The sequence below is a fragment of the Mesoplodon densirostris genome, chromosome 7 (genome assembly GCF_025265405.1).
Source record: "Mesoplodon densirostris isolate mMesDen1 chromosome 7, mMesDen1 primary haplotype, whole genome shotgun sequence".
NCBI lineage: Eukaryota > Metazoa > Chordata > Mammalia > Artiodactyla > Ziphiidae > Mesoplodon > Mesoplodon densirostris.
The window spans coordinates 103,804,121-103,876,209 of NC_082667.1; the positions used below are offsets into that span (position 1 = coordinate 103,804,121).

At 39.1% G+C, this 72,089-nt stretch overlaps 1 protein-coding gene across 1 annotated transcript; it reads left to right on the plus strand.

Moving 5' to 3' along the window:
- Positions 1–22,418: 22,418 nt before the first annotated feature.
- On the plus strand, positions 22,419–57,115 carry FDX1 (ferredoxin 1). Its single transcript, XM_060104024.1, has 4 exons — positions 22,419–22,779; positions 27,683–27,807; positions 51,952–52,081; positions 56,911–57,115. The coding sequence occupies exons 1-4, from the start codon at positions 22,580–22,582 to the stop codon at positions 57,035–57,037; spliced, it is 582 nt and encodes a 193-aa protein (XP_059960007.1). The 5' UTR covers positions 22,419–22,579; the 3' UTR covers positions 57,038–57,115.
- Positions 57,116–72,089: the final 14,974 nt, after the last annotated feature.

Consider the following 72,089-nt stretch of genomic DNA (forward strand, 5'->3'; position numbering starts at 1 on the left):
GAGTTTGGGAGTGTTCCTCCCTCTGCTATATTTTGGAAGAGTTTCAGAAGGATAGGTGTTAGCTCTTCTCTAAATGCTTGATAGAATTCGCCTGTGAAGCCATCTGGTCCTGGGCTTTTGTTTGTTGGAAGATTTTTAATCACAGTTTCAATTTCAGTGCTTGTGATTGGTCTATTCATATTTTCTATTTCTTCCTGATTCAGTCTTGGCAGGTTGTGCATTTCTAAGAATTTGTCCATTTCTTCCAGGTTGTCCATTTTATTGGCATAGAGTTGCTTATAGTAATCTCTCATGATCTTTTGTATTTCTGCAGTGTCAGTTGTTACTTCTCCTTTTTCATTTCTAATTCTATTGATTTGAGTCTTCTCCCTTTTTTTCTTGATGAGTCTGGCTAATGGTTTATCAATTTTGTTTATCTTCTCAAAGAACCAGCTTTTAGTTTTATTGATCTTTGCTATCGTTTCCTTCATTTCTTTTTAATTGATTTCTGATCTGATTTTTATGATTTCTTTCCTTCTGCTAACTTTGGGATGTTTTTGTTCTTCTTTCTCTAATTGCTTTAGGTGCAAGGTTAGGTTGTTTATTCGAGATATTTCCTGTTTCTTAAGGTGGGATTGTATTGCCATAAACTTCCCTCTTAGAACTGCTTTTGCTGCATCCCATAGGTTTTGGGTCATCGTGTCTCCATTGTCATTTGTTTCTAGGTATTTTTTAATTTCCTCTTTGATTTCTTCAGTGATCACTTCGTTATTAAGTAGTGTATTGTTTAGCCTCCATGTGTTTGTATGTTTTACAGCTCTTTTCCTGTAATTGATATCTAGTCTCATAGCATTGTGGTCGGAAAAGATACTTGATACAATTTCAATTTTCTTAAATTTACCAAGGCTTGATTTGTGACCCAAGATATGATCTATCCTGGAGAATGTTCCATGAGCACTTGAGAAAAATGTGTATTCTGTTGTTTTTGGATGGAATGTCCTATAAATATCAATTAAGTCCATCTTGTTTAATGTATCATTTAAAGCTTGTGTTTCCTTATTTATTTTCATTTTGGATGACCTGTCCATTGGTGAAAGTGGGGTGTTAAAGTCCCCTACTATGATTGTGTTACTGTCGATTTCTCCTTTTATGGCTGTTAATATTTCCCTTATGTATTGAGGTGCTCCTATGTTTGGTGCATAAATATTTACAATTGTTATATCTTCTTCTTGGATTGATCCCTTGATCATTATGTAGTGTCCTTCTTTGTCTCTTCTAGTAGTCTTTATTTTAAAGTCTATTTTGTCTGATATGAGAATTGCTACTCCAGCTTTCTTTTGGTTTCCATTTGCATGGAATATCTTTTTCCATCCCCTTACTTTCAGTCTGTATGTATCTCTAGGTCTGAAGTGGGTCTCTTGTAGAAAGCATATATATGGGTCTTGTTTTTGTATCCATTCAGCCAGTCTGTGTCTTTTGATGGGAGCATTTAGTCCATTTACATTTAAGGTAATTATTGATATATATGTTCCTATTCCCATTTTCTTAATTGTTTTGGGTTCGTTATTGTAGTTCTTTTCCTTCTGTTTTGTTTCTTGCCTAGAGAAGTTCCTTTAGCATTTGTTGTAAAGCTGGTTTGGTGGTGCTGAACTCTCTCAGCTTTTGCTTGTCTGTAAAGGTTTTAATTTCTCCATCAAATCTGAATGAGATCCTTGCTGGGTAGAGTAATCTTGGTTGCAGGTTTTTCTCCTTCATCACTTTAAGTATGTCCTGCCACTCCCTTCTGGCTTGTAGAGTTTCTGCTGAGAGATCAGCTGTTAACCTGATTGGGATTCCCTTGTGTGTTATTTGTTGTTTTTGCCTTGCTGCTTTTAATATGATTTCTTTGTGTTTAATTTTTGACAGTTTGATTAATATGTGTCTTGGTGTATTTCTCCTTGGATTTATTCTGTATGGGACTCTCTGTGCCTCCTGGACTTGATTAACTATTTCCTTTCCCATATTAGGGAAGTTTTCAGCTATAATCTCTTCAAATATTTTCTCAGTCCCTTTCTTTTTCTCTTCTTCTTCTGGAACCCCTATAATTCGAATGTTGGTGCGTTTAATGTTGTCCCAGAGGTCTCTGAGACTGTCCTCTGTTCTTTTCATTCTTTTTTCTTTATTTTGCTGTACAGGAGTTATTTCCACTATTTTATCTTCCACCTCACTTATCCGTTCTTCTGCCTCAGTTATTCTGCTATTGATCCCATCTAGAGTATTTTTTATTTCATTTATTGTGTTTTTAATCGATGCTTGATTCGTCTTTAGTTCTTCTAGGTCCTTGTTAACTGTTTCTTGCATTTTGTCTATTCTATTTCCAAGATTTTGGATCATCTTTACCATCATTATTCTGAATTCTTTTTCAGATAGACTGCCTATTACCTCTTCATTTGTTAGGTCTGGTGGGTTTTTATCTTGCTCCTTCTCCTGCTGTGTGTTTTTCTGTCTTCTCATTTTGCTTATGTTACTGTGTTTGGGGTCTCCTCTTTGCAGGCTGCAGGTTCGTAGTTCCCGTTGTTTTTGGTGTCTGTCCCCAGTGGCTAAGGTTGGTTTAGTGGGTTGTGTAGGCTTCTTGGTGGAGGGGACTACTGCCTGTGTTCTGGTGGATGAGGCTGGATCTTGTCTTTCTGGTGGGCAGGTCCACGTCTGGTGGTGTGTTTTGGGGTGTTTGCGGACTTTTTATGATTTGAGGCAGCCTCTCTGCTAATGGGTGGTGTTGTGTTCCTGTCTTGCTAGTTGTTTGGCATAGGGTGTCCAGCACTGTAGCTTGCTGGTCGTTGAGTGAAGCTGGGTGCTGGTGTTGAGATGGAGATCTCTGGAAGATTTTCGCCGTTTGATATTATGTGGAGCTGGGAGGTCTCTTGTGGACCAGTGTCCTGAAGTTCGCTCTCCCACCTCAGAGGCACAGCACTGACTCCTGGCTCCTCAATTTGGGATGATTTGTTGTCTATTCATGTATTCCACAGATGCAGGGTACATGAAGTTGATTGTGGAGCTTTAATCTGCTGCTTCTGAGGCTGCTGGGAGAGGTTTCCCTTTCTCTTCTTTGTTCTCACAGCTCCTGGGTCTCAGCTTTGGATTTGGCCCCGCCTCTGCGTGTAGGTCGCCGGAGGGCGTCTGTTCTTCGCTCAGACAGGACAGGGTTAAAGGAGCAGCCTCTTCGGGGACTCTGGCTCACTCAGGCCGGGCGGGAGGGAGGGGCACGGAGTGAGGGGCGAGCCTGCAGCGGCAGAGGTCGGCGTGACGTTGCACCAGCCCGAGGCGCGCCGTGCGTTCCCCCAGGGAAGCCACCCCTGGATCCCGGGACCCCGGCAGTGGCAGGCTGCACAGGCTCCCGGAAGGGCGGTGTGGACAGTGTCCTGCGCTCGCACACAGGCTTCTTGGCGGCGGCAGCAGCAGCCCCAGCGTCCCACGCCCGTCTCTGGGCTCCGCTCTTTCAGCCGCGACTCGCGCCCGTCTCTGGAGCTCCTTTACGCGGCGCTCTTAATCCCCTCTCCTCGCGCAGCAGGAAACCAAGAGGGAAGAAAAAGTCTCCTGCCTCTTCGGCAGCTCCAGAGTTTTCCCGGACTCCCTCCCGGCTAGCTGTGGCACACTAGCCCCCTTCAGGCTGAGTTCTCGCCGCCAGCCCCAGTCCTCTCCCTGCGCTCTGACCGAAGCCCGAGCCTCAGCTCCAGCGCCGCCCGCCCTGGCGGGGGAGCAGACAAGCCTCTCGGGCTGGTGAGTGCCGCTCGGCACCGCTCCTCTGTGCGGGAATCTCTCTGCTTTGCCCTACCCAGGTATGTGGGGAGTTTCTTTCCTTTTGGGAGGTCTGGGGTCTTCTGCCAGCGTTCAGTAGGTGTTCTGTAGGAGTTGTTCCACGTGTAGCTGTATTTCTGGTGTATCTGTGGGGAGGAAGGTGATCTCCGCGTCTTACTCTTCCGCCATCTTACCCGGAAGTCCAGAAGTGGGCTAATTTTAAAACGTCCTAAGGACAGAGCTGACAGGATTTGCTGATGGATTGATTGGATGAGGGATGAAGGAGTAAGGCCTCAAGGATGACAACAAGGTATTTAGCCTGAGAAAAGCAGAAGACAGAGTTTCCATTAGTTGAGACAGAGAAGACTAGGAAGAGGAAATTTTTCTCATGGAGATGATTCAGAAGTCAGTAATGTGATTTAGCATATGTTAATTTGAGAGGCCTTTTAGACATTCAAGTAGAGATGCCAAGTAAGTAATTAGAAAATCAGATTTGGAATCCAGACAAGAGGCCTAAGCTGGAGGTATACATTTAAGCTTCTGTGTGTGTGTGTGTGTGTGTGTGTGTGTGTGTACTTATTTATTTATTTATTTTGCTCACGCAGCTTGCAGTATCTTAGTTCCCTGACCGAGGGAGGGCTGAACTGGGGCCCTGACAGTGAGAGCACCAAGTCCTAACCACTGGACCACCAGGGAATTCCTTATAGATATACTTTTAATGTCAGGAGCCTGCATGAGATCGCCCAGCAGAAAGAGGACAAATAGAAGGTTTGAGGACTGATCTCAGGGGTACTCTACCATTTAGGGTTGGGGACATGAGGACAAACCAGCAAGGGAGGCTGAGAGGGAGCAGAACCAAGAAATATGTCCTTAACATCCACATGTAAATCAATGAAGTTGAACACTCCCTTACATCTTCCACAAAAATAAACTCAAAATGGTTTAAAGACCTAAATATAAGACATGACCCCATAAAACTCCTAGAAAAGAACATAGGTAAAACATTCTCTGACATAAACTGTAGCAATGTTTTCTTAGGTCAGTCTCCCAAGGTAAGAGAAATAAAAGCAAAAATAAACAAATGGGACTTAAAAGCTTTTGCTCAGCAAAGGAAATCATCAACAAAATGAAAAGAAAACCTATGGAATGGGACAAAATATTTGTAAACAATGTGACTGACAAGGGCTTAATTTCCAAAAATACAAACAGCTCATACAGCTCAATATCAAAAAAGCAAACAACTCAACCAAAAAAATGGGCAGAAGACCTAAATAGACATTTCTCCAAAGGAGAAATACAGATGCCCAATAGGTACATGAAAAGTTGCTCAACATCACTAATTATCAGAGAAATGCAAATCAAAACTTCAATGAGGCAGCACCTCACACTGGTCAGAATGGCCATCATCAAAAAGTCTACAAATGGGGCTCCCCTGGTGGCGCAGTGGTTGAGAGTCCGCCTGCCGATGCAGGGGACATGGGTTCGTGCCCCGGTCCGGGAAGATCCCACATGCCGCAGAGCGGCTGGGCCCGTGAGCTATGTCCACTGAGCCTGCGCGTCTGGAGCCTGTGCTCTGCAACGGGAGAAGCCACAACAGTGAGAGGCCCGCATACCACAAAAAAAAAAAAAAAAAAGTCTACAAATAATAAATGCTGGAGAGGATGTGGAGAAAAAGGAATCCTCCTACACTGTTGGTGGGAATGTAAATTGGTGCAGCCACTATGGAGAACAATATGGAGGTTCCTTAAAAAACTAAAAATAGAGTTGCCATATGATCCAGCAATCCCACTCCTGGTCATGCATCTGGAGAAAACTCTAATTCGAAACATACCCCAGTGTGCATAGCAGCACTATTTACAACAGCCAAGACGTGGAAGCAACGTAAGTGTCCATCAACATATGAATGGATTAAAAAGATGTGATATATATAATGGAATACTACTCATATATATAATGGAATACTACTCAGCCATAAAAAAGAATGAAATAATGCCATTTGCATTATTTCCACATGAATAGACCTAGAGATTATCATACTAAGTGAAGTAAGCCAAAGACAAATATATGATATCACATTATTTGGAATCTAAAAAAAAATGATACAAATGAACTTATTTACTAAACAGAAACAGACTCACAGACATAGAAAGCAAATGTATGGTTACCAAAGGGGAAAGGGGGTGGGGGGAGGAACAAAGTAGCAGTTTGGGATAACAGATACACACTATTATATATAAAATAAATAACAACAAGTTCCTACTGTATAGCACAGGGAACTATATTCAATACCTTGTAATAACCTATAATGGCAAAGAATCTGAAAAAGAATATAAACATATATATATATAACTGAATCACTTTGCTGTACACCAGAAACTAACACAAAATTGTAAATCAACTACTATACTTCAGTTTAAAAAAATGTGTCCTTGGGACTTCCCTGGTGGTCCAGTGGTTAAGACCCCATGCTTCCACTGCAGGGGGTGCAGGTTCGATCCCTGGTCAGGGAACTAAGATCCTGTATGCTCCCGTGTGGCATGGCAAAAAAAAATAATAATAAAAATTAAAAAAATTAAAAATGAGTCCTTAAAGATGAGGGGAGGAAGCATTTGTAGAGGGAAAAAGTAATTAACATGACAAATGCTGCTGGTAGATGGGAGAGGACTGAAAATTGACCATGATATTTACCACGAGGAAGTCATTGATTACCTTGATTCAGGCAATCTCAGTGAAGTGATGAAGTGGAAGTCTGACTTTAATGGTTTAAATAGAGAACGGGAGAAGAGAAAAGGAACACAGAATACACATAACTCTTTTAAGGAGTTTTTCTGTAAAAGGGAACAGAGAAATATAACAGTAGATGGAGGGAGATGCGTTTTTAAACCAACTCCATGGAGGCATATTTTATATACAATATAATATAAAATAAAATGCTTACATCTTAAGTATACTCTTCTATGAGTTTTGGCAAATATACACAAACTAGTTATCTCCACTACAATGAACATATAGGATATTTGCATCACCTCAGAAAGTTCCTTCACACTTCCTGCTGTCAGCACTTCCTCATCCTCAAACCCAGGCAACCACTGATCAGATTTTTATCACCATTGATTTTGTGCCGGTTCTAGACTTAATATCCTGGGATCATACAATATGCAATCTTTTGTGTTTGGCTTCTTTCTCTTCTTTCTCCCTGTTGTTGTGTTTATCAGCAGATCATTCCTTTTTTTATTGCTGACTTGTATTCTATTGATGGACATAACACGATTCGGTTATCTATTTACTTGTTGATGGGATATTGGAGTTGTTTATAAATTATATAAAAATATATACTTATAATGTATATATGAGTATAGTATATACAGAAGCAAAAAGAATTATAACTATGTGTGGTGATGGATGTTAACTAGACTTATTGTGGTGATCATTTTGCAATACATACAAATATAGAATCATTGTTATACACTTGGATGTTAATTTCTTCACATTTTTATAATAAAAAGACATTTTATTGAATTCTTCACATGTGCAGAAATTGTAAACATTTATATATAATATGTATACTTTTATAAAAATAATATATATCATTTATATTTTTATAATTCATTGCATCATTTATACATAAATAATTTTTACATAATTGAATTTATATATATTATATATTTAATCTTGTCTGGATTAAATCGGCTTTTTTATGTGAGAAAAACCTTTTCTAACCACCAATTAGATGTCAAGGAATATAATGTTAGCATACACAAAGTAATTAATATTTATTTATAATCTATTAGATCCTATGATGACAACAAAATAAAATCTGATTGCATACAAGAGATTTTTTCCTTTGCTCCCATCCAAATACATCAGGTTGTTATCTTTTCTTTTTTCTACAAAGGCTTATATTGACTGAGCAAGCCAAAGTAGAAAAACTGCTGTAATGAGTTAGAGGAAAATGAAGTGCATTGAATCTAAGGATTATATAGGGATGGTAAGAGTATGAGAATTTTTTTATTTATTTATTTATTTATTTTTTTTGCGGTACACGGGCCTCTCACTGTTGTGGTCTCTCCCGTTGCGGAGCACAGGCTCCAGACGCGCAGGCTCAGCGGCCACGGCCCACGGGCCCAGCCGCTCCACGGCCTGTGGGATCCTCCCGGACCGGGGCATGAAACCATGTCCCCTGCATCGGCAGGGGGACTCCCAACCACTGCGCCACCAGCGAAGCCCAAGTATGAGAATTTTAAGTGAGAAAAACTAGATTGAGTTCTTGACCCACCACTTCTTAACTATGTGTCCTTGGACAAGATACTCAACCATTCTCCCAAATCCCAGTTTCTCATCTGTAAAATAAAAACAATAACAGAAATAACATTCAGGGAGCTCATGTGAAGTGCCAAGCTAGCGCTTCATGTGCATTACTCCGTTTACTCTTCACATCAACCTTTCAGGTGGGTACTGTTATATTCTCAATCTGCAAATGAGGAAACTGAGGCTTGAGAAGTTAAATAATTTGTCCAAGATCTCACAGTGAGTAAGCGATGAGGCAGAGATTCAAAGTTTGATTACAGAGCCCACAATCTTAACTATTACACTATACTACCTTACCATAATAATATAATGTGATAATCAAACTAGTTAATGTATGTTAAAACGCTTAAGTTACTTGGCACGTGTTATTTTCACCTCATTAGAGGGGGATAGAGAGCATCAAGATATAAAGAAATGAGCACTGAGATTGTTAATCAGGGGCCCTGGGATTGTCCATAAATCAGAGCAGTGGTTGTGGCAACGCCGCTTAATACTTCCAGCCTCAGTTTGATTAATCTGTAAAAATGATTAGGTAACATTTAGCTCTTTCTAGCTAGAAAATTATGTCGCTTTGTCATTTTATGACTTTCTGGACCTAGCTTTCTCTCACCTGATGGTTCTAAGTTTTCTTCTCAGAGACTTTGTTGCATTTTCCTCCCTTGTTCCCACCTCCTGAATGCCTTGAGTTCATATACAAGATTTTCAAAACATATAACATGCTTAGAAATATTTGTGAATAATGGAATAAAAAATCCTTTTTTCCTTTGGAAAGTTTTGCTTATTTTGTTTTATTTTGAGAAGGTAATGCATTTTCACTGTCCAAAAGTCAAAACCCTATCACAAGTCATACACTGAGGAGTTTTGCTCCCCACCCTGACCCTGTCTACCCTTTTTCCCCTGCCTCCATTTCTTACTTTCTGATTCATCCTTCCAGTGATTATCTATCTATGCAAGTTCAAGCAATATGTGTATAAATATTCCTATTTTCTCCCCCTTCTTACACAAAAAATGATACATTATATTCAGTGTTCCACACTTTGCCTTTTTCTCTTAACAATGTACCTTGGAAGTTACCTTACATCAGTACACACAAAGAGCTTCCTTTACTTTATTAATTTTTTTAGCTGTGTATTATTCAATTGTGGGACAATCCCATTGTTTATTTAGCTAATCTCCTAATGAAGGACACTTGAAGGGCATTTCTAATATTTTGCTATTACAGACTATGCTGCAAATGAATAAAACTGTACACATATCATTTCATATTATACACAGCTGTATCTGTAGGACAAATTCCCAGAAGTGGAATTCCTGGGTTTAAGAGTAAATGAATTTGTAACTTTTATAAATATTATCATATTGCCCTGCATAGAAATCAGACCATTTTACACACCAGCTAGGAATATATCAGAGTGCCTACTTCCCCACAGATTTGCCAACATCGTGCTGTCAAACATTGGATTTTTAAGTAATCTGACAGGGAAAATGGTATGCAGAGTGAGTTTAATTTTCATGAAGATGTAGCTTTTAAAAAAGAGTTGGAACTGCGGTGGGGTGGGGGTGGTGTTGTGATTGGGCGATTGGGATTGACATGTATACACTGATGTGTATAAAATTAATGACTAATAACAACCTGCAGTATAAACAAACAAACAAACAAACAACTAATACTAAACTTTCTTTGGGTTATTTGTATGGAAATATGTTAATATAAATGTTTCAGATATTACATGAAATTTCTAAACATCTTATATGTTCTGGTATAATGTTATGGCATAATTCTAGTTATTACTTTAAAATGTATATCTCAGAAATAACTAAATTTCCTTGTCAATTGCATTATTATGAACTTTCAAAAAATCTTTAACCGTGGTCATTTTTAAGTCTTTTGTCATTTACAGACAGTTCTGGGTGTACTCTGATGCTTTTGAAAATATGTTCCTATAAAAGGGTTTCATCTTCAAGGAATTCATGGAAAAGAAACAAGTACAGGTTTCTGGTAACTGACTATACTGCTGAACTGAATGAATAAGCATTTTCAGAACTCTAATGGAAAACTGTTGAACTCATAAAAGTGCTAACAAAAGATCAAGTTGAAAAAAAATTAATTACATGGGACTGAGTGAACTGATGAGGATGATTATAATTTTTGTGACTTTCTGTTTGAATAAAAAAAAGATAAGTACTAGGTATGTAATGTACAATATGATAAATATAATTAACAGTGCTGTATGTTATATATGAAACTTAAGAGAGTAAACCTAAGAGTTCTTATCACAAAAAAAAAAAAAAAGAGTTGGGAAGTTGAAATGCTGGTCAAAATTCAAGGTAAATTTTGGTAGAAAGGGATTCTTCAAAGCAGACCTTAAGTCTGAAGCTTTGCAGCAGACTAATACGTAAAACTGACTTTGGAACAAAACAAAAATAGTTTTCAGTAACTCAAAGATTTATGTCAAGGAAGTTCACGGAAATTTGGCAACTGCTCTGTAGTTACTCAATCTTAATCTAGAAAGATCAAATGCTGCATTCCTGCAGACTGGCCTTGAGCTCTCCCGCAGCCCTGTTAACTGAATTTTATTTATTGTTGGGTTCTAGTATGGCCTGCATATTAGTAACTCCAAATTAATAACTGCATATTAATAAACTCCAAAGGCAAAATAATACACATATAATGTCTTGAACAGATATCATAGAGCAAAAATGGCACAAATGATGAAAAATAGAACCGGAGGAAATCCCTTTTGTTAGTGAGTCAATCTCTCCCTCTCCTTCCCCTTTCCTCTCTCTCTCTTTCTCTCACTCTCTCTCTCTCTCTCTCTCTCTCTCTCTCTCTCTCTCTCTCACACACACACACACACACACACACACACACACACACACAATCCCAGCAGAAGCATTTCTTTCAGAATCAAAGAAACAGAAATGTGTAGATTCTGTTCTACTTTTCCCCTTGACTCCAAGGGAGGAAAGGAATAAATCCATTTTGGGGGGTAGAATGTAATGTAAAATATGTAGTGTTTCTGCTATGTTTGTATGTTATAGAAACTACTGTACTGAAGGCCATCTAGTATCATTTCTTTTGGTAACACTTCACACCTCATTTAATTTAAATACAAATTATCTCATCTTATTCATCAAAATAAAATGGTAATAATGCTGATAGCCACCTCATAGGGTTTTTGGTGAAGATTTAAATAGTCTAACACATAAAGTGAGTGCTTGGCACAGAGTTAAGCATTCAGTAAATGTTAGCTGTTATCATATTTACTTTTTGTTAGTAAGAAATTACACGTGACCGTAGGATCTTTGGACATGGTATCCATGGAAGGCACAATATGCATTGCTTTTATATATTTAGGAAAGTCTTGAAAACTTAATGCACAGTGGTCAAAATCAACCCAGAAAGTGAGAGTGATGATGGAAAGGGTCCTGAAATGGTTAGTGTTAATGCTAAACTTGTTTGATTTTTAAACTCAAGTGTGAGAGGCAAAATAATGGCCCACAAAATGTCCATGCCCTAATACTTGGAACCCATGAAAATGTTCACTTATATGTCAAAAGAGTTTTTGCAGATGTTATTTTGGGTAGGACCCTTGAAAATGATTATCCTATATCATCCAGATGGGCCCAAACTAATCATGAGTCCTTAAAAGAGAGAACCTGCTGCGGTCAGAGGGAGAGATACGAAGATGGAAAAAGGGTCAGAGAGAAGTGATGTGAGATCTCACCCAGCAGACCAGCTGTTGTTGGCTCTAAAAAATAGAAGTGAGCTAATGGAACACAGGAGGCCCCTAAAACTGGGAAAGGCAAGGAAGCAGACTCTCTCCTTGAGCATCCAGAAAGGAACAAGGCCCTGCCCACATCTTGATTTTAGCCCAGTGAGTCCCAGTTTGAATCCATCCTATAGAACTGTGAGATAGTCAATTTGTTACAGCAGCAAAAGAGAACTAATAAACTGTCTACTGAAAAAACTGCACAACATGAGAGCTGTGAGTTTCAGTTTTATTTGGGGACTTACTGAGGACTATAGCCCAGGAGACACCTCTCAAATAGCTGTGAGGAGCTGCTCCAGAGAGGCTGGGGGTGGGGAGGTCAGTTGATAGATATGGGGTTTTGGAGAAGAGGTATGTGTATCAAGCACACATCTTGGTAGAAGGTTACTGTTAGTATGAGGAACAGGTCTCTCAGTTAATGATTTTAGTGCTTTTCTAAGTATGGGAAGATGCAAGAATCTGGTTTCATGAAATTTTCTCCTAAAAATATCTAACTATCTGAGGGCCTGTTCTGCCAGTTTTCCCAGAGCACAGAGGGCCTCATTGCTGATCTTCACCCTGAATTCTTTCCAGGGTGTGCGGCAGGTCAGTGGGTGCAGTGGCTAATGACTCGATTCTTGTAGAAATGGGTGGCGAGTGACATTCCTTAGTTGGCAAAACCAAGGTAGCAATCTTTTGCAAGGACATAGAACTTCGGTCCATTTATTACATGTTTTGTACTAAAAATTTTAAATGAAACATGCCATGAATAAGCAAACAGGACAAAAACTATACATTCCGCTGGCTTGAGCTGTAGATGAATTAGGTACACAATATGCCAGTTTGCTGTTCTACAACATTTGAGATGGCTTAGCCCAGGCCTGAGGCTGAAGACTTTTGAGGTATTGGCAATAAAGTCGAATCACTGGTATTTCAGGGCAATGCTGAATCCATCTCTGTTGGGATATTCAGACATACATTTATAAATGCACTGGGTGGTTTTATCATGCTTGGTGAAATTACATCTTTTGGAAACTCTTTTGGCAAGAAATAGTTTGGCCCACATTTCAGAAATTTAAAATATGGCATACCCTGCATTTCTAAACTTGTAGAATTGAAGGACTTTCAGATCATTTTGTGTGACAAAACTTAATGAAAATAAATTAACATTGTGCAGTTCACCTTTTACAATAGCAATAGTGTGAATGAAGACTACTGATGTTTGTTACTGACTCGCAGTGCAATATGGTCTTGAAAAAACAATATGCCAACATTGAAATATCAGAATTTTATAAATATCTCCAGGGTAGTTAATTTACATATAAATCCATTAGGAAAGTTTCTGTCTATCTTCTGATAAACTTACACTGTAGAACAAAAATATTTAAAAGACACATTCTAACATTTCAACTATATTGTGTTCTCTATGATATCATTTTTTGAAACTTATTGACACTTTATTACCTAGTACATTGTCATGTTTATAAGTATTGTCTCTGAACTTATTAGAAAATTGGATTACTTAAGTACAGGTTACTACATGTCTGAAATTTATTATATTCTTTTTTTTTTTTTTTTTTGCGGTACACGGGCTGCTCACTGTTGTGGCCTCTCCCGTTGCGGAGCATAGACTCCGGATGTGCAGGCCCAGCGGCCATGGCTCACGGGCGCAGCCGCTCCACGGCATGTGGGATCTTCCCGGACCAGGGCACGAACCCGTGTCCCCTGCATCGGCAGGCAGACTCTCAACCACTGCGCCACCAGGGAAGCCCCTGAAATTTATTATATTCTTAATGATAGTTTGATCTATTCGTTACTGAAAGAGGTATGTTAAAAAGAGTCTCCAATATGATTGCATATTTGTCCATTTCCATGAAATTCTGTTTTATAAATAATATGTATGTATACATATATATATCACATATACATAGGCTATGTTACATTTGGAGTCACAAGATATTGCGGGGTAATTTAAATGTTTAGCATTAGATAGTGGTCCCATTTATATTTTATAATGCAATTTTCCCCTGAAAGTCCATTTAATCAAACAGCAATACAGCAAATTAACTTTCTTTGAATTCTTTTTACCTAGTATTTGTTTTTCTATTCTTTTGTCTTCAACCTTTTTGTTTTCATGATTTTGATGAGTCTCTTCTAAATGTGGTAGAGTCAGAATTTTTGCTTCCTAAATGAAAGTCTGCCTTTTATATTGGTGTATTTAATCCTTTTGATATATTGGAATTTATTTTCAAGATTTCATTTTACTCTTTTAAAACATGTGCCTTTTAAATGCTTTCCCCCTCCTTTTATTCATTCTTTTGGAGCTTAAATGATGTACTTGTCAGGATAGAGGCCAAACTGCAAGAATAACGAAAAGACTTTAAAATAAGTACCTTAAAGAGCATAAATGTTGACTTCTCTCTCATGGAACATTTCAGAAGTGGGCCAGGATGGGGGTAGGGGTGGGGGAGGTGCTGCCACATCAACATAGGTAGGCAACTCTACTACCTGAGGTCCTTCAGGTACTCAGGCTGGTAGATTGGTTCTGCCTCTCTGCTATCTTAATGCTTAATTTCCATTTATTTTTGCATCTCATGTGATCACTCTGGTTGTTGCCATTTTCTAGCCTGTGGAAAAGGAAAATAGAGAAGGCTTCCTTATAAAAAGTTTATCTGTTTTCACACATCACTTCCACTTGCAAACAACTAGCAAAAACTGTAATAGGGACACACCTAGCTGAAAATGAAGCTGAGAAATGTGGCCTCTGGCTGGTAAGTCATGTGCTCAGCTAAGATTCAGGGTACTCTGTTCCTAAAAGGAACAAAGGGAAAAAGGATCCTGCCAATAACACTTTGGCTCATTACTCCTTTCCTGCTTTATATGATATATTCATCCAGTAATAGAAATAGTTCTATCTTGCTTTTATTTTTATCCTCTGATGAGATCATAGTTACTGTTACAATCAAGGGTTATTTAGATTTACCCATACGGTTGCTAATTTTTTTGCTTCTCATTTCTCCTTGCCCCTTAGTCCTTCCTTTTGGGTTCAATTTTACTATTCTTGAAGAACATTGTGCTGTCTATTGCTGCATAACAAATTGCTCTAATATGTAATGGACTGAAACACCTATTATCTCACAGTTTCTGGATGTCAGAACCTGGTGCGGCTTTGCTGTGACCTCTGCTTCAGGGTCTCTCCCAGGCTGCAATCAACGTGTCAGTGGGGGATGTGGTCATCTGAAGGCTCAACTGAGGAAGTATCTGTTTCCACCTCACTCAAGTGTTTGTTGACAGGATTCAGTTCTTCGAGGGTGGGCAATTGGACTAAGGTCTTGGTTCCTTGCTGGCTGTTTGCCAGAGGCCACCCTCTGTTCTTTGCCCTGTGAGTCTCTCCAATGTGGCAGCTTCTTCATCATGTCATGTAAGCATGAGGGCAATAGAGGAAGAAAGCCAGCAAGACAGAAGTCACAGTCTTTTATATAATACTGGAAGTGACATCCCATCACTTTTGCTGTATTTATTTGTTAGAAGCAAATCACTCAGTCCAGCCCACGCTTAAGAGGAGGGGCTTATACATAGGCATGAACCCCAACAGGTGGGGATCATTGGGAGCCAGGTCAGAAGCTGCCTGCTACAAACATCCTCTTTATAAGTTCTTTTAGTAAGAGTCTGAGGGCAATAGCTCTATTAATTGTTGTTGACTTAAAAATGTCTTTATTTCAGCCTCATCTATTTCTTCTGGGACTTCAAATAGAAGTGTGTTAGACCCCTTGATATTGTAACACAGGCCAATGCTGCCATGTTTTTTTTTTCTCCCCCAGTCTTTTTTATCTTTGGATGTCATTTTGGAAGTTTATGTTGCTATGTTTTCAGGCTCACTGATCTGTGCTTGTGCAATGTTATTGATTTCTAACCTTTGTACATTAAGACATTTCAAAACGCACTTCCAAATGGCTCACAATCAAAGGATAAACAGAGTAGAAATTTGAAAATATTTAAACTACACAATAAAGAAGGTATTTTGTTTCAAACTCTGTATGCAGCCAAACATAGAACTTAGGAAATTTTAAATAGAGGACTTTAATTATTCTTTAAAAAACAAAATTGAAAATTAGTGAGATTGTATCTAGATCAAGAAGTTGGAAAAAGAACAAACAAGTAAATCTAAGGAACTTAGAATGAAGGAAATTATAAATATAAATGAATAAATAAAATTAGAAAACAAAGATACAGGTGAGATCAATGTCCAAAGTTCTTATTTGAAAAGCCTAATAAAATCAACTTTTGGCAGAATTATTCAAAGAATATAGGGAGATGACCCAGAAAATAATACATGAAATACAAAAAACAGTATACCTATAGATATATGAGTTTTTTTTAAAGATAAGTAAATAATAGGAAAATTTTATGCTAATAAGTATTGCAAATTAGGTAAAATACACCATTTGCTAGAAATTTATAACCTTCTAAACCAGCTTTTGAATAAATAGAAAACATGAATAAACCTGTAAGTATGACAGATAAATAAAGGGAAGCAATCAAGCATTTATTCCACTTTTCCTATACAGGCTCTATTTCAGGATATCTGAATAGAAGATGAGGGCAAGTCTGTCTTTGCAGAAGTAGCCTAGGTAATAAATGAAGAAGGATTGGTAGAATTAGAACACCAGCATTTTGCATGCCCAAGTGAACTGTTCATCAGGAGTGGCTAAGATCACAAAAAGAGACAACCAACTATTAACATTTGAGGGGCATGTTTAAAAGTTTAGAAGTACTTAAAAAGTAAATTTAACAAAGAAATGGGACCTAAAACTGAGCAAGCCACTTGGTTCAAGTTCTTATTTGCATATAATGATTTAATTGTAACCAATGACAGAGGGACTTAATGATTTAATTATAAGCAATGACAGAGGGATTTATAGTGTTTTAAGGTTCACAGAAGTTGTGTTATGTCAGAGGATGGTTCTTGCAAGGGCTGAACTGAGTCCTGGAAGCTGGCTACACTTTAGCCAGGTGCAGGCAGAGGAGTACATAACATAATGCAGGGGAGAAAGGCATGACGCAGGACGGATGGGGGGTGGAAAGAGCTTGAGGGACATTGTGGGTCCAGCTGAGCAGTTTGTTTTATTTTACTAATAAATGGTCATTTCAATGGTGATGGAATATCACATAATGATGATAGAATGTCATTCAAGGATTTCATCCAGAAAGTGAAAATAAAGGAAACCTTATTTGAAATGGAGTTGGGAAGCCCTGAAGGGGGAGCTCTCACACACCACCATTCATTGCCCTTTGCAGACTCCATTAGGAAGGAGCATACCTTTCACTCCCTAACAGGAAGTAGCTTACTTTACACACCTCAGCAGGAGAAAAGATGATTTTTCTCCTTGCCCAGCCAATGGGAAACCACTACACTCAGCCAATGAAAAGCTGCCACCACCCTGAATTCTCATTGGCCTCCAATGAACTTTTGTTCAAAACAGTCCCTCCCAACTTCCTCCTCTCCTCTATAAAAGCAAGCCCCTTTTCTCTATTCTCTGACCTTGCCTGTATTTTGTCATAGCTTGCATGTCCTGAGTTGCAATTCCTCTGCTGTTCCTGAATAAACTCATTTTGCTGGTTGAATAAATGGCTATTTTATTTATTTATTTATTTATTTATTATTTATTTTTTTGTGGTAGGGCCTCTCACTGTTGTGGCCTCTCCCATTGCGGAGCACAGGCTCCAGACGCGCAGGCTCAGCGGCCATGGCTCACGGGCCCAGCTGCTCCGCGGCATGTGGAATCCTCCCAGACCGGGGCACAAACCCTTGTCCCCTGCATCGGCAGGCGGACTCTCAACCACTGCGCCACCAGGGAAGCCCTGCCTATTTTATTTTTAAGGCTGGCAAAAGTAACTTGATCATACTAATATTTTAATAGGATTGGCCTACTGGCAGTATGAAGCATACTTTAGAGCAAGATAAGATTGCAGGAAGGAAGGTCAATTAAAACAAAGATAGCAATTTATTTAAATATCAGTGACTTAATTTAAGTTAGAAAACCCACCAATATCATCAGCCATATTAATAAATCACCTGGGAGTTGAATGAGTAATTTCTTAGAGTGAAATATATGGAGATATATATATATATATATATATATATAATTAAATATAATAAAAATAATAAAATGGTCATTTCTTGTGCTTATGTCCTGGACTTGGGACCAGGAAGACCTAGATTTAAATTTTGGATTCACAATTTAATAGCAGTATAATTCTAAGAAAGTCACAACCACTGTGCACCTCAGTAGGTTCATCTTTAAAATAAGACGGCAGGGGTTGTTTTGTTCACTGCTGTGTCTCCAGCACTAGCATAGTGATTTAAACACTGCTAATGTCAATAAATATTTACTGATTAAAGGCATGTTTACTCTACAGAGTTGCTGTGCTAATGAAATGAGATAAAAATTGTGAAAGTTTCTAGAACAAATAACTCTAAAATTTATATGGAATCACAAAAGTCCCAGAATTGTCAAAGCAATCCTGAGGAAAAAAGAACAAAACTGGAGGCATAACCCTTCCAGACCTCACACTACACTACAAAGCTACAGTAATCAAAACATCATGGTATTGGCTCAAAACAGACATATAGATCAATAGAAGAGAATAGAGACCAGGAAATAAACCCACACACCTTTGGTCAATTAATCTATGACAAAGGAAGCAAGAATATACAATGGAGAAAAGACAATCTTTTCAAAAAGTGGTGTTGGGAAAGCAGGACAGCTACATGTAAATTAATGAAATTAGAACACTTCATCACACCATACACAAAAATAAACTCAAAATGGATTAAAGACCTAAACATAAGGCCAGACACTATCAAACTCTTAGAGGAAAACATAGGAAGGACACTCTATGACATAAATCACAGCAAGATCCTTTTTGACCCACCTCCTAGAGAAATGGAAATAAAAACAAAAATAAACAAATGGGACCTAATGAAACTTCAAAGCTTTTTCACAGCAAAGGAAACCATAAACAAGACCAAAATACAACCCTCAGAATGGGAGAAAATATTTGCTATTGAAGCAACTGACAAAGGATTAATCTCCAAAATTTACAAGCAGCTCATGCAGCTCAATATTAAAAAAACAAACAACCCAATCCAAAAATGGGCAGAAGACCTAAATAGACATTTCTCCAAAGAAGATATATAGATTGCCAACAAACACATGAAAGAATACTCAACATCATTAATCATAAGAGAAATGCAAATCAAAACTACAATGAGATATCATCTCTCACTGGTCAGAATGGCCATCATCAAAAAAATCTACAAACAATAAATGCTGGAGAGGGTGTGGACGAAAGGGAACCCTCCTACACTGTTGGTGGGAATGTAAATTGGTGCAGCCACTATGGAAAACAGTATGGAGGTTCCTTAAAAAACTAAAAATAGAGCTACCATATGACCCAGCAATCCGCTCCTGAGTATAATCCAGAAAAAATGAAAACTCGAATTCAAAAATATACAGGTACCCCAATGTTCATTGCAGCACTATTTTTTTTTTTTTTTTTTTGCGGTATGCGGGCCTCTCACTGTTGTGGTCTCTCCCGTTGCGGAGCACAGGCTCCGGACGCGCAGGCTCAGCGGCCATGGCTCACGGGCCCAGCCGCTCCGCGGCATATGGGATCCTCCCAGACCGGGGCACGAACCCATATCCCCTGCATCGGCAGGCGGACTCTCAACCACTTGCGCCACCAGGGAGGCCCATTGCAGCACTATTTACAATAGCCAAGACACGGTAACAACCGAAGTGCCCATCAACAGACAACTGGTTTAAGAAGATGCAGTTATCATATATACAATAGAATATTACTCAACCATAAAAAAGAATGAAATATTGCCATCTGTGGCAACATGGATGGACCTAGAGATTATTATACTTAGTGAAATAAGTCAGACAAAGACAAGTATTACATGATATCACTTATATGTGGAATTTAAAAAGTAATACCAATGAATCTATATACAAAACAGAAACAGACTCACAGACATAGAAAACAAACTTATGGTTACCAAAGGGGAAAGGGAGGGTGGGAGGGATAAATTAGGAGTATGGGATTAAGAGATACAAACTACTATACATAAAATAGATAAGCAAAAAGGATTTACTGTGTAGCAAAAGGAACTATATTCAATATCTTGTAATAACATATAATGGAAAATAATCTGAAAAAATATGTATAACTGAATCACTTTGCTGTATACCTGAAACAATCACTATTTTGTAAATCAAATACACTTTAATTTTAAAAAATTGTGAAAGTTCCTAACACAGTTCTTAACAAAGATACTATTAAATGGCTGCTTTGTACCAGGAACTATGCCAGCTGCTGGGGGTATGAAGATGAATAAGACAGCCTTCCTACTCTTGGGAGCTTCAGTCTAAAGAAGCTACACAAAGTATTTGTGATGGAGCACAAGGTACTGTGAAGCTCAGAGTAGGTCCTCTATAAACATTAAACCTAAATTTTATAACACATTACAGTTTACAAAGCACTTTCATGAACATTATCCTATTTGAAACAATGGGTACCATAAATTTTACAAGAATAAACTAAGGTCTTAGGTATTCAGCAGAGAGAAGGATGATCTTTTGTGATGAGTAAGCATGACTTCATGGGAAAGATGGAATTTTAGTTGAGTTTCAGAATACAGAGGGATTTTGACAGGAGTGAAAGATGGAAGGGTGGGAGTTTCATAAGACAGAGAAATACGCAAGCAAAAGCTTGTCCTCGGTAATTCCGTATCACTTTTTTATCTGTGTTCACAAACCATATGTTTATAAATTCCCTCCGGAATACTGCCACATCTTGATATCTGTAATTTTTGGAATCTACCCTTACTGGCCTTTGAAAATCTGGAAAACCTTTTTTTATTCATCTTTAATTTTCATGCACATGATTCATGAATTCTGATGATTACTAATGGAAATTACATGACAGTATTCATTTATTCACAAACACTTATTGAAACCTTGATAAGCTCAAGGCCTTGTCCCTGGCAGTGCGGGGCCTACTAAGATGAACTATGTATACAAGCAACTACCCCACAAAGCAAAGAGCTGTAAGTGCCCTAACGGAGCTGAAGCTGGATTTACACTAGGAGGGCTGAGAGGAGAGGGGTCATCTGCAGCGGGTTTTTTGGTTTGTTTGTTTTTTTCCAGTTCTCCTCCTACAAATCATTCATCTGACTTTGGAGGTTTGACCTTATATAAAAAAAGATTAACTGTTCTTTTACAACCTCCTCTTCCGGATTACTTGCAGGGTTTGTTGTGACCGGTTCAACTCAAACATCTTTCTCTTTACCAGAAGACTGAGGCAATTTAGAAGCCCAATGACTGCCGACTCTCTGCCCTCAGGTTCAGTACTCACCATACATTGTCTTGGGGGACTTTACTCAGGCCTGTACTTTTTTTTTTTTTTTTTTGCAGTACGCGGGCTTCTCACTGCTGTGGCCTCTCCCGTTGCGGAGCACAGGCTCCGGATGCGCAGGCTCAGCGGCCATGGCTCATGGGCCCAGCCGCTCCGCGGCATGTGGGATCTTCCCAGACCGGGGCACGAACCCACGTCCCCTGCATCGGCAGGCGGACTCGCAACCACTGCGCCACCAGGGAAGCCCCTGGCCTGTACTTTCTTGTTTTGAATATTCGTTTATTGTGTTTAGCATATTTGCAATATCCACCAGACTTTAGCCTTTGAAGGGTAGCCTTAGGCAGGAAGGCCCAGGAAAAGTTATGGCTCTTTGTGACGCACTATCCCATCCTGCCTGTCAGTTTTTCTAACCCTCAGGATGGCCCTGAAGGATGGAACATCTTATCCACGTAAAACTGTTCTGGAGATTCTGACCCTCTAAAAGAATAATTTATCCAAGGTCTCAGAGCTCAAAAGTGGTAGACCTTGGATGTGAACATCGTTATTTCTGACCTCAAAGCTCATGCTTTTCCCACCACAACCTATTAACCGTGATAAAGTGTAGTTTAAAATTCATCTTCCTGGTTTTTAAAAATTCTTTAAAAAAATCTCAGTTCACCAGTTTCCTGTTCAGGCTCATGGATTTCAGGTGCTCAACGAGCATCTATCTGCCATTCAAAGCCTAGGATCATTATCTGCCTTCTTCGGTATCCTCGTTTATTTATTACCCTGATCATTTATAACTTTATAGTCATAGTTATCCTCCTGGGTGTCTGCCTATTGGCTTTCTGAAATTTCCCACCGTCCTTGTTGACAATGGCTATAATTCCCTTTTATCATAGTTTTTGAACTCCAAGATGACAACCTCCCATTTTTTTTTTCTTAATGGTCAGGAGGAGGAGGGAAACGCAGGACAAAAGAAAGTGGTTTAGTTAACTGGGGATTGTTTTACTGTATCTTTCCGTCAGACGTTCAGCTATCTTAAATTTTATTTCTCCTGCTTGGCAACTCCAGACGCTAACAAAGCAGCAAGATCAATACAAAACCTGGTCAGTAGATAGAACAACAGGGCGCGTAGCCCCGCCTCTATAACCACGCCCGGGAGGCGGGGCCGTTCTCGCGGCCCTCGTGATTTATAAGTCATCCGGAAGGCACGCCGTGCCTTGGTGGTGCACTGAGTAGGCCCTCGCCGGGACCTCGGGCGTCAGGCAGGCGCAGCGTCAGCCCGCCCCCAGTGTTGGAGCCTCCCTCTCGTGGCCGCTGCCGTGCGGCCTGCGTCGCCTCCCGTAGTTATCCGACCGGCTATGGCCGCTCGTCTCCTGCGTGTTGCCTCCGCCGCCCTCGGCGACACTGCCGGCCGGTGGCTGCTCCTCGCCGGACCCCGCGCGGGAGCCGGCGGCCTCCGGGGGAGCCGGGGGCAGGGCGGGAGCGCCAGGCCGGGCCTGGGCGGCGGCGCAGCTGCGGCGACGCGGACGCTGAGCGTGTCGGCGCGCGCGCGGAGCAGGTGAGGGGCGGGGGGCGCGTGGGCGTTCGGTCACTGGCAGAACGGCCGCACTTCTTCCGCCCGCTTTCCGGTTCCGTCGGCTTCTCCCGGCGACGGCGTGCGGGCCATACGACCGGCCCCGCCCGCCTCTTGCTCCGCCTTCTCCGTGTCCCCGGTTGGTCGCTCGGTGTGGTCGCGGCCTCCTTTCCTTACCGCTGCCAAGTTGCCTTTCAGATCCACTGACGCCTGGCGGGGAATGGGGGCCCGGGACCCCCGATCTCCTTGTCCCAGTGCCCTCAGGAAAACCAGGCACTTTGCTGCCGCTGGTTTTCCGTGCGGTTTGGCGAGGATCTAACTTTGTTATGCTCGAAACCGCGGTGACCTTCGTAAGATGCGCCCCGTTCGTGTCCTGGCCTGCAGTTTCTTATCGTGCCTTCCTCCTGCTAGGTCAGGACGATCTGTCTCCAAGTCCGTGTCCATTTAGGATCCACCCGCTCTGTCCCCGAGCTTCCTGTTTGCTCTCTTCTGGTTGCTGTCGGGGTAAACGCCCCTGCGTTGGACTGGCAAGGCAGGGTTTTAAACTGGGCTTTGACACTTATTGTCCAGTTTGTCTAACGTCAGTGGAGGATAACAATCGTGTCGGCCTCACAGGATTATTTGAAGGACAAATGAGAGCATACAGGTAATGTAGGGAGTCTTGTGTCTGGCCCGTAGCGAGGACTCAGTAGATCCCACCTGTTAGCATCAGCTGCCTCCTAGGCACACAGCGTTGTGTTTTGTATTAAGTACCGAAAGAGGTGAGAGAAAATTTGCCCAAAATATGTTGCAGTCTTATATTCTTGGGCAGATTCGTTTCTCAAAGACAGAATCCCCTTAGATATAATAGAGAGAAAATTTCCTCATAATTTCAGAGTCTAGCACTGTGTTGGCGCCTTATTTAATGCAGGTCTCGGAACAGCTCTTTGACTCCCTGCTGTTGTGTAGCAGCAAGAAGGAGCTGCAGGGAGAAGGGGTTGGATTTGTATTCCTCTCTAGTTTCTTCTTCATGAGGTTCCTGAGAATAGGGTGGAGGAGTTACTCATCTTTTCCCCTGTAATCCCATAATATAGTGGGTGCTCAATATATTGTTGTTGCATGAACTGCCAGGGAGATAATGGGGAAGGCACGCAGGGGGTATTTGTCCCTGTTTCCGTTACACTTTTCCTGTCTTTGACCTTCATCTGCCTGGATGCCTTGTTTTCTGCATTGTATGCTTTCTTGAAAATTTGTGTATAAATTGAGACATATGTTGAACATATTTGTGTAACTAGTATTTAAAGGAACGATTGCTTTTGTAAATGGGAATTATATCCCCCAAACTTACTGTTTGAATTGGTACATCAAGTTGTCTTAAAGGGAAGCACATCTGTCTGTTCCCTTATAAACCTGCTTTCCCCCTCATTGGCACGGTTTCCATTGGTGGCCTGTGCTTCCTATCAAAGACTTTGGAGCTACAACTAGGTTACAATAAGGTTTTCTGACTCTTATTATCTAAGACTTATGCTATCCAATATGGTCACTACTAACCACATATAGTCATTTAAGTTTAAGATAATTAAAGTTAAATAAAATTAAAGAATCATTTTCCCAGTTCCACTGGCCACATTTCAAGTACTGGATAAACACATGTGGCTAGTAGCTACTATCTGGGACATCACAGCTATAGAACATCTCTGTTATTGCACAAAGTTTGGACAGAACAGTCTAGAAGCTGTAGTTCTGACTTTGAAGTTTAACATTTAGATAAGCTTTCAATAATTGAGAGTTGAAAAACTCTTTTTACTGCAAAATACCCTGATATAGTACTTTATATTTTGTAGTGATTTAGGTTGCAAAGGGCTTTCACGTGTATTATTTCCCTTGACTCTTAAGAAAATCCTCTGAGATAAGTGAGGTAGATAAACGAGAATAAAAATTTATATTAAGTAGCATGCAAAACTAGGACTAGAACTCACATAGTTTTTGTTTGTTTTTTGAGCACCATTAGAGTTGACAATTCTTTAGCCCATAGGGTCATTTGGAAGAGTTAAGGTGGCTATGGAAGTGGGGATCCCTAGACAGGGCCCTTTTCTTGGACCAACTACCCCAGGCTACCCCACATAGTGAAAGGGTGGGCATCAACAGCTATAACTCCTCTCCCTATTAGAAGTCTGTTAAGAGCTTTACCACGGCAGCGCCTGGAGAGCTTTGTCAAAATATCTGCTGTGGTTGAGCAGAATAAATGGCGGTGCATAAAGGGTAAACAAGTGAAGAAAATAGTTGTTTGTGGTGCTGGCTAACTCATTGATGATGATAGAGGATTTAGAAGGATCCTAATTATTTCCCAGTGCATGAAATCTTATCCTTTTTGGGAACAGCTGGAAGCTTTTTGCTAGTTCTTAGAATTGGGGAAGAAAACTGTACAAAACCCACAAATTCCACTTGTTAATAGTGAATGGATAAAGTTACCTGTATGAAGTGCCTGTGTATAATGCTTTAAGGAACAAAATATTTCCACAGACTTTCTCTCCTTTAATTCTCTCAGCAGCTTGGTGAAGTCACTGTTATTGCCATTTTACCCATGGTCACCTAATGAGTATACGTATGTCAGAACCAGGGCTAGAATCTATGTCTTCTGACTCTTACATCTTATATTCCACACTTTCTCAGCTGCAAAATTACTTTTTCTCTCTCTTTTCTGCTTCCTCTCCTGTTCTTTGATAAACCTGTTATTACTCTTACTCTGCAGTTTTTTTCTGGGGCTGTACACCTTTTTCAATATGTAGCAGCAGTTCAGGCTCCTTAACAACAAAAGGAACGGGGCTTTAAATAAAAGTTATCAACCAGTGTTTGTTGAGCTCTACAGTATGTTAGGAATTTTGCATATGTTGTCAAAACTATGAGATAAATGTTACCCTGATTTTACAGAAGAGGAGTCTGATGTCAGAGTTGCAATTCCTTGGCTGTAGCTCATCTCTAGTGTGCTGCATAAGAGCAGCAGTGCCCAAACCTGCGGCCTTCAGTAGTGTGTATAAATGATGGAATTCTTTCTGCTGCACTTCTTGTACCTTAGGCTACCAGGCATTTTTTGATGTCAAGTCTCTAGGCTTCTGCAGGGCTCAGACCCATATTTCCATCAGGCTTCTGGACATTTGCATCTGTTTATTATTACATCAAACAGGTCTAAAGTTGAACTCATTTCCAATCTTCCCCAAAGCTCCTTCTCCTCCTAAGTTAACCTTAAGTTAAACTGTACTCCCTCATTGTCCGAGCTAGAAATTTCAACATTATTTCTTCCCTCTCCAAAACCTTTTAATTCTGCCTCCTGAATATTTCTCAAATCAGTGTCTCCTACGTCCTTGCTTTGTTTATGCCCTTTCAATAACCTCCAGTGTGGTCTCCCTGCCTCCAGAGTATCTTCATTCCTAGTCATTTTTCTTCGAAAAAATAGCAGTTGCCTAGTTGAAAATCACGAATGTTTGGGAATACTTGCTTTAAAGAATTTTTTGCTACGAAAAGAAGTCGGAGAGCACATGCCCATTTAAGGGACATTCTCTCTCTCTTTCTCTCTCTCTCACTCACACACACACACACACACACACACACACACACACACACACACTTCTGATCAAAATTTTTAATTACTACGATCCTCATTTTTCAGCATTGAGTTATTAAGGACGAATTATCTGATAAGGCCTCAGCTGCCTTGTTTGGGAAATGAGATGATGGACTTGGTAATTTGCAAGATATTTATAGCTCTGAAATTATGTAATTCTAGGTTTTATTTACACTAAACGTTTTCTTTGATGGACTATTACCATCTATTGGCAGTGGTGAAAATTAAAACTAATTCGTTTAATCTGAAGTACATCTTTTCAAATTGTGAGGTAAAAATTTAAATGACCAGTAGCGGAGGATAAGTATCTAGTTGATAATATGATTTCTTTTTTTTTGTTTTTTTGCTCTACGCGGGCCTCTCACTGTTGTGGCCTCTCCCGTTGCGGAGCACAGGCTCCGGACGCGCAGGCTCAGTGGCCATGGCTCACGGGCCCAGCTGCTCCACGGCATGTGGGATCTTCCCGGACCGGGGCACGAACCTGTGTCCCCTGCATCGGCAGGCGGACTCGCAACCACTGCGCCACCAGGGAAGCCCAATAATAATATGATTTCTTTTCCCAAAGTTTGGACTGATGTTTGTGAGAAGGGTAAGAAATTTAAGTTAGTTAGCTAACTGATAACTAGCTGATAGATCCTATAGTAATGAAACATGTAAGGAGGTATTATATTTATTTTCCCACATATTCAAGCAAAGAAAACCTTTTTTCTAGTCCCTTTGTGTTTCGAGTACACTATATGGACCAAAATGAGATGTTCAAATACTCAGAAAACTATCAAACTGCTGGCTCTCAGTGACTGTACTTATCAGACACTTGCATAACAATTGCCTTATCAATAGCAGAATGATTTGTTTTTAAAGCTCTCCACAACCGTCAGCTAGTCTTTTAGGGACACATTCATAGAGACATTGTTTTTCAGAGAGCTATCTGAGAGCAAAGCAAACTTCACGAGTGATAATGATTGCTAAGCATTTCGTGTAACTGTGACCGGACAGTGACCACTGGGGAGACACATACTACAGGTGGCTTTGATAGTGACGTACTTGCTATTTAAGGTGGCAGAGCTTCCCTCCTGGTAGGTGGGTAGATAGATAATGCCTGTGATTTGTGGTGTCTCCTTCCCAAATAAACTTGGGAAAGAAAAGAAAATACTGTAAAGGAGGATATTTGCACGCACACAGACACACACACAACCTATTTTTTTGGCGTTACAGGTTCTTAGAACAATTTTTTTAAAGTATCTTTTGAAATTACTAAAAATAATAAAGGACTGCTTCCTTTTCCAGCTCAGAAGATAAAATAACAGTCCACTTTATAAACCGTGACGGTGAAACATTAACAAGCAAAGGAAAAGTTGGTGACACTCTACTAGATGTTGTGGTTGAAAATAATCTTGATATTGATGGTTTTGGTGAGTATGGAACATTCTTTAAAATTTATAAATGAAACTGTTGAATAGGTTTCAGCTTTGTTTTTTCGAAGAATTTTAACTAGAGTATGCTAAGTGAAATATTAAAATTCAGGATGTATTAGTATTATATTCTCACCTATAAAGAATAAGTGACACCGTGTTTCTCTTCTTTGAACATTTAATTAGCTATATGCCCCAAAGTCTGTTGCTTCATTACCTTATTGATTATGTGTGCAATGCAAAGCTGGGAGTAGGAAGTGGAATTGAAAGATACCAGGTTGGGATAATAAATGTCATATCCCGTGGGTAGTTAAATCATTTTAAGTTAGTCTTTTTTTAAGCTTTTTATTTTGAAATAATCTTAGACTTATAGAAAAGTTGCAAAAATAGTACAGAGTTTCTGTATAATCTTCACTCAGCTTCCCCTACTGTTAACAATTTATATAACCATAATACCATAATCAAAACACAGAAATTAACATTGGTTCAATAACTAAAAAACTACAGATTTATAGAATTTTGCTAGCTTTTCCACTGATGTCTCTGTTTTGGGATTCAATCCAGGATCCCACATTGCATTTAGTTATCATATCTCCTTAGTCTCCTTCAGTCTGACATTTCCTCAGTCTTATTTTTCATGACCTTGATACTTTTGAAAAGTACTGGTAAGTATTTTGTAAAATGTTCCTCAATTTGGGTTTGATGGGTGTTTTCTTTTTCTTTTAATTTAAATTTTAAAAAATTATTTAATTTATTTATTTATGTATGTCTGTGCCATGTGGCTTATGGGATCTTAGTTCCCGACAGGGATTGAACCTGGGCCCTTGGCAGTGAAAGCATCGAGTCCTAACCACTGGACTGCCAGGGAATTCCCAGACTGGTGTTTTCTTAATTACATTGAACTTATGCATTCTTTTTATTTTAAGTGAGTTTTATTTTACTTACTACTTTCATATTTTATTTTATTTTTTTTTGAGATATAATTGACATGTTAGTTCCAGGTATACAACATAATGGTTTGATATTTGTATACAATGTGAAGTGATCACCTGAACAGTAAGTCTAGTTAGCATTCATCACCATACGTAGTCTTGAACGTCAACTCACCTTCCTAGAAAGGGTAATTAATCTACCTCTTACTAGAGAAGGAAGTGTTTTGGTTAGAAAGTTTTCATTTCTAGGCTTTTGACCATATTCCTTAACCACTCACACAAAGCCCATGTCCTGGAAGCTGCCATCTTAGAGCTCAGGGATACCCTGTATATCACTTGTCAGTTTTGCTCGAGCATCCTCGCTATCTAGAACGGTGGTTCTTTAAGAGGGTTCCATCAGTGTCACTTGGGAAATGCACATTCTCAGGCCTCACTCCAGATCTACTGATTCAGAAAGTCTGGGGTGTGGCCCAGAAATGTGTGTTTTAACAAGCCCTCCATGTGATTTAGTTGCATGTTAAAGTTTGAGAACCATTGGTCTGCAGTCAGGTCCAAGGAGCATATCTGATTATTCTTCTTTCAAGGCACTGTTCACATTGCACTTTTAAGAACACTTTTCAGATCAGAATTATTTCTCCTCCTCCATTTTCCCATGATATATTAAATATACTTCTCTATGTTAATGTTCATCTCAGTTTTCCTTTTTAGAGGGAATATCCCTTTCCTTTATTAGAGTTTGTGCTTTTGGAAGACTGTTATCACTCAGGTAACCAGAGTTGGCAGTCAATAATATTTGCTGAATTTCTGAATCTAATGTCAGTTTCAGGGATAACTGTAACAACTACCATTTGAGTGCATACTACATCCCAGCATATGTTATCTATTATTGTAACAACTCTAAGAGGTAGATTTTTTTTTTAACTTCCACTTTATAGATGAAGAAACTAAAGTTCAGAGAAATTAATGTTCCCTGGGTCATACAGGTAGCAAGTGAGAAGGCTAAGGTTCAAACCTAAGTCTCTCTAACTCCTAAACCTCTGCTTTTTCCTTTATGCCTTTTTCTCTAAGAAGCATCTTTCCTTTGTGAACACTTGTTACAGAAATTAGGTGATGAAATAGTTGATATAATTCTAGTTTTAAGGAATTTTTTACTCTAATTCAGTTGTTCTTGGCTAGGACTGAGTTTCAGAATTCTGCAGAACTTTAAAAAATGTCACATCCTTGATGGTAAGGGAGAAAGGGAAGTTGTACAGGTATCCTTTTAAAAAGCTCCACATGGTTCAGATCCATACCATGGTTAAGAGCAACTAATTTATGGAAAAAAACCCATTGATAACTTATATATATATTCTATAAAATTTATATATAATTGATCTCTCTCATGAGTTCATGTTCAGCAACACTTTTGACTAAGCTGAGTTTCTCTGAATTATTCTCTCACAAATGAAAAGTAGTACATTGCACAGTAATTGAGAATAGACTCTGGAATCAGACAAATTGTGGTTCATAAACCAACATTGTCACTTACTAGCCATGAGACCTGGAGCAAGCTACTTTATGTCGGTATGCCTCAGTTTCCTCTTCTGTAAAATAGGATTGTAATAGTTCTAACCTCATAGGGCTGTTAAAGATTAAATAGGGTATTGGAAGTGAAGTGCTTAGCATAGTGGCTATGTTGGTAAGAACAGTAGGATTTGTGGCATTTTAACTTGCCCTATTCGCCTTCTCCTTTCCCCAGTTCAACAGTAGCTTTAAAAACCAGCAGCCTTGTGGCCACTGGAGGGGCAAACTGGTTTGAGTTCCTCAGAAGATCCCATCTCCAGAACGTTGTCACTTGTCTTGCAGCTTCTCAGAAAAGCTCCGTTCCAGGGAGTTGTTATTTGACCTGCCTCAGAGATTGCTCTGTGGGGAGTCTCTGTCCCTAGGACTTCCGTCTAAAATAATTACCTGCAGTTGTTGAACACTGTGCTGCCTGAGGCTGTGATGCCACTTGGAGCAAAGAGCCTGGCCAAAAATCTAAAAGGAAGATCTGGGGAGCGAGATGTCTGTAGTGGGCTTTGAAATGCTTCAGGGATCTAGAAGGCCACGCACAAATGCAGGACTGTGTTTGTGCCCAGGAAAGACCCGACAGGGCCCCAGTCTCTCATCTCTGGCTGACTTTGAGGTCCCATGCAGGTGAAGGCCAAGACAGACATGTAGACTGCTTGAACACTAAAGGTGTGCCTAATCACGCACAGAGCTCCTCAGCAAAGGGTAGAAGCCATATTGGTTCAGAAAACTGAAGGAAACCTCCATCCAGTCATGTAGCTGACCACTAAGCTCACTGAGTGGAGACATTGGTGGTCACATGCTACAGGGAATACAGACTTCAGAGTTAGTCTGGGAAAGTCACTAGAGAAACAAATAGCAACAACAAAAACCAAAAAGCCAGCCACAACAACAAACCCAGGGGAGACAGTGGTGATCTGACTTCCAGAGTTACCATATTATATTACTTAGAATGTCCACTTGGCAATAAAAAAATTCAAGACACCCAAAGAAACAGGAAAGTATGGTCCATACTCAGACAAAAAAAACAAAAAACCAAAACAGTCAATAGAGACTGTCCCCAAGGAGACCCAGGTATTAGACTTACTAGACAAAGATGTTAAATCAGCTGTTATAAAAGTTCAGAGAGCTTAAGGAAAGTATGTGGAGATATTCTTGGGCCTTTGCACATCTGTGTGTGTGGACCCTGTTACCACTCTGTATAAGGGTATGTAAAAGAAATAGTGAACTTTGTTCCTGCCCTTGAGAAAGCTGATCTCTTGTGCTCTGGGAAGGCTAATGTGGAGACTGTGAACCAGTAAATCTCTTTCTATAAATTTCTCCACAGATTCCATCTCAGCTTTAGGAAAGGACATGTATGCTAGGCTGTTTACTGCAAAGATGTTTGTAACAGCGAAAGATTTGAAAGAAGCAAATGCCCATCAATAGAGGACTGATATATATAGTCCTACAAGGGGATACTATATGGCTGTGTTTAAAAAAGAAAAAAAGTCTCTGAAAGGAGTCTTAAAAACAAATATCAGTGATTACCTGTTGATAGGAGGGAGGCAGAGGGGAGACTTTAAGTGCCATGGTGTATTTAATCCATCTCTTTCTTTGGACATTTAGGTGGCTTCCAGTTTTCAACTATTGTAAATAACCTTAAGGTGAACGTCCCCAGAAATACCTTTCTGTGTTTATGTTCTATAATTTTCTTGCATTGAATTCCTGGGGATGGAATTACTTAGTAAACTTTGTTTTATAAATTGTTTGCTCAAACTGTTTGCTGTTTTTCAGATGAGGTATTGCTTATTTTCAGCCGTTAGGAAAGGCTCTTTAAATGTGCAAAAAAAAAAAAAAAAAGAAAATTAAACATTTATTTGAAAGGCTTTTAACTTCTATTTTACATGAAGCTACATTCAGTAGCTACATAAAGTATTTTACATTATTTATAGTAGATAATTTTCATAAGTTGCTTTCCATTGCTTTGAAACAAAAGTGTAAGTATTTTGACCTTAATACTTGAAAGTATCTTTAAAATTTTTTTTTTTTTTAGATGTTGGGGGTAGGAGTTTATTAATTACTTAATTTATTTTTGCTGTGTTGGGTCTTCGTTTCTGTGCGAGGGCTTTCTCTAGTTGTGGCAAGCGGGGGCCACTCTTCATCACGGTGCGCGGGTGTCTCACTATTGTAGCCTCTCTTGCTGCAGAGCACAGGCTCCAGACGTGCAGGCTCAGTATTTGTGGCTCATGGGCCTAGTTGCTCCGCAGCATGTGGGATCCTCTCAGACCAGGGCTCGAACCCGTGTTCCCTGCATTAGCAGGCAGATTCTCAACGACTGCACCACCAGGGAAGCCCTAAAATTTTTAAAAAGTATTTTTCTTTAATTTTTAAAAGGTATATATTGTAGTACACTGTTTTTCAAACTGCAGGTTGCAACCATTTGTGGGTCATATAATCAACTTAATAGCTTTCAACTAGAATTTAAAGTAATTAAAAAGAACATGTAAAAACACACTGTCTTTTGTATTATTCCATGAAATGCTTGTTTAGTTATTTTACAAAGTATATGTATACTAGGTTGTGATGTAAAATAGAACTCAAAATTAAAACATTCATTTTGGAAGCCATTGGTTAGAATGATTGAGAATGGAGTCTTCCTGCCTGGATATGTTCCCCAGCTCTGTCACTTTGCCAGCTTTGTGATCTTGGGTTAGGTCTCTAACCCCTTCATACCTTGTCTCTTTAAGGGTAAAATGGGAATAATGTTAGTATCTACCTCGTAAGGTTGCTGTAAAGATCCAATGAGTTTATCTAAGCAAGGCTAAATAGATGTTAGCTATTTTTGTTAACGTAGTTATTACTACAGGCTCATTGTTCATTATAACAAATTTAAGAAGTACGTTAAAAAATCAGAACTTCCTATAGTTTTTATTTTTCTTTCGGGGGGAGAGAGTTTTTTTCTTGAATTTTTGAATTTTATTTTATTTATCTTTTTATACAGCAGATTCTTATTAGTTATCCATTTTATACATAATAGTGTATATATGTCAATCCCAATCTCCCAATTCATCACACCACCACACCCAACCCCCGCCACTTTCCCCTTTTGGTGTTCATACGTTTGTTCTCTACATCTGTGTCTCAATTTCTGCCCTGCAAACTGGTTCATCTGTACCATTTTTCTGGGTTATACATACATGCGTTAATATGCGATATTTTTCTCTTTTTGACTTCACTCTGTATGACAGTCTCTAGATTCATCCACGTCTCTACAAATGACCCAGTTTCCTTCCTTTTTATGGCTGAGTAATATTCCATTGTATATATGTAACACATCTTTTTTATCCATTCGTCTCTCGATAGGCATTTAGGTTGCTTCCATGACCTGGCTATTGTAAATAGTGCTGCAGTGAACATTGGGGTGCATGTGTCTTCTTGAATTATGGTTTTCTCTGTGTATATGCCCAGTAGTGGGATTGCTGGGTCATATGGTAATTCTATTTTTAGTTTTTTAAGGGACCTCCATACTGTTCTCCATAGTGGCTGTATCAATTTACATTCCCACCAACAGTGCAAGAGGGTTACCTTTCTCCACACCCTCTCCAGCATTTGTTGTTTGTAGATTTTCTGATGATGCCCATTCTAACTGGTGTGAGGTGATACCTCATTGTAGTTTTGATTTGCATTTCTCTAATAATTAGTGATGTTGAGCAGCTATTCATGTGCTTCTTGGCCATCTGTATGTCTTCTTTGGAGAAATGTCTGTTTAGGTCTTCTGCCCATTTTTTGATTGGGTGGGTTGTTTTTTTAATGTTGAGCTGCCTGAGCTGTTTATATATTTTGGAGATTAATCCTTTGTCCATTGAAACGTTTGCAAATATTTTCTCTCATTCTGAGGGTTATCTTTTCATCTTGTTTGTAGTTTCCTTTGCTTTGCAAAACTTTTAAGTTTCATTAGGTCCCATTTGTTTATTTTTGTTTTAATTTCCATTACTCTAGGAGGTGGATCAAAAAAGATCTTGCTGTGATTTATGTCAAAGAGAGTTCTTCCTATGTTTTCCTCTAAGAGTTTTATAGTGTCCAGTGTTACATTTAGGTCTCTAATCCATTTTGAGTTTATTTTTGTGTATGGTGTTAGGGAGTGTTCTAATTTCATTCTTTTACATGTAACTGGACAGTTTTCCCAGCACCACTTTTTTTTTTTTTTTTTGCGATACGTGGGCCTCTCACTGTTGTGGCCTCTCCCATTGTGGAGCACAGGCTCCGGTCACCCAGGCTCAGCGGCCATGGCTCACGGGCCCAGCCACTCCACGGCATGTGGGATCTTCCCGGACCGGGGCACGAACCCGTGTCCCCTGCATCGGCAGGCGGACTCTCAACCACTGCGCCACCAGGGAAGCCCCCAGCACCACTTATTGAAGAGACTGTCTTTTCTCCATTGTATATCCTTGCCTCCTTTGTCATACATTAGTTGACCATAGGTGCGTGGGCTTATCTCTGGGCTTTCTATCCTGTTCCTTTGATCTATATTTCTGTTTTTGTGCCAGTACCATATTGTCTTGATTACTGAAGCTTTGTAGTATAGTCTGAAATCAGGGAGTCTGATTCCTCCAGCTCCGTTTTTTTCCCTCAAGACTGCTTTGGCTGCTTGGGTCTTTTGTCTCTCCATACAGATTTTAAGGGTTTTTGTTCTACTTCTGTAAAAAATGCCATTGGTAATTTGATAGGGATTGCATTGAATCTGTAGATTGCTTTGGGTAGTAGAGTCATTTTCACAGTATTGATTCTTCCAAGCCAAGAACATGGTATATCTCTCCATCTGTTTGTATCATCTTTAATTTCTTTCATCAGTCTCATAGTTTTCTGCATACAGGTCTTTTGTCTCCCTAGGTAGGTTTATTCCTAGGTATTTTATTCTTTTTGTTGCAGTGGTAAATGGGAGTGTCTCCTTAATTTCTCTTTCAGATTTTTCATCATTAGTGTATAGAAATGCAAGAGATTTCTGTGCATTAATTTTGTATCCTTCAACTTTACCAAATTCATTGATTAGCTCTAGTAGTTTTCTGGTGGCATCTTTAGGATTCTCTATGTATAGTATCATGTCATCTGCAAACAGTGACAGTTTTACTTCTTCTTTTCCAATTTGTATTCCTTTTATTTCTTTTTCTTCTCTGATTGCCATGGCTAGGACTTCCAAAACTGTGTTGAATAATAGTGGTGAGAGTGGATATCCTTGTCTTGTTCCTGATCTTAGAGGAGATGCTTTCAGTTTTTCACCACTGAGAATGCTGTTTGCTGTGGGTTTGTCATATATGGCCTTTATTATTTTGAGGTAGGTTCCCTCTGTGCCCACATTCTGGAGAGTTTTTATCATAAATGGGTGTTGAATTTTCTCTACAGCTTTTTCTGCATCTATTGAGATGATCATACAGTTTTTCTTCTTCAGTTTGTTAGTGTGTATCACATTGATTGATTTGCGTATACTGAAGAATCCTTTCATTCCTGGGATAAATCCCACTTGATCATGGTGTATGATCCTTTTAATATGTTGTTGGATTCGGTTTGCTACTATTTTGAGGATTTTTGCATCTATATTCATCAGTGATATTGGTCTGTAATTTTCTTTTTTTGTAGTATCTTTGCCTGGTTTTGGGATCAGGGGGATGGTGGCCTCATAGGATGAGTTTGGGAGTGTTCCTTCCTCTGCAGTTTTTTGGAAGAGTTTGAGAAGGATGGGTGTTAGCTCTTCTCTAAATGTTTGATAGAATTCACCTGTGAAGCCATCTGGCCCTGGGCTTTTGTTTGTTGGAAGATTTTTAATCACAGTTTCTATTTCATTCCTTGTGATTGGTCTGTTCATATTTTCTATTTCTTCCTGGTTCAGTCATGGAAGGATATACCTTTCTAAGAATTTGTCCGTTTTATTGGCATAGAGTTGCTTGTAGTAGTCTCTTAGGATGCTTTGTATTTCTGCGGTGTCTGTTGTAACTTCTCCTTTTTCATTTCTAATTTTATTGATTTGAATCCTCTCCCTCTTTTTTTGATGAGTCTGGCTAATGGTTTATCAAATTTTGTTTATCTTCTCAAAGAATCAGCTTTTAGTTTTATTGATCTTTGCTATTGTTTTCTTTGTTTCTATTTCATTTATTTCTGCTCTGATCTTTATGATTTCTTCTGCTAACTTTGGGTTTTGTTTGTTCTTCTTTCTCTAGTTCCTTTAGGTGTAAGGTTAGATTGTTTATTTGAGATTTTTCTTGTTTCTTGAGGTAGGCTTCTATTGCTATAAACTTCCCTCTTAGAACTGCTTTTGCTGCATCCCATAAGTTTTGGATTGTCATGTTTTCATTGTCATTTGTCTCTAGGTGTTTTTTTCATTTCCTCTTTGATTTCTTCAGTGATCTCTTGGTTATGTAGTAACGTATTTTTTAGCTTCCATGTGTTTGTGTTTTTTACATTTTTTTCCCTTTAATTCATTTCTAATCTCATAGCGTTGTGGTCCTAAAAGGTGCTTGTTATGATTTCAATTTCCTTAAATTTACTGAGGCTTGATTTGTGACCCAAGATGTGATCTATCCTGGAGAATGTTTCGTGCGCACTTGAGAAGAAAGTGTAATCTGCTGTTTTTGGATGGAACGTACTATAAATATCAATTAAATCTCTCTGGTCTATTGTATCATTTAAAGCTTGTGTTTCCTTATTAATTTTCTGTTTGGATGATTTGTCCTTTGGTGTAAGTGAGGTGTTAAAGTCCCCCACTATTATTGCGTTACTGTCAATTTCCTCTTTTATAGCTGTTAGCAGTTGCCTTATGTTTTGAGGTGCTCCTATGTTGGGTGCATATATATTTATAATTGTTATAGCTTCTTCTTGGATTGATCCCTTGATCAAGGAAGTGTCCTTCCTTGTCTCTTGTAACGTTCTTTATTTTAAAGTCTATTTTATGTGATATGAGTATTGCTACTCCAGCTTTCTTTTGATTTCCATTTGCATGGAATATCTTTTTCCATCCCCTCACTTTCAGTCTGTATGTGTCCCTAAGTCTGAAGTGGGTCTCTTGTAGACAGCATATATATGGGTTTTGTTTTTGTATCCATTCAATGAGCCTGTGTCTTTTGGTTGGAGCATTTAATCAATTCACGTTTAAGGTAGTTAGTGATATGTATGTTCTTATTACCATTTTCGTAATTGTTTGGGGTTTGTTTTTGTAGGTCCTTTTCTTCTCTTGTGTTTCCCACTTAGAGAAGTTCCCTTAGCATATGTTGTAGAGCTGGTTTCGTGGTGCTGAATTCTCTTAGCTTTTGCTTGTCTGTAAAGCTTTTGATTTCTCCATCAAATCTGAATGAGATCCTTACCAGGTAGATTAATTTCAGTAGTAGGTTCTTCCCTTTCATCACTTTAGGTATATCATGCCATTCCCTTCTGGCTTGTAGAGTTTCTGCTGAGAAAGCAGCTGTTAACCTCATGGGAATTCCCTTATGTGTTATTTGTCATTTTCCCTTGCTGCTTTCAATAATTTTTCTTTGTCTTTAATTTTTGCCAATTTGATTACTGTGTGTCTCAGCATGTTTCTCCTTGCATTTATCCTGTATGGGACTCTCTGTGCTTTCTAGACCTGGATGGCTATTTCCTTTCCCATGTTAGGGAAGTTTTTGACTATAATCTCTTCAAATATTTTCTGGGGTCCTTTCTCTCTCTCTTCTCCTTCTGGACCCCTATAATGCAAATGTTGTTGCGTTTAATGTTGTCCCAGAGGTCTCTTAGGCTGTCTTCATTTCTTTTCATTCTTTTTTCTTTATTCTGTTCTGCAGCAGTGAATTCCACCATTCTGTCTTCCAGGTCACTTATCTGTTCTTCTGCCTCAGTTATTCTGCTATTGATTCCTTGTAGTGTAGTTATTATTATTATTATTATTTTGAGGTTTGCGGGCCTTTCACTGTTGTGGCCTCTCCCATTGCGGAGCACAGCCTCCGGATGCGCAGACTCCGTGGCCGTGGCTCACGGGCCCAGCCACTCCGCGGCATGTGGGATCTTCCCAGACTGGGGCACGTACCCGTGTCCCCTGCATCGGCAGGCAGACTCTCAACCACTGCACCACCAGGGAACCCCCAAGTGTAGTTGTCATTTCAGTTATTGTATTGTTCATCTCTGTTTGTTTGTTCTTTAATTCTTCTAGGTCTTTGTTTAACATTTCTTGCATCTTCTCGATCTTTGCCTCCATTCTTTTTCCGAGTTCCTGGATCATCTTCACTATCATTATTCTGAATTCTTTTTCTGGAAGGTTACCTATCTCCACTTCATTTAGTTGTTTTTCTGGGGTTTTATCTTGTTCCTTCATCTGGTACATAGCCCTCTGCCTTTTCATGTTGTCTGTCTTTCTGTGAATGTGGTTTTTGTTCCACAGGCTGCAGGACTGTAGTTCTCCTTGCTTCTCCCTATAGTCTTATCACACAGAGGTAACCACTAACAGAATCTTTTTCCCCTGATGCCCCAGAAATACAGAAAATTTAATGCCAATACAGTCTTCAGTAGTTTGATATAAATTCTGCACTCATTTATACACTTAAAAGAGAAACTGTAAAGATCAAGGATCCTAATGTGTCCAGAAATTTTGGCATGTAAATACACATTTGAGATAAGCTAAACTAGGTTCACAAAAGATAGAGTTAAGACTCAGCCACTTTCTAGAACAAAGATGACAGAAATGCAATCAAGAAGTCTGAAATATTATGTTTATAAAGGAGAGGTTGCGATAACAACATTATAGGGGCAACTGTTTAATTCATTTCTAAAGTTGAATACAGGACACCCTGTACATATTGCCTTTGTTATAGTCGTGCTCATAGGTGAACACCATATGCAGATGAGGGTGGCCAAGTACAGAGTGTCTGTACAGTTTCTCCCTGGATGATTTTATCCCTTCTGTGACCTTAAATCCCATCCAGATGCTCATAGACTCTTTTTTTTTTTTAATAAAATTTACTTTATTTATTTATTTAATATCTTTATTGGCATATAATTGCTTTATAATGGTGTGTTAGTTTCTGCTTTATAACAAAGTTAATCAGTTATACATATGTCCCCATATCTCTTCCCTCTTGCATCTCCCTCCCTCCCACCCTCCCCATCCCACCCCTCTAGGTGGTCACAAAGCACCGAGCTGATCTCCCTGTGCTATGCGGCTGCTTCCCACTAGCTATCTATTTTACGTTTGGTAGTGTATATATGTCCATGCCACTCTCTCACTTTGTCCCAGCTTACCCCTCCCCCTGCCCATATCCTCAAGTCCATTCGATAGTAGGTCTGCATCTTTATTCCCATCTTGCCCCTAGGTTGTTTATGACCATTTTTTTTTAAGATTCCATATATATGTGTTAGCATACGGTATTTGTTTTTCTCTTTCTGACTTCACTCTGTATGACAGTCTCTAGGTCCATCCACCTCACTACACATACTTCAGTTTCGTTCCTTTTTATGGCTGAGTAATATTCCATTGTATATATGTGCCACATCTTCTTTATTCATTCATCTGTTGATGGACACTTAGGTTGCTTCCATGTCCTGGCTATTGTAAATAGAGCTGCAATGAACATTTTGGTACATGCCTCTTTTTGAATTATGGTTTTCTCAGGGTATATGCCCAGCAGTGGGATTGCTTGGTTGTTTGGTAGTTCTATTTTTAGTTTTTTGAGGAACGTCCATACTGTTCTCCATAGTGGCTGTTCCATAGTGGCTGTATCAATTTACATTCCTGCCAGCAGTGCAAGAAGGTTCCCTTTTCTCCACATCCAGTCAGAATGATGGCCATTCTGACTGGTGTGCAGATGCTCATAGACTCTTAAGTTTACATTGTTAGCTCACACCATTCCTGTGAGCCCTGGACTTATAGATTCAACTTCCTACTTTATGTCTTTTCTTGGAAATTACACAGGCATTTGAACAAGTCAACATATTTAAACAGATTTTGATTCTTTTCCCCCACACTGAAACTTATCTTTCTGAGAATCTTTTCTGCCAGTAGCGAGCATCACTCAGGTGCTCCAGCCTGAAACTGGAGAGCGTCTTTTATTCTTCCTTCTTCCCTATCCTCTACCTTCAGTCCATCAGCAGCTCCTGTCAGATGTGCTCCATATATGTCTCCAGTGTGTGCTGTGTTCACCATCCCTGCAGTCACTACTTGGGGCTTGCTAGTTACTGTGTTCCAGGAGTTGCACTACTCTGCTTCTGCTCTTGAGCCCAGCAGCTAGGGTGATTCATCGTAATGCACATCAGAGAGGTTTCTTGATTTAAATCCATGAATAACTTTTCATTTAGGATAAAATCCACATTCCTTACCATAGCCTAAATGGTTCTGCATTAACTGGCCCCGTCTGCCTTTCTTCCTCTCCCCCATTTCTCATTGTTCTTTCTCTCACTTTGGCCACACTGGCCTTTTATCAAGAGCTGAACTCACCCAGAATTTCTAGCTTGGAGACTTTGTACACACTTTGCATTTTTTTCTACCTGGGACACTTCCCTCTCACTCCACCCTGAATATCCTGTATGTGTTTGCTTTTTATCCATCTGGTCTCAGTTTATCTTATATTATAATACTTCCTTAGTGGGGCTTTGCCCAACTACCCAGTCCAAAATGTTCTTTCATTACCCTGAACCTGTTATTCTCCATCACAGCATCCTGTTCAGTTTTTTCATGGCATTTATCACAACCTGTTAATTATATGTTTGTTTACTTGTGCATTTTTCTCCTAAGAGACTATGATGAAGGATAAAATCATCTTTGTTTTCTTTATATATGAAGAGAAGTAATGAATGGACAAGTGAGTAAAAAGGGACAATTGTAAATTTTGGAAGCAATAAATTTATGAACATTCCTATCCAGCTTTTAAATTAATGTAGATTTTTTGGATCTTTAAGTTTTCAGAGTGTATTATAGTATTCTGTCACTAGGGGGCAGTTACACCTCTCTGATCAAATTTACCTAGTTTATTATCTCAGACTTTGTTTTTTTCTTAACTATTATGTATTTCCTTCATGTGTCTGGAGGGAAATTATTCAAATTGGATGACCCTGATAATGATCATATAAATATCTATTTATTTTTATCATGTTTATTGACTCCTTATTAACATACTATATTTCTAGCTCTGGTGGATCAAGGTTTACTCTAGAAAATTAGGTTTTATAGTTTTATATAGTTTCATATTTTTAATATATAATATTTCCACATAGCTATCCCCTGGAGTTTTGTTTGGGAAAGGGGTTAGGCAGTCTGTCTTGTCAGCATCATTACAGATCTCCAAATTATCTTAGTATGGTTACACACACACGAAACAATCTTTTCCTGGTGGAAAACTCTCAAATTACATGAAAGGAGAAATAGTCTGCAGATAGCTCATTTTCTCTGGGAATTAGTTTTATGGCAGGAATTTCTAAGCTTTTGTGCAAAACCTTAGTATCAGTCTTTTTTTTAAAAAAAACCTCAGTTCAGAGTTTTATTCATCATCAACCTTGAAATTAGCCAGTAACCATGCCTTACTTATTCTTAATGTAATTTTAAAATTATGCAAATTTGAAGTTGTACAGGTTAACAGTATTAAGGTTCTTACTCTAGTAAAATCAGAAATACTGTGAAAACCAAACCTTTTGTCAAGAATCCCATAATTTGAAGCTGGCAGGCTGTGCGAATTACAAATTTTATATTTGCTTCTATGCCTTTTACAATTGTAAACAAATACCTGTCAGCCTTTGTCAGTATCATGTGAACTGTGCTGTTTCCAGACATCTGATGTCTGTGTGATTTTTGTTGACTGTAGTGCTGATATTTTAAACTGTGGTTATAATTTAATATCATTTTAAAGCCTACGACAGTTTCAGCCAAGCATTCATTAAGTGTTAATGCCGAAAAATGCATCCGAAAGCGAGTTATTTTGGGACAGAAGTTAAATGTGACAGAATGCAATGAAGAAAGCCAAAAACCTATCATGATTTGTATTACTGTTAATTTAGGAGACAGAACTGAATCATTAGCCAGAATGCCAACAATATTAAAGCAGCACTAAACTGTACATACCTTTAAGTTCATGACAGTCGATGTGTAACCAAGCAAGGATGATGGATAAAATGCTGGCATTAGGGGCTAATACGGCTGTAATGTGTCCCTAAGTCAGTTCAGATTATCGTCTGTTGTAAGCCATGGAGTATCTTTGATTATTTGAAAAGTGGACATAGTAATGTAAAAAGTTTCACTTCAAATGTTTGTTCTAATTATATTTTGCAACAAAAATATGATACGAGGATTATAGATTTACAAACTATAAGAACCCACTCCCTACTTTACATTTTGTTTCATTGAGAATATAATTAGAATTATGGGACTTCAACAATTTCAAATCTTTGAGAATGTATTCCTCATAAAATGTGATCACTTTATGTTTAATATATGTGTATGTATCTCTGTATTTACATATGTATATACACACACATATGTACACATTTCCCCTATTAATTTACTCTTATATAACCAACCACTTATAAAGACACTAAAAGCTGACAGCTGTCAGTACTGCTTTGGGGCTGTATATAAGCATAAGTCACATAACTTTCGCACTTTCAATCCCCAACTCTCCACATGTATTATTATATCAGTGTACCCATATTTTGATCAGCTATCAGTTTTAGATTGAAGGTTCTATAGTTGTTGCTTTTGTATCCTTTTTCCTTTGATAGGTTGCCTCCCACTGTGTGCTTTGTAGAGTTGTTCCCTGTGTATGTGATAAGCATAAAAAACAACAAACACTTCCCATTTTAGGGATAGGTTTTGTTTACCAAATCCATTTTCAGGTCAACTAGTTGGCATTTGGAATTTGTTTTCCTATGGAAATACTGTTATACACGGTGGCTAAATTTTTCGGGCCAACCCACAGAACCTGTTTCTTCACAACTAACTTAATCACCATTTATAGCCTGGTTTCTTTGAGAAAATGCATTGCAACTTCTAACTTTTAATACCATATCAAGAACTCCTTAACTCCTTGGGCCCACCTACTGCACACACAAAATGCACACACCCCACATACACTATGGGGACACTCCACTTTGCAGTCTGGCACTGGGAATATATATACTACTGATTTTCAATGCAGATAATTTCATGTTAGATAGGAGCCTGGGAATTCTGTGATGCTGAAAAGGAGTTAGAAGATGAGGCCCAACAGGAACATCGTCCACTTTGTTCTTGCCTGTAGCCTTTGGGTTGTGGCTCTAGTGGAGTTGGGAGCAGCAGGGACGTTCAATAAGGATGTGAACTCTGTTCAAATGGGATATAGAATTGGTGGCAGCTCCCGTGTTTTAACTGAAAACAAGTGGGCAGTGCCAGATCAGCTGTGGTGCAAAATCAGATGCTGATAAAGGATATCTATGAAAAGCCTACAGCTAACGTTATGCTTAAAGCTGAAGAATGAAATGCCTTTCTCCTAAGATTAGGAACAAGGCAGGGATGTCTGTTCTTACCGCCCTACTAACATCATGCTGGAAGTCTTTGTGTAATGAAGCAAAAAAAGAAAAAAAGAGGACTTCCCTGGTGGCACAGTGGTTAAGTATCCGCCTGCCAATGCAGGGGACACGGGTTCGATCCCAGGTCCAGGAAGATCCCACATGCTGTGGAGCAACTAAGCCCGTGCGCCACAAATATTGAGCCTGCACTCTAGAGCCTGTGAGCCACAACTAGTGAGCCCGTGCGCCACAACTTCTGAAGCCCGCGTGCCCTAGAGCCTGCGTGCCACAACTACTGAGCCCACCGCAACTGCTGAAGTCTGTGCTCTCTAGGGCCCGTGTACCACAGCTACTGAGCCCGTGTGCTACAACTACTGAAGCCCACACACCTAGAGCCCATGCTCCACAACAAGAGAAGCCACTGCAATGAGAAGCCTGCGTGCCTCAATGAAGAGTAGCCCCTGCTCGCCTCAACTAGAGAAAGCCCATGCGCAGCAACGAAAACCCAATGCAGCCAAAAATAAATAAAATTTTTAAAAATAAGTAAAATAAAATAAAATAATGAAAAAAATTTAAAAGGCATACAGGTTGAAAAGAAAGAAAACTGTCTTGTTTTTAGATGATGATTTACATAGAAAATTACAAGGACTCTATTAAAAAAATCTTAGAACTAAGTGAGTTTAGCAAGGTCCTAGGATACAAGGTCAACACACAAAAATCAATTGTATTTCTGTGTACCAGCAATGAACAGTTGGAAACCAAAAAAATTTTTTGAAAGAACATTTACAAAAAAAACATTTACAATAGCTCCTCAAATTGAAATTTTGAGGTTTAAATCTAATAAAATACGTATATAGCATCAGTATCCTGAAAGTTATAGAACTCTGATGAAAGAGAGCAATGACCTAAGTAGTGGAGAGACATACTGTATTCATGGATTGGAAGACAACATAGTAAAGATGTCAGTTTTTATTGATATATAGATTTAATACATTTCCCATTAAAATCTCAGCAGGATTTTTTTCTAGATACAGACAAGCTGATTCTAAACTTTTTACAGAAAAACAAATGAACTAGAATAGCCAAACAATTTTAGAAGAGAAAGATAAAGCTGGAAGACATATGTATAGTACAGATCTTAAAACTTGATGCTACAGTAATCAAGACAGTGTAATATTAGCAAAAACAGACATGTAGATGAGTGAAATGGAATTAAAAGTTCAGTGGTAGACCCATTAAAAATATATCTAGTTGAGTTTTTTTTGGAAGAGCTTTACTGAGATATAATTCACATACCATACAGTTTACTCATTGAAAGTATATGTTTTTTTAGTATATTCAGAGAGTTGTGCAACCATCACCATGGTTTTGTTCTATTTTCTAGCTTTATTGAGATATAATTGACAGCTAACATTGTGTAAGTTTAAGGTGTACAACGTGATGGTTTGATACACATCTCAGTTGCAAAATGATTACCACAATAGGGTTAACCTCACATCATTCCTTTTTTGTGTGTGTGTGGTTAAAACATTTAAGATTACTCTCAGCAAATTTCAAATGTATAATACAGTATTATATCTGTAGTCACCATGTTTTACAGTAGATCCTCAGACCCTATTCATTTTATAGCTGAAAGTTTACACCCTTTGACCATCCTCCCCATTTCCTTTAGCCCCCACCACTACTCTCTGTTTCTACGAGTTTGACTTTTTTAGATTCCACATATATCATATAAGTGATGTCATACACTGTTTGTCTATCTCTGTCTTATTTATTTCACTTAGCATAATCTCCTCAAGGTCTATTTATGTTTCACAAATGGCAGGATTTTCTTCTATTTTATTGCTGAATAGCATTCCATTGTGTGTGTATCTGTACACACACACACACACACACACACACACACCACGTCTTATTCATCCATGGACATACACTTGGGTTGTCTCCATATCTTGGCTATTGTGAATAATGCTGCAGTGAACATGGGAGTGCAGATATTTCTTTGACGTAGTTATTTCATTTCCTTTAAATGCATGCCTAGAAATCAGATTACTAGGTCATATGGTAGTTCTATTTTTAATTTGTTGAGGAACCTCCATACTGTATTACATTGTGGCTATACTCTTCAGATCTTCTGCCCATTTTTAAATTGGGATGTTTGGTTTTTTTGATGTTGATTTGTATAAGCTGTTTATATATTTTGAAGATTAATCCCTTATTGGTCGTATCATTTGAAGATATTTTCTCCCATTCAGTAGATTGTCTTTTCATTTTGTCAGTGGTTTTCTTTGCTATATGCAAAAGCTTTTAAGTTTAATTAGGTCCCATTTGTTTATTTTTGCTTTTATTTCCTTTGCTTTATGAGACAGATTTAAAAAGTATTGCTGTGGTGTCAAAGAGTGTTCTGTTTTCTTCTGGGAGTTTTATGGTTTCAGGTCTTACAGTTAGGTCTCTAATCCATTTTGAGTTTATTTTTGTATATGGTGTTAGAGAATGTTCTAATTTCATTCTTTTACATGTAGTATCCAGTTTTCCCAGCACCATTTACTGAAGAGACTGTCTTTTCTCCATTGTATATTCTTGTCTTCTTTGTCATAGATTAATTGACCATAGGTGTGTGGGTTTGTTTCTGGGCTCTCTATTCTGTTCCATTAATCTATGTGTCTGTTTTCATGCCAGTACCATACTGTTTTGGTTACTGTAGCTTTGTAATATAGTCTGAGTCAGGGAGATTGATACTTCCAGTTCTCTTCTTCTTTCTCAAGTTATTTTGGCTCTTTGGGAATCTTTTGTGTTTCCATACAAATTAAAACAATTTTTGTTCTAGTTTTGTGAAAAATGCCACTGGTAATTTGATAGGGTTTGCATTGAGTCTGTAGATTGCCTTGGGTAGTATGGTCATTTTAACAATATTAATTCTTTGAACCCATGAACACAGTGTATGTTTCCATGTGTTTGTGTTGTCTTTAATTTCTTTGATCAGTGTCTTATAGTTTTCTGAGTACAGGTCTTTTACCTCCTTAGGTACATTTACCCCTAGGTATTTTATTCTTTTTGATGCGATTGTAAATGGAATTGTTTTTCTTAATTTGTCTTTTTGGTTTGTTGTTACTGTATAGAAATGTAGGCTGTGACTCCAAAGGCACAGCAACATGGGAGTTTCTTTTGGATGATGAACCTATTTTGTATCCTGGTTATGGTAGTGGGTACACAAACTTATACATGTGTTAAGATTCATAGACCTGTATACCAAAAAGGCAAAAGTCAGATGCTTATTGATTGGGGAGCTCCCTCTAATTAGCAGACCAGGAAACAAATAAATTGGCAGAAATACCCATCATGAAATCATGAGATGAAAAAAAACCAAACAAAAACAGAGTAACTTTTTCTTAAAGTTTTCTTCTCACAGTTTTAGGCTCACTTTTAAAATCTTTTTTCCTCCTAATACCTTCTCCGAGACATGTCTTCACTGTTCTCTAAATTTTTTTTCTTTTTTATAGAACATATAGTTTAAATCTAAAAAAAAAAAAAAAACTCCAAAAAACTGCTCAGATTGTCTTATTATTTTGGAGTTTTGCAGGATTGACTATTTCTTCTTATAAGTACTGTCCACAGGGTTTGTAAATCTTTGCTCCAGATTTTTTTCTCTAGTGATACTTGTACCACTGTATGACCATATGTGTCTCTGGTTCAGTGGTAGCCATCTTATGCATGCTGAGTTGATTTCATTCTGAGTTTTAAAGTTTCTATTATATTTGAGTTTCTTCCTAGTACAAAGAATAAGAAAAGCATACCTGTTGACAACTTGTGATAGAAAAAGTTTGAAAGGAACTGTAAAATAAGGAGGAATCCTGAGCATGGTGCGTTTATCTAAAGACTAAATATGGGACTAGAATGTATAATGGGAACTTGAGTGTAGGAACCAAAAGTTAATCTTCTGTATATATTCAACATTTGTCAAATTCTTACTAGAATACTCTCTTCAGCTCTGAACTTGGCAACTTAAGCAAGATTTGGAAATAATTGGCAAGGTTCCTGAGAGGAGCAATGAAAACTATTAGAGAATGAAAATAAAGCCTTTAAGAGAAGGTTAAAAGAATTGAGGTTTCCTAGGGAAGAAAGTGAAGAGCTGGAACACGGATGGTAACTCTTCATTTTGACTGACCAGGTGGCAAAAAAAAGGAATGTCCTAAATTTCCTGGAGGGATTTATTAGCATGTGAACTTTACTCTGCATTCCGAGATGATTGAGACCATATTGTATGCACTCGCTTCTTCCCTGGGCTTTTCTCATGTCACACTTTCTGGTTCTCTCTCTAGCATTTGACACATTTGTATTTTGACTCCTTTTCTTGGAGGGGGCGGGTCTCTCCTTGACTCTCTCAGTTTCTTATCTTTCTTTTCCTCTTTTTCCCCCTCCTCCTTGGTGAAATCTCATGACTTTTGCTTCTGTCTTGTTCATGTCAAATCCATCCTTTACACACAGGCACCAGCAAGATCTATCCAAAATAAACATACCATGTCACTTTCCTACTCAGAATCCTTTAGAAGCTTCCCGTAGCTTCAACAGCAACCACTGTCCTCCAGGGTCTGGATCCAGGAGAGGGGCAGTGAAGTGACAGGTGCTCATAACTCCTGGCCAGAAACATCTCTGTGTCAACCCACCCACTACGAGCATGCTAGTTTACCCACCGTGTCAGGAAACAGGGAGAGTGCGCTTATAGGACAGCTCAAGCTCCTTAGGAGAGCATGAGAGACCTCCATGCTTGGTCCCCTGTCTGCCTCTATAGCCCTAGCACCGCATCCCACCCTGGACTGTGAGTTTTGTTTTTCTTGCATCTTCTGTTACACATGGCTTGCAGTTCTCAGGATTTGTCTTTTTTTAATAATAAAAATATGAAGGGAAGTTACAAGCTTTTTAAATTAGGAGAGTTGCTTGGTATATTTTATAAGGAGGTTTTACGTACTTTTTAAGACAAAAGATGCTGGATTTCCTGAATTTTGTCCCATAGTATCTTCAGAGCGATTTGCCATTTTAGTTTTGAGTTTGTCTGGATTGGGTATTGATGAGATAAAAACAGAAAACAAAGTTAGTATATATTTATTGAATACTAGGGAACAAATCCATTAAGAACTGTAATTCTTCTTTGTGGATTCGTAAAATATTAGAGAGAACAGGCCCTTAGATATCATCTGCTTCAGTCTCTCATGGTACAGATGAGAAGAAAACCGAGGCCCTTGAGAGGCTTGCCCAGGACACAGCAGACAGTATGGCAGATTCATCTAGAGCCCACATGGCCTCAGGGTTGTACTACACCAGTTCTCCTTTTACTGCAGGGGTTTCCTCCCTCCTTCCTTCCCTCCCTCCCTCCTTCCCTCTCTTTCTTCCTACCTACCTACCTATCTGTATTTTTTTAAGCAGAGGAAACTTACTTCTTTTTAAGTAAAATATATCCATTTACCTTTTTCTGTGAAATGCCTCAAATTTATACAAAAATAGAAAAGGAAAGTGCCTGTTCAGATAACCAATTGGTGTGGGTATATATTTGTGTATTACATAAATGTACTGAATATATGTATATATATGTTTATATATATAATATTCACATAAGGTGAATTAGATTATTGAGTGGCAGGAATTCATAGTTGATTCATTTAACTTCTTGGGTTTAATTCTTACTCTTACATTTAAAAAAGTTGAATGACTCTTAAGTTTTCTTATAACTTCCAAATCATAATAATTACCAACACTTGAATAGTTCTTATTCTCTACCAGTCAGTTGTGGTTGCAAGTACATATGTTAAGTACACACTCATATGTAATTCTTGCAACTATTATGTGAGGTTGGTACAGTTACTGTTGAGGAAATTAAGGCAGGAGGGTGTAGTGGCCCAAGGTGATACCATTAGTAAAACATGGAGCTGGGATTGAAGCCAGGGAATCTGGTTCCACAGTCCATGCTTATGACCCCTGTACATCACTATATGGTGTCTCTGTGCTTTATCTTGTTACTGCTTTGAATGAGATTTAATAAAAATGTTTAAGGAAGCCTCTCTCTTCTTTCTTGATGTTTTAAAAAATAAAATATGAGTAACAAATGTTTAACTTATAAAAGAACAACTCTTGTTAAAATGATAAATTCGTTCCGAGGAAAATTAAGAAGTTCACTAATTATTGATAGTAGTTCTATTAATATTTTATATAGTGTTTATGGACCAAAAGAATCTAAATCAAACTGAAGTTACTCCTAGGACTCTATAATCTTTACAGTTGTATTGTGGCTTTAAAAAATATTATTCAGAAACAAACCAGAATAACTTTTTTAGGTAGAATTTAATGAGAACATGATTCTGGATGATTCTGTTTTGTCAGGTCCTCTTCTGGATGCTGTATTTTAAGAAAAGCCCAACCAGACTGAGGGAAGGGATTTAGAACTATGTCAATACATAAGAAAAATTTGGAGGGCCTGAGTATGCTCAGCCTGGAGAAGAAAGAACATTCTCAAATATATGAACAGCTATTGTTTAGAAGGATTCACTAACTAAACTCATAGAAACAGAGAACAGAAAAGTGGTTGCCAGGGGCTTAGGGGAGGTTGGGAAATAGGGAGGTGAATAGGTAAAAGGGTATAAAATTTCAGCTCTGAGATGATTAAGGACTGAGGATCTAATGTAAATCATGGTGACTGCAGTGATAATGCTGTATTGCTGAGAGAGTAGAACTTACATGTTCTCACTAAAAATAGTAAATATATGAGGTTACAGATGTGTTAACTAAATGCGAGGAGTCCTTTCACAGTGTATACGTATATCAAATCATCACGATGTATGCTTTAAATATCTTACAATTTTATTTGTCAGTTATACCTCGGTAGAGCCAGAGAGAAAAAAAGGATTTGACTTCATGGGATAGAATTGGAGCAGTAGGTGGAAAGTTACAGAGTGACAGACTTTTAGCTCAGTAGAAGCCGAGTGTGAAATTGGCTGGCTTCAGCAGTGAGGATTTCTGTGTCAGGAAGTTTTCAAGCAAAAGCTGGGTAACCCCTGGGAAAGGATGTTGCAGAGCAGATTCATAGTTTAGTTGGACTAGATGACTTTTTAGTTCCCTTTTCACAGTCCCTGGCATATTAATATGCACTCAATAAATAACTGTTAAATTAGTGCCTTTTAAAAACATGGAACAGGAGAAATATTCTTCACTCTTTATTTTAAACCAGTGTGACTCTCTTTTTTTTTTAATGTACGAAGAACTCTTTTTAAATTAATTAATTAATTTTTGGCTGCGTTGCATCTTAGTTGCTGCACGTGGGCTTTCTCTAGTTGCATCGAGCTGGGGCTACTCTTCATTGCAGTGTGTGGGCTTCTCATTGCGGTGGCTTCTTGTTACAGAGCACTGGCTCTAGGTGCGCGGGCTTCAGTAGTTGTGGCACATGGGCTCAGTAGTTGTGGCACATGGGCTCAGTAGTTGTGGCTCGCGGGCTCTAGAGCTCAGGCTTAGTAGTTGTGGCACACAGACTTAGTTGCTCCACAGCATGTGGGATCTTCCCGGACCAGGGGTCGAACCCGTGTCCCCTGCATTGGCAGGTGGATTCTTAACCACTGTGCCACCAGGGAAGTCCCAAACCAATGTGACTCTTAAAGTGACTTATTTGATTCTGTCCTGATTATAAGGAGAGATTGAGAGGGAAAAATATTTAACTTTAGATGTCAGTTTGGTTACTTTCTGGTTCCTCTTATATACTGTGAGGCTTTATAAATTGTGTTGCGCTCTCCAGGAAAAGGTAAGGAACTTGCATAGCTGTTATATAAATCATACTATATAAGTTTAAAATGCATACATTTTTGTATGTATGCATATCTGAGTTTATTAACTTGTAAGCTCTTTGGTATTAGGATTTGTATTTTTATGTTTCCTCTCACAGCATCTAGTTCATACCTCTTAAAAATAATATTTGAAAGTGATTTCAAACTCTGTATATGTGTGTGTGTGTGTGTGTGTGTGTGTGTGTGTGTGTGTGTTGGGTATGGGGGGGTTGTCCCTAATTCTTATTATTATTCAGAAATACAATCCTATCACTGATGTATGCTAATGCTGATTTTTAAATTTAGAAATTATTTAATTTAATTAATTCAAGTCAATTTTGAGTTGTGTTGAATGTAGAGGGGAGCATATTCAATGTTTGTTGCTTTTGTAGGTGCATGTGAGGGAACCTTGGCTTGCTCCACCTGTCACCTCATCTTTGAACAGCACATATTTGAGAAATTAGAAGCAATCAGTGATGAGGAGAATGACATGCTTGATCTGGCATATGGACTAACAGATAGGTAAGATTTTTGGATCACTTCCATTGTAATAATAACCTAGGAGGATAAAAGTTTTATTAGTTCATGTCTGTCTCTGACCAGAGACATATAATATGCATGCATGTAACAGGGTTCTCCCATGTAGATAGATAACAGTCACAGACTTTGAATATTAAATATGTGACATTTCTCTTATGTATTCTACAGTTTAACCCTCATGAAACTTTTAACAAAAGTAAAAAAAAAATTAATTGGAAGTATTAGAAGCATAAGTTCTAGATCCTAATAAATCTTCTTTCATCTATTTTTATTCCAGGAATTAATATTTATCACAATTTAATGAGTTGGGATTAAATTTAATGCTTTTTATGGTATTCTTGATGGACAGATTTGATAATTGAAAGAAATTATAATGGAAAATTTTACCTACTTGAGAGAATACAATTTTTAAAAAAACTTAATATATAATAGTAATTATGTTAAAATGAATACTTCTGTTTCTAACTGTACATTAAAGTAAATTAATCATAGTTTATTCTTGTTTTTAATAAGTAGAATTACTCTTAAAAGTGGTAAGATTTATAGTAGCAAGAGATATCAAGTGATACTTTATTTTTTTTTAAATTATCTAGTCTTTTGGTTTGAGTTAGGGAAGATAGGTAGTTAATTTACTGTTTCCAGAGACAAGATAACAAGAGTTTATTTAATTAAGATTGGCTTTGGTGTTTAACTGTAATTTGGTGGCCCTAATGAAAAATAGTTTAAAAAAAATAAGGAATAATAGTAATAATCATAGCTTTATTTCATGTGTATCATGTAACCACAATTTTATTAGATCCTTAAGATAAACCCTCTTATCTAATAATTCTCAAAAAGTTTTTAGGTCATTGGTATTTATTGTGGCTGCCATATGCCTGTCTCCCCTCACATCTTCAGGTGCCACATTCTCTATCAACACGTCCTTTTTTTTTCTAAAGGATAACACACAGAATACACTCAATGTTGTGTTAATCTGGTTCTGAAAATTGTTTCTTTCAATGTGAGGGGTAAATCATAGCTAACTGCTTGCCCTTTTATTCAGGTGAAATTTGTAGGCGCATGTAACAGATAATATTCTGAATGAAAAGAAAATAAAATGAGAGGAAATGGAGAGCTACATTTAGGAGAGATACATGAGTGTGAGAAGATACAAGAGACCTACTGTAAATGTAAACTAGCCAAGAACTTTGATGATAAAATTCAGAAGTTTTAGAACAAGATAATGGAAAGCAAGAAATAGCTTTTATGGCATTTTATAGCTGATATTCTTAAGTACACAGAATTTTAGTAGAAATGCTTTGTGGGGAAAGAGTATAATGCTTTTCACAGGTAGGATTTAGAAAACACTGACATATTTGGAATGAAAATAATTTTGTTCAAAGATAGAAACTGCATGTAAACTTCTATTTCTAGGGTACCATATACTTCCAAACAAAGAAACAAGGAAACTCAGTCTTTAGTTCTTAGGTTTATTTATTTATTTATTTATTTACTTACTTACTTACTTATTTGGCTGCACCAGGTCTTAGTTGAGGCACGTGGGATCTTCATTGCAGCATGTGGGATCTTTAGTTGCAGCATGTGGGATCTTTAGTTGTGGCTTGCAAATTCTTAGTTGTGGCATCCGTGTGGGATCTAGTTCCCTGACCAGGGATCAAACCCGGGCCCTCTGCATTGGGAGCGTGGAGTCTTAACCACTTGACCACCAGGGCAGTCCCATAGGTTTATTTTTAAAATTAAGTGCTATGTAAATGTCTATAATTTTTAAGATAAAACAGCATCATTTTAATGTTTATTTTAGGGTGTACTTAACCTTGATTAGTGATGGATTGTTGATACACGGGCTCATATGGCACTTATTGTACTGGTTACATGTCTCCTTTTCCCCATTAGAGCAGGGGCCATGTCTTATTTCATCATTGTGTCTCCATTGCCTGATTCACAAAAGGCGTCACCAGCTGTTTTTGGAATTAGTGGTTGGTAGAGAGATTCAGGAATTATCTGTGAATCTATTTTTGATGGTTGTCATTGCTCCCTGCTACCAATTTCCATGGATAATCTACACAGAGGCCTCAGTTTCCATATTTGTAAAATGAGGATAATAATAGTACCTACCTCATAGGGTTTTTGTGTCATGTCAACTAATAAATGTATGTGAAGCTCATTGAACAGTGTCTGGTGAAGAAAGCATTCATTAAATGGTTGTTGTTGGCATTCTGACTATAATAATATTAATTCAAATGCCAGAAACTTACTATAATGCCTACAAACTTAACAAAGATTACTTCTAACCTTCAGAGTTAGGCAGTATTATCACCATTATATAGAACAAAGCTTAGTTCTTATGGATTTGCTCAAGGCCACACAGCTAAAGAATGACAGAGCCCTGGTTTGAATCAGTTACGTTAGACCCCAAAACCCTTGTTTTTTTACTATTTGAAGCTTCTTCTCTGCATTGAAAACCAAACTTTAGAAGTAAAGTTAACATAACACCTAGTATATTTCCACTGTCAGGTGTATATGGAGAAAATGTCTTCAAGGTTTGCACAAGTGTGAGATTTTGTAGGATTAATAGTGAAATCAAGGAAGACTTGCTGTCCATCTCCTTCTGTAGAGGTGTAAGACACTTTCTACACTGGTAGACCCTAGAGCCAGAGACCTTCCAGGAGGAAGTAGGGGAGTGAGAACAGCCACAGTGCCACTGCCTTATCTTCTAGGGTTATAGAACCAGCGAGGGCCTTCGGTGCCACTCCTCCCTGTGTTCCCCCCCACACACAGTTCTTGTTCTTCTGTTACTACACTTACTTTATTCTGCCCTGTATCACTGGTAGCTCTTTCTCTCCTGTTCCCCTTACTAAAAGTTCCTTGAAGGCTAGCATTACCCTACTCATCTTTGTATGGACACCAAGAGTAACCAACAGTCTCTCTAGGGCTCACCACAGTCCTAATGAATTTGTCTAAATTGGCTTGCCTTATTTTTTTCTCTTGCAGACAGAGCTTAATGCGTAATTGAGTATTGTCAAGGCTCTTTCTATTCAACAAATAGGAATTATTGGTAAAAGGGGATTTTTTTTCTATCAGCAATCAATATTTCCCATGGCAGTAGTACTTACTTCTTACTCAGAAACCTCCCAGTGGTCCCTCATTGCTCACCAGTAAAAACCTGAACCCCTTCACTGGTGTTCAGAGCTGTCCATGGCTTGGCCACCTTTCTAGCCCATTACTCCCTTGTCCTCGTCTGGCCTGCACAGCAGCCAGGCCAAAAACCCATATTGCCTCAAACATGCCTTGAATCCCTATTAGCTTTGCCTCAAATGCCTTTCTCCTCTTAAGTTCTAGCCAGCCTTTAAAGCCCATTAGAAACACCATCTCCCCCGTAAGAAGTCAGTGCTTTCTCCTCAGCCCTTTCAGCTTTCTCTCTCTGTGGCATTTGTCACAGTCTCACATGTTAATTATCTGCAAGTGTGTCTCAGCTCTTCTATTTGATTGAAAGTTCACGCCTTAATACTGATATTAGCAACTAATCCTCATGGCAGTCCTGTGAGGAACCCACTTATTATCCATCTTTAGGATGAGGTTGGGAAACTAATATTTGGCATGGTTAAGAAAGTTGCTGGTGAACACGTCATGTTCAGTGCTGGATTCTGGACCACTGCTCTGTTTGGCTCTAACCCCTGCATCCCTGGCACCCAGCATGTAAGAGGTGTTCAGTAAGGATCGAAGTGAATTGCTGTTCTTTTGCAAACCCACTGACATTTAGTTCTGTGCCTTTTGATGCTCAGCAGGTGCTTGACGAATGTGTTGACAAAACCAAGACCTACATACCACATTCCATCAAATTAAAGGCAGTTTGATTATAAGACTAATATAGTATTTATTTTTATGTGCCATTAAGAAGGAAAAAGTTCTGCTGATTAAAATGTGGTGTAAAAATGATCTTATCACTTAACGTTTTATGCATATTGAAAGAGCTATTTATACTTAGATTTAGAGCTATTTAGACAGATTTGTCCATCACTGTTTTAAAAGGAAAATATAAATAAAATTGGTCATAATACTGAAAAAAATAAAAGAAAATGGAATTACAGTTATTCTTCCAATGACAAATATTTACTTTCCTAATATCAATTTATGCTGGGTCTCTGTATTGTTAATTTTTGTTTTGTAATCTTTTTGGACTTATTTTGAATGGTAATGAAATTCAACACATAGTATTAACATACTTCCCATAACTCAATTGAAGGGACACCTCTGTGACTGCCACCTCACAGTGTAGCTGTGATTATAAGATGGCATTGATTTTAAGATGCATTTGGTTTCAGAGATGTTAAAATTGTGGGAAAAATATGCATCTGATAATTGATGATTTACGTCTATATGTTTATTGCAAATTTCTTGTTTTAAAGGCTTTAAAAAGTGTAACTTTCTTTCATAGACTGTATGTTTTTAATTATCTGGGAATTGATTAGTCATTCTCTTGGCATTGCTAAAACCTCAGTTCTCTTCTCCACTGCTGCGCCTTCTCATCATTTCATTGCTTGTCAGTCCTGTCACCAAAAAGCAGTAGTTCCAGTGAAACAATTAGTAGAAAGATTAAAATGAAGCTTTGGCGTATCACACTTTTTGTTTTTCATATTTACATTCTGTTATCCTCTAGTTGAAAGGGTTGGATGTATCTTTTTCTACTTAATGGACATTTAAAAGGTAAGTAAATCCCTATGCTTTGGGTAAGAAAAGGTCCTGGTAGCTGCATTGCTTTGTGAATAATATATACTTAATACTAAATCATACCTCCCCCCTTTTTTATACAGATCGCGGTTGGGCTGCCAAATCTGTTTGACAAAGGCTATGGACAATATGACTGTTCGAGTACCTGATGCTGTGTCTGATGCCAGAGAGTCCATTGATATGGGCATGAGCTCCTCTAAGCTAGAATAAATAGGAATATTTTCACAACATTTTACCTATTTTTATAATTATTATTTCTTAATGTAATTAAATGAGAACATGGATGAATGCATTTATTATGACTAGATTTATTTCTTTAATTCACCTTGTAACTGCTGAATTTTATAGTTCTGAAAGAATGCCATCTTTATTTTGATTAAATTATAAAAACAAATCAAATATTAGAAAGTAGTTAATATAATAAAACCTTATATATTTTACCTGTGTTTGATTAGCAACATTAGCAAAATGTTTTCACATAAATCTTATGCCTACTTACCTATAAAATAGGTTAGAAAAAGGTATCATTATCTCTGTTAGACGTGGTGGAGGCAGAGATGTAAAATGGCTTGTCTGGGTCCATACAACAAATTAGAAGGTCAGTACTAGAACTGTATCTTGTTATTACAAGTTATGTGTTGAGATCAAAAGTGGAGAAATTAGGAGTATCATATTTATAGCTGTAGTTAAATGTGAATGTGTATGGATGTGTCTTTAATTGCTCAGTAAGATGATTAATTTCAAAGATAGTTATGACCTTATAAATCATTATTTCAGAATTTTGCTTCAGTGAAAAGTGTACGTCTGAGCACAGGTAATGGAGCGCTGTCGAAGATGTTTGGTGTCAGTTCTGACTGAACTGGAGAAATAAACTAAAAATTTCATGTCTTTATTTTTTTATCCTAATCAGAATGGCCTGTCTTTGTAATCTTTTAAAAATAATGCCTGTGACAGAATGGACATCTTATGGATTAGGTTTTCTCTGTCCTGGGCTGCAGAAGGAAGCGAGTGGGCTGCCATCCCCTCGGCGAGGACAGAGCCTCACAGTGTGCACTGAGCACGATGGGCGCGGTCCTGGGGGGGTGGGGTGGGCTCGAGCACCTCAGATCACTGTCTGTGCATGGCAGACCTTTGTACTTTATCTTTACTGTGAATACACTGGTAAATGATAATAAAGGGGTACAAAGTATGCTCTTGGAAGTATAATAAAACATTAGTTTGGACTAATGGTGGGGAAGGGCAGAAAAAACTAGTTAAAAGTGAATTATAAAGTTGAGTTAGCTTCAGGTACATCTGTCCACTTTGAGCATTTGTACAAATATTTGTCAAGTATGGTGTTGGACCTACAACGTTGTGTTATGTCCATTGGGGTACAGAGATGAACACGATCAGGAATGCCCTCAGGGAGCTCACCTTTTATTAGGAAAAGGTAAAATATATGTATGCACAAATCATTTGCTTCAACTAAACTGACCCATTTGCCAAATAGAATACTTTTAAATTAATTAACATGTATAAAGTGATTAAGGAAGAACTCGGCTTCTAATGTTCATTTGACACTTGATAACCATCGAGTGCCTTCTTTGTGGAGAGTGTTCCACTTTTAGAGTACTTCAAAACAATCTGACCTCTTAGCTTCCATATTCTCCTCGTATTCTTGCGTAGATTCCCTAAATTCTCCTTTCCAGAGCACTTTAATGATGACATCCAGCTTAAGACTCTAAACTTTAGTCTAATTGTCTCAGCTTTCAAATTAAGAGAGCTTCTTATTAATGAAGTTTAATTGTATTACTTAAGTAAAACCTACTAAACTTATTAAGTGGAGCATATATCCTATAATTGTTTTGTATAAAAAGTTATTTTTTCAGTTTGAAAAAAAATCCATGTTTGATATGTGTGCGTTCTAGGTAACGGTATTCAGTTATCTATTGCTGCAATTTTATTGTCTCAGTTTCTGTGGGTCAGGAATTCAGAGAGTGCAGAGCAGGGGTGGCTCATCTCTGCTTCACGATGTCTGTGGCCTAAGCTAGAGGACTTCAAGGGCAGGTGCTGGAATCATCTGAAGGCTTATGATCCCCTCATGTGACCAGCAAGTTGATGCTGATATCAGCTGGGGGTCTAGCAGGGGCTGTTGACTGAAACACCCGTGTATGGCCCCTGCACATGGCCTGGGCTTCCTCACAACATGGTGGCTGGCTTCTGAGAGCCAGTGCCCTAAGAGAGCATATAAGCATTGCTAGGCGGAAGCTGACTGTCACACAGTATCACTTCTGCCCGTTTTTTTCATTAGAAGTGAGGCATCAAGTCTGACCCATCATTTGAATTGAGGGGTGTCAAAGAATTTGCAGACATGTTTTAAAGCCATCACAGTAACTGTTATTTTCAGATTAATTTACTGGCACATCATTGCCTGTGAAAATGGGCCTTTTACTAACAGTGTTCTAAACTTGTGAAGAGGGGTTAGATTTTACTCTTGTATTGTGTTTCAGAAGATTCTTGTGTCTTCTTTGTTATGACCGTTCATTTGTTTTATTCTCTGACTCCTTGCAGTTTTCTTCTTGACAGTTGATTTAATCAGAGGGAAGAGTGGTGGGTTTCCTTTCCATGCTGTATAATTTTAGTTTACATTTCTCTTGTCATTTTATCATCAAGAAAGGCATCTTTCTTTGGTATAGTACTCCATATAATTGTTGGTTATGTGCTAATACTTAACGTTATATTTGGTTTTCACAGATAAAACCAGCCTGTAATTATATAAGTAATTCAGAATTGCTGAATTTGTTTTTCTTTTTAAGTGAACCATTCTAAAAATTTCCAAAACCTTTTGCTTAACTTTCAGTGTGAAAATACTGTCTAATTTTTGTCTTAAATGACTGCTTTCCTATTTTTTAAATAACTATTTAAGTATCATATGGTGATCCATGTGATTTTTATAATGGTCATTCAGCAATAGAATAATTACGTTTCACTTGGAAAAATGTTTTCTAAGGGAAATTTAGATTCAGTTTGTTTTCCCATCTTTTCTTTTTCTTCCTTTTTACAACTCTTTTAATTGCTTTTCCTTTTTTTAAACTACTTGAAATTTTGTGGTAAACCACATTTTGGGATCAGAATTTCTTAAATGGCTTTCTTATGTATAGGATAGTATCACTCTAAATGAAAAGACAAATAATTGTACTACATTTCTAAAAATAGCCTGTGAAACTTTATTCTAGGTGTAAACCATTCAGAGATGTTCAAACATTACACATAAACTTTGTTTCCTATTGGAGAAACATTTAAGAATAGAAGTATGATCTTGGTTAAGCAACAACAGGATTCCTTTAATATGTCAACACCTCACATGATATCAAGTTATTTTTATCAGATTTTCTTCTGTTTAAAAGTTTCTAGAAGCTGAAAAATTAGAAAACCAGCTGGCGGGAGGAAGGCATGATCACTTGCAGACAGAAATAAATGTGGCTATAACAACAGAAATAGGAAGTTAGAAGATAATTTAAGTCTACCAGAAGCAACTTAAGAGAGAAGTTGGTGGGAAAGATCTTTACAGTGAGAGGCATTACCTCTCCAAAAACTGTTAGTAATAACCTAATCAATGTCTTATTCCTCTTTCCTTTTGACTCCCATTTGCTTATCTTATTATCTGGATGTATTATTTGTCATTTAATTTTTAGACTTGATTTGGTAATAATTTATAAAATTAAGCAGAGCCATTGTGCCTTTCTGGCTTCCTTTGTCTGCTAGTCATTTCTGAAGCCATTAACACTCAGTTTGATTTACTCCAGTGGGTTTCACTGCTCCCTCATCTTTCCCAGTCCTCTGTCTCAGACTGTCCTTTTTAGTATTTGTTACATGTGGCACTTCCTACATTTTTGTCCTGATAGGTTAAGCTTTTTAAGAGTAAGGACTGGGTTGTGTTCAACTTTGTAACTGCATTTTCTTTTGTGGTATTTAGCCCACAGTAGGTATATAATACATAGTTGAATTAATCAAAGCCTGGTCTTATGCTTCTAGCATTTTGCTCTTTGGCAGTCACCTGCTATTGATGAGATTACATGAGCTCAATATAGGACTTACACTGTGCCTGAATCTTAACTCTTAACAGGAGTCTGGATACATACGAGTGTTTTCTTGAGAGGTCAGGTAGTCTCCACTATATTTAAAAGGACGGTGTTCAACTTGCCATCTTTTTAATTTTTTTTTTTATTGAAGTATAGTTCATGTATAATATAATGTAAGTTACAGGTGTACAATGTAGTGATTCACAATTTTAAAGCTTATAGTACATTTATAGTTATAATAAAATACTGGCTATATTCCCTATGTTGTACAATATATCCTTGTAGCCTATACATAATAGTTTGTACCGCTTAATCCACTACGCTTATCTTGCCTCTCCCCACTTCTCTCTCTCCACTGGTAACCACTAGTTTGTTCTCTGTATCTGTGAGTTTGTTTCTTTTTTGTTATATTCACTAGTTTGTTGTATTTTTTGGATTTCACATGTAAGTGATACCGTACAGTATTTGTCTGTCTGACTTACTTCACTTAGCATGGTATCCTCCAAGTCCGTCCATGTTGTTGTAAATGGCAAAATTTGACGTAAATCATTGCAAAATTTTTTGGATCCGTCTCCTAAAGCAAAAAAAAAAATAAAAGCAAAAATAAACAAATGGGACCTAATTAAACTTAAAAGCTTTTGCATAGCAAAGGAAACCATCGACAAAATGAAAAGACACCCTACTGAATGGGAGAAAATATTTGCAAATGATATGACTGCTAAGGGGTTAATATCCAAAACATATGAACATCCTCTACACATCAACATCAAAAAAAACAATTAAAAAATGGGCAGAAGACACGAATAGCCATATTTCCAAAGAGGACTTGCATATGGCCAACAGACACAACGAAAAGATGCTCAACATTGCTAATCAGGGAAATTCAAATCAAAACCACAATGAGATATCAACTTACACCTGTCAGAATGGCTATCAGCAAAAAGAACACAACAAATGTCAGCAAGGATGTGGAGAAAAGGGAACCCCTATACAGTGTTGGTGGTGCAGCCACTGTGGAAAACAGTATGGAGATTTCTCAAAAAAGTAAAAATAGAACTACCATATGATCCAGCAATCCCACTCCTGGGCATATAACCAGAAAAGATGAAAACTCTTAATTCAAAAAGATACATGTACCCCAGTGTTCTTAGCAGCATTATTTATAAAAGCCAAGGTATGGAAGCAACCTAAATGCCCATCAACAGATGAATGGGTAAGGAAGATGTAGTGTATATATACAATGGAATACTACTCAGCCATAAAAAGAATGAAATTTTGTCTTTTTTTTTTTAAACATCTTGGCTGAAACAGTTTTTGATGAGCAGAACGCAGGTCCATCTGCCGGGTCTTACATCTTGTAGGCCACTGGTTCCTGACGTCTGAGTGCTGAGGTCCTATAGGTGGTACACGGATTCCATCCCTTTGAATCATGTGACACTGTTAGGACCACGCCTGCAAATCACTGCTTCTTCATCTTGGAAGTGTCTGGCATTCTGTACTTCTGATAGCGCTCAGCAAGTTCTCATCGGCATTATGTTTCCTGTTGGTCCTGACGGGCATTCTTCACGGCTGGGGAAAAGGGGTAGGGAGTCACAGAATCTTACCAAACCAAGCAAGTCGAAGACATGTTGAAAAACACTCAGTAATTTTTTTTTTTTTTTTGCGGTACTCGGGCCTCTCACTGCTGTGGCTACTCCCGTTGCGGAGCACAGGCTCCGGACGCACAGGCTCAGCGACCATGGCTCACGGGCCTAGCCGCCTTGCGGCATGTGGAATCTTCCCGGACCGGGGCACAAACCCTCGTCCCCTGCATCGGCAGGCGGACTCTCAACCACTGCGCCACCAGGGAAGCCCAGTAATTTTGTTTTAATGTTCTTTAGTAGAACCTTACTTTGTTTTGTAACAGAAGTCCAAAGCCTGAATGAGCCTTAGAGAGCAAAGTAAGCTCTCTTATGTAGTGTGGGAAAAGCACTACAAAAGTTATCGTTTGAAAACCTGGGTATGTTTTAAAATATCTAAAATTTGGAAATAAAGCAAAAAAATTACTTCAGGTTTCTTCAAAGTTGTACTCAGAGGATTGCCTAACTGGGCCACCTAAGGATCATCTGATGTTCTGGGGCAGGGGAGTTGACAAACTATCCTGTGGGTCAAATCAAGACCATCACCTGTTTTATGTAAATAATGGCTTATGGCAACATAGCCATTCTCATGCATTATTTATTGCCTATTGCTGCTTTGATGCTACAACAACAGAGTTGAGTAGTTGTGACAGGGACTAAATGGCCTATAACGCCTCAAGTATTTGTTTTCTGGCCATATACAGAAAAAGTTTGCTGACTTCTGCTCCAGGGGAGGTAACTTTAACTTGGTACTTACTACTGACTAGGACCCAGTCCCTCTGAAGTTAGATATTAAGTAACTTAGAGAAGCTTGATAAGTTGCAAAGGATTTGTTTGCTAAAAAGGGTAACTCCAAGAGTTATGGTTTTCTTGCCTTGTAAGGCATTATCCAGTTTTGTATCTATCTCTGCAGTCTTACTACAGCATTCTTTTTCTCTGTGCATGTGTGTGTGTGTGTGTGTGTGTGTTTGTGTATCAGTTCCTCATGTCTTTGAAACAGCCTTGTCATTCTGCTGATCCCCTTGCTAATGAGGTAAATCTTTGACATCTGATCACTATATAGTTGTATGAGAGTTCTTTATAGAAAATTGTACAGTGACTGCTTGAGGCCTGGCTATGCCTCCTCATGAATGTTCCATCTTGAGATAGTCACTTAACCCTACTGAGTCTCTGGTTACATATCTGTTAAGTAGAGATGACGATACCCGTACTTCAGCCAAACTACTCTCTCTTCCGTATAGTAATATCCACTGGACAAAGTTTAGTAATTATTTAAATTCAAAAATGATGCGTGCAAACACCTTTGTCAACTGGAAAGCACTGTGTGGTTTTTGGTTGTTGCTTCTTGACAAAATTTAACCCTAAGGTATTAAAACATAGAATTCCTATTATGTATGAATTGCAAACTGAGACTTGATTATTTGACTTTTATATTCAGAATAGTTATTTTTAAAAAGCAGATGTATAAAGGGATTAATTTTAAACTTAATTACCCATCTGATAAATGCACTAAATATGGAAGTGCTTTATTATATTTTATGTTAGAGACATATTCCATTGATAACCACATATATTGAATTCTCAAGAAGTAGTTATGAGTTGAAAATTTCTAGGCTGTAATAACTACAAAAGGAAGCAAATAAGAATACAGCTGTGTATGTGGTCTGGAAATAACTCTGCCTTTTTATTGATAGAAAAAGCAAGGAGCAACTTCCAATAAAAGTGAAGGAAGGGAAGGACGTGTTGTTGAAAGTGGAAGTATAAATTGTTTGGTTTTTTAAATGGTTCTGAAGAACCTAGGGGCAGGACAGGAATAAAGACCCAGCTGTAGAGAATGGACTTGAGGACATGGGAAGGGGGAAGGGTAAACTGGGATCAAGTGAGAGAGTGGCATGGACATATATACACTACCAAATGTAACATAGATATCTAGTGGGAAGCAGCCGCATAGCACAGGGAGATCAGCTCGGTGCTTTGCGACCACCTAGAGGGGTGGGATAGGGAGGGTGGGAGAGAGATGCAAGAGGGAGGGGATATGGGGATATATGTATACATATAGCTGATTCACTTTGTTATACAGCAGCAACTAACACAACATTATAAAGCAATTATACTCCAATAAAGTTGTTAAAAAAATTGTTTGGTTTTTAGAGCAACATCAATTCTTTGAAAACACATAGTTCCTCAGAATACTGAAATACAAATTGCTGTATGGAAACCTGTTTTAAAAGGGGTAACAGCACTACCGTGATCAGCCTACTCCCCATCCACTAAATTGGGATATATGTAAGAGTTTTAATATAGTTTTTTAATCAAGCTCAAAATTTTTTTTACATATTTCTTGACAGCCCAATCTAATTTTTTAAAGTATGATCATTGGATAGATCTTGCATGATAGGTAAACCATTCTTCAAACAAAGGCTAAAACACTTTGGGGAAATTTTTGTAATTCTGTTGGTTATAGGGAGTAGCATTCTCTGGCTGCTCAGTTTTGAGCTGGATCCTGGCAACCAAGTGAACTTGCCAGTCAGATTCTCATGTATACAATAATTTCAGGTGACGAGATCTACTTAAGATCAGATTTCAAGACCATGGCTCCATAGTTCCTGTGTTTTTTTTTTTTTTAATTCAGTCTCTTTTATTCATTGTTACATTCCAAATGGCTTGAGGGGAGTATCTGATGCATAATAGGTAGTCAATCAATATTGGTTGAATTTATTGAATGAAGCTCCTCTGAAAGGACCTACTTCCTTTGTCCACCCCTGTGCCCTGAAAGGTTTCTGGGGTAAAAATAGGAGGGGCTTGAGAGGAGAAAATCTCGGGTTAGAGTTTTGGATTAAATAAACGTTATTATGTTAAATGAGTTTGCTAAACCAAACAGAAAAGGAAAAGGGTTATATACCACCAACAGCTTTTGAGGTTGAAGTCTTGGGTTATAGCTCTTATCAGGATGATGAGGAGACAAACTCTCAAGTGTTTTTTTAGTCTTTATTACTTTTGCCAGACAGTTGAACTCTTCAGGAGGACAAAATGATTATTTGTTTTCAGGATGCTGCCAGAATTAAAAAACTGAAAATAAAGTGTTCATATACCCAGCAGGGGAGTGGACATACTTGGACCTGGCAACCAGCTCTACCAGCTTCTACTGTGTGTCCTGGGGTGCCCTGCCTGGTGATCACACCTTTAGGGTGTGGAGGCTTCTTTTATAGTAGAGTACGAAGAGAGGGCAGTAGGAAGCTGACTTCCCTGGCTTTTCCTTTCTCCACCAGGGACTAAAACGTTTGTCTAACAGTTGCAGCAGCTCTCAGCCAGCCGGCTGGTTACCTTTGTGTAGTCATCATGCGCAGTCTTGGAGCTCTTCCATAGCCCCATTGAAACCCCATCCCCTGCAGGTGAGAGCCTCATCTTGATGTGGTTAATGTGCACACCTCAAAACATCCATCCTCAAGCTCAGAATTCATGCCGAGCAGCAGAATAACAGAATTTATTACAACGCATTAGATTGTGAAACCACCTGTTGGCACTCATGTGTCTCCATTATTACACAATTTTTTTTTTTTTTTTTGGCTGCACCTTGTGGCATGTGGGATCTTAGTTCCCCAACTAGGGATCGAACCTGTGCCCCCTGCTTTGGGAGCACAGAGTCTTAATCACTGGACTGCCAGGGAAGTCCCACACAGGTTTTTTTTAATATATATAAATGTATTTATTCTATTTTTGGCTGCGTTGGGTCTTCGTTCCTGTGCGTGGGCTTTCTCTAGTTGCGGCGAGTGGGGGCTACTCTTCTTTGTGGTGCGCGGGCTTCTCATTGGGGTGGCTTCTCTTGTTGTGGAGCACGGGCTCTAGGCACATGGGCTTCGGTAGTTGTGGGGTGCGGGCTCAGTAGTTGTGGCACACGGGCTTAGTTGCTCCGGAGCATGTGGGATCTTCCAGGACCAGGGCTCGAACCCGTGTCCCCCGCACTGGCAGGCGGATTCTTAGCCACTGTGCCACCAGGGAAATCCCCACACAAGTTTTTTATGCCACAAGTCCAATTTTGTGGACAGACTACAGCCTTCCAAACTAAAAGTTGTTTGGGGAGAGAGCAAAGGAAAAACTGAACAGGAAATAAGAAAGTCAGCAGTCATCAACTAATGCAACTGCACAGAAAAGTTGAAAAATATTTTACGTGTTTTCAAAATGTTTGTAGATATTAAAGAGCCAAACCATCTGGGTGAAACATTCCATTGCTCTCATTTTTTGTAGGGGCATTAATTTTGAACTGGAAAAATCTCACCCCTGCCCAAGTTAACATACTTTGTACTTATCACCTCATCCCAAACTCCCAAGCATGTTAAATTCTAATTCATAATAAAACTTAGAAGTACATGGCTATTAATGCTTTTCTTTTAAACATTTGACTATGAGGTTTGAGAAGGAGAGGAATCCCTCCCCGTCCCACTCCCACCTCCGGCCAATATATTAATTCCACACTAGCTCCTTCTCTGCAGACCATCCTGCCCCTCCCCACTTCATGCCTTTTTTTTTTTCTTTCTTTTTTTTTTTTTTTGCAGTACGCGGGCCTCTCACTGCTGTGGTCTCTCCCGTTGTGGAACACAGGCTCCGGACGTGCAGGCTCAGCGGCCATGGCTCACGGGCCCAGCCGCTCCGTGGCATGTGGGATCTTCCTTGGACCGGGGCACGAACCCATGTCCCCTGCATTGGCATGTGGACTCTCAACCACTGCGCCACCAGGGAAGCCCCCCCCCTTTTTTTTTAAATCAGCTCCTTAAAGCCCTCTGATCTGATTCTCTGGGGTGCTCTGCCTTCCCCGACTCCTACCTGACCCTACCTTGTCTCTTTCCTCTTCTTTGTTAGTGCCCATTATGTTCTCCTTTACTAAGGTAACTTCCATGTCTAACCCAATACTAGCACTGAGTACTTGGCTGGAGAGAGCTTATTGGTAGGACTCATTAGTCTTGAAAGAATTTTTCAATTTGATCACCTGATAAACCCAGACTAGAGATGAGGGGCTATGATTTTGACTAAGGTGGAGACATTTAAGAATGTTTAGGGTCAGTTTCTGAAGTCTCAGAAGTCACCTGTAGGCTCCCCTACACATGAGGGCACATGAGGTCATGGCCTGTCTAGGGAGGAGGAGGACAGGAGGGTGGTGGCAGCTGCTATTTCACTCCAGCCAGTTGTTGCCCAGTCGGAAGGCAGGCCAGAATTTTCAGATTTTTTTCCTCCAAGAGAAGCTGGAACCCATATTTTCATGTGAAATCTCCTGACTGTGACATGTTTGCAAGGATTTTAAGTTGTTTTAGCCTTTGTTTTTAATATTATATGGGATAAATAAAACAGCCATGAGCAGATAAAGTGGGGTGCCACCTTGCAACTTCTGGTCTAAGAATCTCTGGGAAGTGAGTCAGTTGGGTCCTAACTATTAGTACTTACATTATACTCAAAAAGCTCTGAAATGTCAACATGGGTCTCTTTCAGTGAATCTGATTTTTGAGGAGCCTCAATGTTGATTCGCTTGCTAAGGGATCTCCAGTGTTAGGAGGCTTGCCAGACCTAGGGTGAGCCTTCAGACTGACCATGGGCTGGAGTGGATCACCCAGCCTCTCTAGGTATTCTGCCTGATTCTAAGAAGGCCTCCAGGCTACAGGGGCTTCTGAAGGGTCTGCATCCTCTCCTGTCATCATATGGAAAGGGCTAGGTGTGTCATCCAAGATCTCACCAAGTCTTGCTTTCATAGACCTAAGAAACCTTCCACAAGCCTGGATTCAAACTATCCTCCAGGGCTTCCCTGGTGGCGCAGTGGTTGAGAGTACGCCTGCCGATGCAGGGGACACAGGTTCGTGCCCTGGTCCGGGAAAATCCCACATGCCACGAAGCGGCTGGGCCTATGAGCCATGCCTGCTGAGCCTGCGCGTCTGGAGCCTGTGCTCCGCAATGGGAGAGGCCACAACAGTGAGAGGCCCGCGTACCACAAAAAAACCCCACAACCCCCCCCCCCAAAAAAAAACTGTCCTCCATTAGGATGATCAGTCTGCAAGAAAATCGGATAGTTTCATGTTCCACAGGTGAAGTCTGTGCCCCTGCATATAGCATATAAGAGACTCTGAGCCTCATAGCTTATGCTCTAGTAGCACAAACTCCCTGGTAGTTCCCTGAATACATCATGCAGTTTCATTACTGCATTTAGACTGATCCCTGGAGCACCCTCCTGCCCCTTCCTGTCCTGGCTACCTCTTGATCCTCTTCTAGATGTCTCTGGGAAGTCTTCTCTGGATTCCCAGCTGGGGTTAAATTCCCCCTTTCTGGGCCCCCCCAGGGTATTTGCCATATTAGAATATGCTGAGGTCGGCTGTTGGTGTTTGTCTGCCACTAAGCCCCATCCTGTGTATCATAGTGCCCAGAACATGGTGCCTGACACACACTCATCAGTCAATAGATGCTTTTTTCTGAAGTGTTGGAAGGCAGGGAGTGGGTGCCTTCATGCTAGGGGGATAAGCCATGTGAACACTAAAGACAAAACCAAAAACCCGTAAAGTCCTAAACATCCCAAACTCAGCAAGGAGTTTTAGTATGAATAAAGAAGCCCTGGTAACATGGCTTGTCCCTGGTTTGGACATGTTCTTTGTCTTGGAGCCCTTTAAACGTGTTTCATAGTTACTTATGGTTAAGTTCTGTTCTTGTCTTTTTCATGTTTTGGAAGGGCAGAGACTTTTGATCTAACAAGGTGTGTGACCTTGAAAGAGAAAGGAAGGGAAGGAGAAAGGAAGATAATATCCATTTATTCATTTAGCAAATATTTATTGAGCATCTACTAGGTGCTGGGGATTCAGCAAGGAAAAAAACCAAGCAAACGAAAAAAAAAGCCAAATTCCTGTCCTCACAGCTTACTTTCCAGGGCAGGGGTAGGATAGAAAATAAGTGAAAATATAGGATATTTTAGATGGCAGTAAGTGCTTTGGGGAACAGCAAAGCAGAGGAGAGATAAAAGCATTGAGGTGGGGAGAGTGAAGAGCTGAATTTTAAGTGAGGTGGTCCCTGAGGTGGAGAGCATGCCAGCGAGGTGGACGGACCCGAGAGCGGCAGGGGCCAGGGAGGACCAGGATGGGTTAAAAGCTCTGTGAGTGGGCTTCCCTGGTGGCGCAGTGGTTGAGAGTCCGCCTGCTGATTCAGGGGACACGGGTTCGTGCCCCGGTCTGGGAAGATCCCACATGCCACGGAGCGGCTGGTCCCGTGGGCCATGGCCGTTGAGCCTGTGCGTCTGGAGCCTGTGCTCTGCAGCAGGAGAGGCCACGGTGGTGAGAGGCCCGCATACTGCAAAAAACAAACAAACAAACAAACAAAGAAAAGGTCTGTGAGTGCAGGTGCCTTTCCAGAGGGAGCAGGCCCTGGAGGCTGGCATGGACTCGACTTTATTGCTGTGGGATGGAAGCCGCAGGAGGGTTTTGAGAAAAACAGTGTGATGTTCTGACTCATCATATGCCCAGCTTTCTGTGCTAGGTGTTCACATAAACGACCCCATTTAATCTTGTAAAGCACCCTGCAAGGTACGTGGTAGTGTCATCATTTTGTAGGCGAGAGCTTGTAGGACTTTTTCAAAGTCAAACATGCAGTAAGTGGGCAAGTCAGGGAGACTTGACCTCTGTGTAAGCCCTGGATTCATCCTCTGCAAAATAGGAATGATTTCTATAAACCCTATGCAATTATTGAGAAAATCAAACGCTAATGTATATAAAGGGCCTAGCAAAGTGCTTGAGGAACACAGTGAATGCTAATTTCCTTCTTTGTCCCAAGGTCGCTCTCAAAATTAAGAACAAAGTCGATGCTAGATAAAAGGGCTCCGCATTCAGAGAGCCTGAAGCGGGCACATGCATGCACTTCATAGATCGTAGTTTCCTTCTCTCTCCTTTTCCCCTCCTGTCTATGGGTTCAGTTTCCATATCTATGGCGCCTGTTGGACTGCTCTCTAAGGCATTTCCAGTTAGAAAGTTCTTTATTGGTTCTACATTGTCTGAGAGGATTATTACACCCCCTCAGCAACCAGTGGAGGTGTGTGCACACTGTGGGAGCTCCATCCGTCTCCATGGGTGATTGGAGATGGGCGATGATGGGATGGGCAGGCTAAATGCCAATGTCGCCCTCAAGTTTGATTGGGTCAGTGGTCTTCCCAGAGGGGCATGTCTGAGTGCCCCAAGGAAGATCTTAGAGTTTCTGAAAATGAATGCAAAATACAAAATGTCACTGCTTCCCAAACGATGCTGGGGTGATTCTGCCTCTCGTATGTGATCCTTATTACTTTATAATTACCTTCTGACCTTTACTGACTCTGACAGTTGTGAGTCTTTAAAAAAGATTCAAGAATATTACCGTTATGCAGTTGCTTAGAAACAGGGCCTAAAATACATCTGGCTTTAATAGAAGAGCTAAAATGAGTTTTCATTTTTTGGCATTGTCTCTCTTTTCTCTGTTCTCTCCTCCCCCCACCCTTACTTGGTATCAACCATGAATTGCAGTAGAATTTCTCACTAATCCTTTCTGAACTGTCTGAAGCCAAGATATTTAACATCGAGAGCATTTTTCCATCATGGGAAGCTTTAGCAACACTAACTTGGTATTAGGAAACCTAATCCCTAGCCCACTTATGCACAGCATGTATAAAATCTGTATTGTCAAAGCTCTCACCACTCTCTCTCTGAGGAAACTTTTGCCAGCACTCCTTGAGAATGCTAGAAGGAGGAGATATTTGTCTCTTCATCAAGGCATGTTCTATTACAGTTTGCCAGATGGCTACAAACATAGTTTTCTGACCCATAGAAATTTCTATTCACTGCTCCAACCCCTCTTCCAGGATTCATCCTCTCTCCCTTTTACTCCTTTTATGATTGCAGTATTCAGTCAGGCTATAGCTAGTGCACATTGCAAACACGAGCCCTAATAAAAAGAAAAGAAAAAAACAACAGTGAAAACAAGGAACAATATATTCTATTGCTTCTCTGTCTACTGTTTGATTTCTGCCTGTGGGAATATACTGCTCTGCAGTGATGCTGCTGGTGACAGCCTCATCAGGTCATGAGGTCTAGAAGTCTGCAGGCAGGGTCAGTGTACCAACCCCTGCTTGCCCTGCAGACACTTAGGAAGATTCAAGGGTGTGCACTTCTGCAAGGGGCAGGGGCGGGGGTGGGGGGATGAGGATTCATTTCGTGAAGAACTGGTCTAGAATTAGCTCCCATTGACCAATATCACCTCCAGGCTGTTTCCAAATTTGTTTGGTCATAAGAACCACCTGAGGGCTTGTTAAAAGGCCTCAGTCAGAGCCTCTGCTCTAAGACTCTGATGCAGCAGGCCTTGTGCAGAACTTGAAAAGCAGCTTTTAACAAGCACCTGGGTGATTCTTATCGGGCACATTTAGGAAACACAGGGGCCAACAAGGTAGAGTCCAGGCACCCTAGACCTGCAGACAAGGCTTTCTGTGGCCTGGCTGCAGATTCCACCATTTCTTGCACACCCCTTTGACTCCAGCCATATCACCCACGTGTGCCACCCTGTGGCACGACTCCACACCTTTTCTTGTGGCTCTGAATG

Excerpts from the sequence above, each read along its gene's own strand:
- FDX1 (XM_060104024.1), top strand. The coding sequence starts at position 22,580 with ATGGCCGCTCGTCTCCTGCGTGTTGCCTCCGCCGCCCTCGGCGACACT. Across the intron at positions 22,780-27,682 it reads TCGGCGCGCGCGCGGAGCAG|CTCAGAAGATAAAATAACAG; the intron begins GTGAGGGGCGGG and ends TTCCTTTTCCAG. Across the intron at positions 52,082-56,910 it reads GCATATGGACTAACAGATAG|ATCGCGGTTGGGCTGCCAAA; the intron begins GTAAGATTTTTG and ends TTTTTTATACAG.